Source organism: Vicia villosa, linkage group LG4, assembly GCF_029867415.1.
Source record: "Vicia villosa cultivar HV-30 ecotype Madison, WI linkage group LG4, Vvil1.0, whole genome shotgun sequence".
Taxonomy (NCBI): domain Eukaryota; kingdom Viridiplantae; phylum Streptophyta; class Magnoliopsida; order Fabales; family Fabaceae; genus Vicia; species Vicia villosa.
Genome location: NC_081183.1, coordinates 174,230,346 through 174,302,434, shown reverse-complemented (window position 1 = coordinate 174,302,434; position 72,089 = coordinate 174,230,346). Strand labels below are relative to the sequence as shown.

The 72,089-nt window shown below is 31.6% G+C and overlaps 5 protein-coding genes and 2 long non-coding RNA genes across 13 annotated transcripts; 4 read left to right on the top strand and 3 right to left on the bottom strand.

Annotated features, from left to right (window-relative positions):
- Window positions 1-18,447: 18,447 nt before the first annotated feature.
- Window positions 18,448-20,630, bottom strand: LOC131600347 (uncharacterized). 2 transcript variants are annotated; one of them, XR_009283108.1, is made up of 5 exons: window positions 20,433-20,630; window positions 20,273-20,318; window positions 19,726-19,836; window positions 18,970-19,021; window positions 18,448-18,846 (listed from the first exon to the last, which is right to left on the bottom strand). It is a non-coding gene; the product is annotated as an uncharacterized LOC131600347 (long non-coding RNA). The 2 variants fall into 2 exon arrangements; XR_009283107.1 differs by having other exon boundaries at window positions 20,221-20,281.
- Window positions 20,631-20,729: 99 nt separating this feature from the next.
- On the top strand, window positions 20,730-23,654 carry LOC131598346 (probable mediator of RNA polymerase II transcription subunit 26c). Its single transcript, XM_058870959.1, has 6 exons — window positions 20,730-20,742; window positions 22,419-22,663; window positions 22,742-23,101; window positions 23,191-23,259; window positions 23,381-23,463; window positions 23,558-23,654. The coding sequence occupies exons 1-6, from the start codon at window positions 20,730-20,732 to the stop codon at window positions 23,625-23,627; spliced, it is 840 nt and encodes a 279-aa protein (XP_058726942.1). The 3' UTR covers window positions 23,628-23,654.
- Window positions 23,655-24,155: 501 nt separating this feature from the next.
- On the top strand, window positions 24,156-26,897 carry LOC131596026 (xylulose kinase 2-like). Of its 4 annotated transcripts, none has more exons than XM_058868579.1 (8): window positions 24,156-24,298; window positions 24,504-24,715; window positions 24,788-24,855; window positions 24,967-25,036; window positions 25,197-25,851; window positions 25,950-26,038; window positions 26,266-26,330; window positions 26,666-26,897. In XM_058868579.1, exons 5-8 carry the CDS (start codon window positions 25,345-25,347, stop codon window positions 26,674-26,676), a joined length of 672 nt encoding a protein of 223 aa, XP_058724562.1. In that variant the 5' UTR covers window positions 24,156-24,298; window positions 24,504-24,715; window positions 24,788-24,855; window positions 24,967-25,036; window positions 25,197-25,344; the 3' UTR covers window positions 26,677-26,897. The 4 variants fall into 4 exon arrangements, with proteins under 4 accessions (XP_058724562.1, XP_058724561.1, XP_058724563.1 ...); XM_058868578.1 differs by having other exon boundaries at window positions 24,480-24,715; XM_058868580.1 differs by having other exon boundaries at window positions 24,156-24,715; window positions 24,805-24,855.
- A 1,560-nt stretch (window positions 26,898-28,457) lies between these two features.
- Window positions 28,458-29,893, bottom strand: LOC131600346 (uncharacterized). Of its 2 annotated transcripts, XR_009283106.1 has the most exons (4): window positions 29,710-29,893; window positions 29,495-29,612; window positions 29,140-29,391; window positions 28,464-28,916 (listed from the first exon to the last, which is right to left on the bottom strand). It is a non-coding gene; the product is annotated as an uncharacterized LOC131600346 (long non-coding RNA). The 2 variants fall into 2 exon arrangements; XR_009283105.1 differs by having other exon boundaries at window positions 28,458-29,391.
- Window positions 29,894-32,193: 2,300 nt separating this feature from the next.
- LOC131600345 (small RNA degrading nuclease 5-like) lies at window positions 32,194-33,828 on the top strand. The gene is made up of 7 exons (XM_058872523.1): window positions 32,194-32,383; window positions 32,464-32,576; window positions 32,660-32,788; window positions 32,877-32,947; window positions 33,037-33,152; window positions 33,230-33,290; window positions 33,379-33,828. Exons 1-7 carry the CDS (start codon window positions 32,268-32,270, stop codon window positions 33,691-33,693), a joined length of 921 nt encoding a protein of 306 aa, XP_058728506.1. The 5' UTR covers window positions 32,194-32,267; the 3' UTR covers window positions 33,694-33,828.
- A 6,830-nt stretch (window positions 33,829-40,658) lies between these two features.
- On the top strand, window positions 40,659-49,659 carry LOC131596024 (small RNA degrading nuclease 5). Of its 2 annotated transcripts, none has more exons than XM_058868573.1 (14): window positions 40,659-40,979; window positions 41,108-41,167; window positions 41,239-41,304; window positions 41,889-42,022; window positions 42,110-42,222; window positions 42,518-42,646; window positions 42,738-42,808; window positions 43,522-43,581; window positions 44,510-44,565; window positions 44,798-44,858; window positions 44,969-45,236; window positions 47,115-47,296; window positions 48,276-48,571; window positions 49,371-49,659. In XM_058868573.1, exons 1-14 carry the CDS (start codon window positions 40,674-40,676, stop codon window positions 49,492-49,494), a joined length of 1,926 nt encoding a protein of 641 aa, XP_058724556.1. In that variant the 5' UTR covers window positions 40,659-40,673; the 3' UTR covers window positions 49,495-49,659. The 2 variants fall into 2 exon arrangements, with proteins under 2 accessions (XP_058724556.1, XP_058724557.1); XM_058868574.1 differs by having other exon boundaries at window positions 40,782-40,971.
- Window positions 49,660-50,326: 667 nt separating this feature from the next.
- Window positions 50,327-53,465, bottom strand: LOC131596025 (scarecrow-like protein 1). The gene is made up of 3 exons (XM_058868576.1): window positions 53,343-53,465; window positions 52,705-52,740; window positions 50,327-52,612 (listed from the first exon to the last, which is right to left on the bottom strand). The coding sequence occupies exon 3, from the start codon at window positions 52,572-52,574 to the stop codon at window positions 50,796-50,798; it is 1,779 nt and encodes a 592-aa protein (XP_058724559.1). The 5' UTR covers window positions 52,575-52,612; window positions 52,705-52,740; window positions 53,343-53,465; the 3' UTR covers window positions 50,327-50,795.
- Window positions 53,466-72,089: the final 18,624 nt, after the last annotated feature.

Below are 72,089 nucleotides of genomic sequence, written 5' to 3'. Positions count from 1 at the left end.
GCCATCTCGCTACTTTCTAATAGGCCAAAGTCCAGTTCGACTAAGGTTCTAAGGGCAAATTAGTGCTTAATGACACCAAGCGGCAGCCAAGCATTTCCTCAGGTCGGATCCCAAGGAACACCAGGACAAACCAATGTGTCACACTAACGATGGCCATCAGATCAACCACATCAGTATACGCTGTGCAGTCTCCTTGATCTCATGCCATATACCTAAGGTACTCAGATCCGGGTTAGGATCTTTCACACAGCAAAATACCCAAAACAGCCCTGCAAAATTAAAGCAAACAAAGCAAACAATAGAAAACATTTAAGTGATTCCTAAACTTTTAAGGTAACCCCTCTTTTATCGAAAATTTATCCCCAGCAGAGTCGCCAGTTCTGTAATATGGCGAACTGACTTTTTATCGATCGAAATGTCGCGGTTAAGCATGAGTCGCCACCGACTTTTATTTTATCCAAACAAATTCAGAAAGGCTAAAAGAAACAGAAAAAACCTTTTAAAGAAATCTAAGTTCGGGGGGTAATTTATGCAAAGGGAAGGTGTAAGGCACCCTTTGCATCCATGGTTTTCCATGGGCTCTTAATTGCTTTGCTTGCTCGTTTTCAGAAAATGTAGATGAAAGAGGAAAAATGGACTTTAGCTCGTAAATGAGCGTAGCCAGTTTTTGAAGAATTTTGAGAAAGAATATAGAAAATAGAGCATGGCAAGGCAATTAGGGGAAATTACCTTAAACTCAGATGATAGGTCTCTTTTTAGCCTTTCAGAATGAAAGGGTCTATCCTTGCCATAAGAGGGCAGGAAGCCTTTCGTTTGGAGGTAGAAGGGTCATCGAAACATCCTTTGCCATAAGACTGTCCCATGCCATAGGAGGGCAGGTAGTCTAAGGTAAGGATCAGAATAAGCCTTATTCGTAGGCAGCCAGAAGATACCTCAGCCTTTTTCCGTAGGCAACTTCCGAGGGTCGAGGTCATATTTGTGTATCGAAGGCAGCATCATTTAGGGTCGTATGACCTTTACATATCGAGGCAGCATGGCTGAGGTATCCTCGTATTCGAGGGACATGGCTTATTCTGCAAAACAAACATAAAGGCAATAGGCAACAGGCAACAAGGCAACAGAGAGATTACCCCAAAAGAGTGTGTGTGTGCAACAATCACGTGGTTCAGTTCAGTTATTTATTTTGTAATTAGTGACTCTAATCCAGTTTAAATTTGCACTCCCTAAATTACTAACCACGCAGTATATAAACAATTATGGGAAGGGGGAAAATGAAACCAGCGGAGGAGAGGGGAATTGTAACCAGCTGGATAAAAACATAAAATAAAATGGGGTTTAGGGTTACCAACAACGTAGCTTTGGCATTTGACAAACCCTGAAAAGGAAAAAAGAAGAGACAGAAAACAGAGAGTAGTGCATTATCGGTTCGAAGGCGAACTTTATTAACCATAAAAACAAAAGAATAAAGAAATTAAAAGTAAATGAATAAAGTGTACTTAGCTTGGCGTTTGCCTTGCCAGGGTTGGTGGGCAAAGGTTTGCCTGAAGCATTGACTCTGACCATTGAGAATTGAAAGAAGAAACAACAAGGCGTGAGTGTACAGACAGTTCATTGGCATTTAAAATAAACCCTAATTTTTAAAATAGGGAAGAGAAACAAAAGAAACAAAAGGAAAGAATAATTTTGCATTAAATATATATATAAATAACGAGAGTTGAATCGAAACTTAGCTTTTAGTCTTGATCGGGTGCATGGTTGGAATGAACCCTATTGATAACCCTGAAAAGGCATAAACAGAAAAGAACATGTTTCAGTGTATTGGAATGTTCGTCTTAAACCCTGATTAGGGTATGATTTAAATAAGAAAATGTAAATGATTTAATTAATTATTGGTCTTGCGACCTAATTAATTAAATCGGGATAAAAAATAAAAAATCGAGTGCAAAATATTTTTTATGACCTTTTACGAATTTTTATGAACCTTTTAGAATAAAAATAAAATATGTATGAATTTTTAAATAAATATGAATAACCTTTTAATTATATATATAAAAAAATGTTAGGAAATAAGTATAATAGTTTTTATTATTAAGAAAAGAAAAGGGAAATAATTAAACAAGTTATATATTAATATATAAATAAAATAAGGCTATGTAATAAAAAATAAAAAAAATTATGAAAATCTTAACTTTTGATCAGGTGTTGCGCATGTATGGTGGTTCTTGGTACACCTGCAGTCCTTGGCGCGTTGGATTAGATCAGATGAAGATCTCGTGGCTGGCTGGATGAGGGAGCACCACGCTACTGTGCGTCTTGAAGTATGGGATCTCTTCGTTCAAACCCAAAAACGCGCGCCACGAACTAACCAATGCGAGGCTGACACGCCATCGTCCCCTACCTCTGGCTTTCTAAAATTGTATCTATTACAGTGCTCTTTGTTTCGAAGCGCTGTAAAAGCCCCTGCGTGCAAAACTTGAAAATAGCGAATAGGTGCATATGAACACATAAATTTGGCGCACATGTACCTTTCTAATCCCCCGATCCTCACGAACACGAACATGGTATCGATTAGGCTTGATTTTACCTACAGAAAAAAGCCCTAATTCGAAGGTACGAACCCTAACATGGCAATCGATCCATAACCGTATCATAGTGCACCAAACTTTCCAGAAACGTTAAATACATCATTCTAAACACGAATATGCCATTGGATTTAAGAATGGATGCATGAATACAGAGAATCGACTTGGTTTATAAATCGGTTAAGAATGACTTACAGTGCTCGATTCGTGTGGTTTTGTGACTCGGAAACGATTGGGAATCGTTCAGTGATGTTCAGAGAATGAATCGGGATCAATTAAACGCCTTCAATCTCTTTGTAACCAAGAATTGAAGTTTGAGTTTTCTTTGAGGTTTCTTGACTCGGGTTTGAGGTTTCTTGCTGCAGAATTCGTAACCCTTGCATCTGAATGGCTTTGATACTTATAGGAGACTATTTTAGGTCAATAAAACTAAACAAAATCCAATTGAATCTTGATATTTGATATTTGAAAAATTTGATTGAAATCATGGGAGAAATCTTTCTATTATTAGCCAATTTCAATCTTTTTCTTCCTCCTATTGATTTGCACCAATTTGAGTAGTATATTGAGATATTATGGACCTCAAGATTAGCCAAAAATAATCTTTGTATTAAAGAATTGATTTTTTCATATTTTATTTTAATTATAATTGAATTTAAATGAATAAATCCAAAAATAAATGAAATAAAATAAAGGAGGGCTTGTCATTGGGCTTATAGGTCCTACTCAAGAGAAAGTTTAACAATAGAACTTGGGCCCAATTGGAAATATATTCAATTTCTTTCACATTTTTCCCTCCACAATAGTCCAACTTTAACAAGGCATATCTCCCTCAATTTTTGTGGTATGGAGGTATTCTAGGAATTTTAGAAAGCTTAAAGAGACCTCTAAAAGCTCCTTTTGGTTTGATCTCAATTAAGTCTACCATGTTCAAGTTATGAGCTTTGAGAAAAAGTGACTTTTTGTGATCTTTTAGAAGGACCTATAATGTTTTGGCTCATATCTCTTATGTGGAAGCATTTCTTGACCTTGGGCCCAACATCAAAGTTGTAGAGAATCAAATTTCCTTGAGAATGAGCTTTTGTTGGGAAATTTCTGATGTTCCATGTGAGAGTTATGGCTGGTCAAAGTTCAGTTGACTTTTCCTATGCAAAACCCTAATTTAGCAACTTTTGATTTGTTGATTTTTTTATCTTTCCTTGATGAACCATGATCAATTCTTGGTAAAATGGTGAATGATACTTCAACATGAAGATCTTGACAAAAAATCCGGAGTTTTGACTTTACTTTGACCACAGTTGACTTTTAGGTTAACTAGTCGGCTGTTGACTTTCTGAACTTTTGAGTGACCAGAGCTTTGAGATAGGCCTTGATACTTGTCATGGAGGTAATGTGGGATATATTGAGCCATATGAGATGTCTTGGAGCCATTGATTCAGTGATTTTCCTTTGAATGAACCAAACCCTAGTTCAGAGCCTTTGTATAGGAGAATGTGTCTAGGAGCTTTTGTGTATTGATTTGAATTGGAATGAGGAAAAATGTATGGGCAAATTTTGGGGTATGACAATTGTCTTCAGTCGAAACCTTCAGCACTTGGACTTCTCCACGCTCGATTACTCCTCTGATGAAATACAGCCTCACATCAATGTGCTTAGTTCGCTCATGATAGGCTGAATTCTTCGATAGGTGTATTGCACTTTGACTATCACATTTAACAGTGATACCTCGACCTTGAAGTTTCAGCTCCTTTGCAAAACCTTCAAGCCACAATACTTCTTTCACAGCTTCAGTTAAGGCAATATATTCAGCTTCAGTGGTTGATAGAGCAACAACCTTCTAAAGTGTTGCTTTCCAACTAATTGTTGTGCCAAACATAGTGAAAACATATCCAGAGATAGATTTTCTAGAATCTATACAACCTGCATAATTGGAGTCGACATATCCTTCGATTACTGCTTTACTGTCTTAACCTAAGGCTCCACCATAAATTAGGACTCTGTTCAGAGACCCATTTATGTACCTTAAAATCCACTTCAACGCTTGCCAGTGAGCCTTTCCAGGATTCGACATGTACCTGCTTACAAGACTTACTGCATATGCTATGTCGGGTCTAGTACAAACCATAGCATACATCAAAGAACCAACTATATTAGCATATGGGATGCTATTCATATAGTCTCTTTCGACATCAGTACTGGGACACTGATCAATACTCAGCTTGAATTGAGGGTTTGTAGGAGTCACAACTGGCTTCGAATTCGACATACCAAACTTTTCAAGAATCTTCCGTAGATATGCCTCTTGAGATAAGCATAACTTCGACTTCTTTCTATCTCTTCGAATGTCAATTCCAAGAATCCTGGAAGCAGCTCCCAGATCCTTCATATCGAACTCCTTATTGAGTTCAGCCTTCACCCTCATAACATCTTCAACATTGTTGCTTGCAATGAGAATATCATCCACATAAAGCAACAAAATAACAAATGAATTACCAAGTCGAAATCTGAAGTAAACACAGTGGTCGAACTGACTTCTAATGAAACTTATGCGTGTCATGAACTTGTCGAATCTCCTATTCCACTGTCGAGGAGATTGTTTCCCCTTTTCGACATACCCTTCAGGTTGCCTCATCAGGATAGTTTCATCTAGATCACCATACAAGAACGCAGTCTTCACATCCATCTGTTCCAGTTCAAGGTCGAACTGTGCCACCATGGCAAGCAACATTCGAATGAACCTATGCTTCACAACAGGAGAAAACACATCATTGAAGTCGACACCTTCTTTCTGAGTGAAACCCCTTGCAACTAACCTTGCCTTGTATCTTTTCGACGTCACTCCTTCAATTCCTTCCTTAACTTTGAAAATCCATTTACAGCTGACTAACCTTGCCCCAACAGGTTTCTTGATCAGTTCCCAAGTGTGATTATCATGAAGAGATTTCATCTCATCATCCATGGCCTTCAACCATTCAGTCTTATTTCGACTCCTCATAACTTCCTTGTAGTCTCTAGGTTCTTCGTCTAGAACCTCACTTGCAGAGATTAAGGCATAAGCTATAAGATCTGCATACCCAAGTCTCTGAGGTGCTTTGATGACTCTTCTCGACCTATCTCTCGACAATAGGTAGTCATCGACAGTTTCCTCATCCTCAGCATTTTCTGCTTCTTCTTCGACTTCATCTGGGATATGCAATTCAGCATCAACATGCTCCACCTCAACAGGAATCTCTACCTGTTCCAGCTCTTCGTCAGATGTTTCTGTACTTCGACCAACATCATCAGTTTTCTTAAAAGCCATTTCAGCTTCATTGAAAACTACATCTCGACTGGTGATACACCTCCTGTGACCTGGCTCTAGGCACCATAGCCTATAAGCTTTGACTCCTTCAGGGTATCCCATGAACATGCATTTCAGAGCTCTAGGTTCGACCTTGTCTTGCCTAATGTGAGCATAGGCTACGCAGCCAAATACTCTCAGTTTGTCGAGATCTGGTGGATGTCCCGACCAAACTTCTTCAGGTGTCTTCATATCTAACGCTGTCGAAGGACATCTGTTTATCAGATATGTTGCTGTCGAAACAGCCTCAGCCCAGAACACCTTCTTTAACCCTGCACTAGTTAACATGCATCTGACTCTCTCCAAAATAGTTCCATTAAACCTTTCAGCCAAACCATTTTGTTGTGGAGTACCTGCAGTAGTTCTATGTCTTGCAATACCAGAGGCAGCACAAAAGCTGTCGAATGCCTCATTGCAAAATTCAAGGCCATGTCGGTTCTTAACCTCTTGATCTTTTTGCCAGTCTGATTTTCAACCAGAGTCTTCCAACTTTTGAAATTCTCAAAAGTTTCATCCTTAGTCTTCTGGATGAATACCCATAGTTTTCTGGAATAGTCATCTACTATGGATAGAAAATATCTTGCCCCAGAATGTGATGCACACCTTGCAGGCCCCCAAAGATCAGCATGGATGTAGTCAAGGGATCCATGTGTTCTTTGTTTGCCTTTGTTGAACTTCACTCTGCAAGATTTTCCAAATACACAGGGTTCACAAAACTTCAGCTTTTCGACTTTGTCTCCACCAAGCAGATTTTGTTTCCCTAATTCGACCAGACCCCTTTCACTGACATGGCCCAATCTCATGTGCCAGATTTCTGTCTTCGATAACGGTTTCGTGGATGCAACATTAGTCGAACCACTTACAACTTCAGCCTCAAGGGTATACAAGCCTTGTTTCTTCACGCCTCTCAAGACTTCCTTCGAACCCTTCATGACTTTTAGGATACTTTTCTCTCCTTGGAAAACATATCCTTTCTTGTCGAACTCACCAAGAGAAAGTAGATTTCTCTTCAAATCAGGAACATACCTGGCTTCAGTCAACAACCTTATTGACTCATCATGGAGCTTGAATCTAACAGATCCAATACCTGCAATCTTGCAAGCCTTGTTGTTTCCCAGCAATACTGATCCACCATCTTGATCACATAATTCCTCGAACAAGTCTTTGTTTGGAGTCATGTGCCAAGTGCAACCTGAATCCATAATCCACTCTCTTCTCGAGTCACTGCTTGAAACCACAAGAACATCAGATGATTCATAATCATCTTGAACAATGGCTGCATTGCCATTATCCTTACCTCCATGATCTTTCAGGCGTTCAGGGCACACCTTTCTTGTGTGACCCTCCTTCTTACAATGATAGCATTGAATGCCAGATGCTTCGCCACTGTAAGACTTCGACTGGCTTTTGCCCTTCTTGTCGAACTTACCATTCTTTCGCAAGAATTTTCCTTTAACGGCCAAACCTTCACCAACAGTCGAAGGTTTATGCTCCTTTCGTTCATTCAAGTCCTTATAATACAAGGCTGATTGAACTTCTTCAAACGTCAGGGACTCCCTTCCATACAAGAGAGTTTCTTTGAAGTGAGCATGTGATCGAGGCAGAGCGCACAATAGTAACAGCGCTTGATCTTCATCATCGATCTTCACATCAATATTTTCAAGATCAAGAATCAGCTTGTTGAACATATCCAACTGCTCAGCCAACACTTTGTCTTCAACCATCTTGAATGAATACAAAGCTTGCTTCAGGTAGAGTCGATTTACCAGCGATTTGGTCATATTCAAACTTTCAAGTTTCACCCATAACCCTGATGCCGTCGTCTCCTTTGATACCTGTCTGAGAACCTTATCACCAAGGCTCAACAAAATTGCGCTGTGTGCTTTCTCGATCATATTTGTCTTCTCCGCTGCCGTCAATTCTGCATTCATGGCCGCCTCTCCCTTCAACGCTTCCAAACAACCCTGCTGAACCAGTAGGGCTTTCATCTTCAAGCGCCACAGACCAAAATCATTCACTCCGGTGAATTTTTCAATCTCATACTTTGTTGAAGGCATCTTCTCCACGCTCACCGCACCAATTTTTTGTGAAAAACGATACCAATGACAAAGTATAATAGGGAATTAGAGAGAAGAAGAACACAATAATTGGTTATAACTGCTATTCTTTTACTTTCTCTTAAAACAAGATTACAAGTTTACAAGAATAACAAATAACCTCTCTCACCCTAAATTAGGATTTGCAGCTTAGCAATGATGAGAGACTAGTATGCTATTTATAATAAAACCTAACATACTAACTAATGGGCTTTTTCAGCAAGGCCCATTACACAAGCCAACTTAATAAACAAGCTAACTTAACAAATTAGGGTTTAAACACTAAACCTAATTTAACATGCTAACAACCCTAGCATCTTCGACATCTGCATGCTAGACCCATCTTCGACTACAACATGCACACTTCGACACCAGCATGTGAGCAACCTTCGACTTCATGCTTAACTCTGTCGAACTATCCAACCAAGAAGCTACCCTTCGACCATACTAGAGTTCGACCCAATATCTCACATGAACCATTTTAAGGTCATGGATTCGCCAACATTTACTGGTATCGGCATATCTACACATGCGTTCTCGATTATCACACTCAGGAGGAATTCGACGACTAAGCCTTATTAACATGCTCTTGACTGCATTTGCGAGGATGATATTTGTTTCCCACCATATAGTGACCACCGTGAGACAATTCCATTAGAGGTGATATGGTGGTACTTTAGATTGATGACTTACATATCTTGACATATATACCCATATTTACCTAAGCTAGTGCTAAGACAATAAGAGTGTTTGGGTATATGTAGGATATATTTAGGGACCTTACATTGGATGCCCTTTTTATGGTCCTCTTTAGAGATATTGATGCGCTATTTGCATATTACCATGAGAATCTGGTATCAGAGGATGTACGTTTTTGTCAGGTCCTAGTCGAAGTCAGAGTGCAGCATATGGTTTTATTCAATTATTTTATAGAATTTCACATCCTTATTTAACCCAAATGTCAACATGAGATCCTCAAGCCCGTATCATTAGGAAATATTTGAGGATGAATAAGCAAGAGCACACCATGTCCTGGATGTTCTACCTAAATATCATTGTATCATCAAGCAAGAGCACACCATGTCCTGGATGTTCTACCTAAATATCATTGTATCATCACTATTGGAGAAGGTGCCATAAGTAGAGGAAAGTCTTAGGAAGTCAGCCCCAGTTGGACGCCTTATATGAGATATTAATAGAGACACAAGACACACTTAAGTATAGGAGGTCGAGGAGAAACAGGGGTGCACATCATACCCAATAGTTGTATTTTATGTAAATATTTTGAGTTTTAATTTATGTCACTTATGTATGACTGATAGTTTAATATATAAAATTTTGTTTTGTGTTGAAATATTGAGTATTTTCAAATTTAAACTTAAAAAATTGAAATGAGGAAGAAGAAGAGTTCTGATTTATATACCGACACAACTATTAGAAGAAGAGTTCTGATTTCCATTGTGAAGTCTCGGCCACGACTCTCCCTATTGAGCTTTTCCCTATCTCTCGTCGAAGATGATGATTCTATGCCTAACAACAAATGTACCAATTTTTGATTGCGTAAAACTTCACTTCTGTTCATGTTTTTTCTCCTGTCATATAAAATTCTAGGCAAAATATCCTTTTTGGTCCCTTATGTTAACCTGGGGGTTCATTTTGGTCCCTTAACTTCAAAAAGTGTCATATTGGTCCCTTAACTCTTCAAAATGTGTCATGTTAGTCCTTTTTGTCATATTAGCGACGAATTTAGCGACCGATTTCTGAGTTTTTCCGTCGCTAATGTGACAAAAAGGACTAAAATGACACCTTTTGAAGAGTTAAGGGACCAATATGACACTTTTTAAAATTAAGGGACCAAAATGAACCACGAGGTTAACATAAGGGACCAAAAAGAGTATTTAGCCAAAATTCTATTATGCACCTAGTTACGTAGAGCTACCATTTTAAGAAATCAATAAATTTAGAAAATTTCTTTACCCACCTCGCTATGGGGGTCACCCCCAGCGAAAACCCCATTTTACCCGGTTTCGGAAATGCATTTCCGAAATATTTTTTTTCTAAATTTTTCTAGACTTCGGAAGTGCATTTCCGAAAAAATCTAAAAAATTGGGATTTTGACTAATTCGGATATGCATCTCCGAAACAACAAAAAAAATCACAAAAATTAATTTTAGGATATTAATTAATTCACATATCATAAATTTGATATAATTTATGAGTAATGAATAATAATAATTATATATTTTGATATAATTTATGAGTTATGAATAATAGTTATTATATATTTCTATCCTGATTCATATTTTAAAATTTAAAATAATTTTAATTAAAATAATTAAAATAATTTCACTACAAAATAAGTTATAATTTTTAATTTATATATTTATAATAATTGTTATATACTTATAAGAAAATTAAAAAATGAGTGTTTTAATTTATATATTTATATGATAATTATAATAAGTATTATATATTGATAAAAATTATTATATATTTATAAAAATTATTATATATTTATATAATAATTATAAAAATTAAATAAATGAGTATTTTAATTTATAATAATTATTATATGTTTATATATTTATATAATAATTATTATATATTTATATATTATATACTTATATATTTCACTTACAAAATAAATAATTATGATTATATATTTATATATTTTTATTCTGACTCATAATTAAAAATTAAAAATGAGTTATAATTTTTTATTTAGTTTAAAAAAATTAAAAAAAGATTTTGTCTTAATTTTATTTAATGAATAAATTTTATATTTAATTTTATATAATTCAAAATTTACTTATGATAAGTTAGTAAAATAATTTTTAACTTTAAAATTGTTTAGGAAATTTTGACTCACCTTGATTTTATTGATTCACCTTCATTTTATTGATTCACTTTCATTTTAGACCTATTAATTGTATTGATTCACCTTGATTTTAATTTTTTAATAATTATTGAATTCTTTCGGAAGTGTATATCCGAAACATTCCAAGACCAATTTGGTATTGGAATATTTCAGATATGCATCTCCGAAAACACCCCTCTTCCAAAAAGGGATGTTTTCGGAAATGCATCCCCGAAAACTCAAAAAGGGGGTGATTTCGGAAATGCATCTCCGAAAACACATTTTTTTCGTGTTTTCGGAAGTGCATTTCCGAAAACACTTTTTTTTTCCAATAAAAGTACGTTTTCGGAAATGTATTTCCGAAACAAGGGGTAATTTGGTAAATTCGCCAGAGGTGACTAAGAAGGTTAGGAGGTGGGTAAAGAAATTCTCTAAATTTAAGCTTCAAAAAGACAAAAAAAAAACTAAGAATAATGATCCAAAATATGTAGGCCCTAAAATTTAAAAGGGACCAAATTAATAATTTTTAATAAAAAGACTTAATATAAAAAATAAGATTCTAAAACAAAATTTAAAAAAACTTTTTCTATTAAAAAAAAAACTATTATTCTCTCAAAGTCACCTTAATAGTTTAAAATTTAAATATGTGCATAAAATTCAATATTATCATTCATCTCAAATTGCATAACCTATAATCAAACTCAACAATAATTGTATTCATTTGACCATAAATTCATATCTAAGTCATAATTATAAATATTTCATTCCATGCAATGCAATCAATACAATACTAAAAATGAATTCTCACATTATATATATATATATATATATATATATATATATATATATATATATATATATATATATATATATATATATATATATATATATATATATATATATATATATATATATATATATAGAGAGAGAGAGAGAGAGAGGAGAGATCAAATTACACCGATATATTACACTTATAGTTACACTCATTAATAACCTTTAATTTTATTTTAATCTAATGGTTAAAAATGTCTAATTAGTGACTCATGATTCTTACTTAAAATAGTTTGATTCTATTTTTGGTAATCAATAATTCTGATTTTATCAAATTAAAATTTATTCTTTTTCTTATAAAATTAATTAGAACTATCCTAATTTTCTAACAATTATAGAAATAAGTTTTTATATTAATAATTATTAAAATTTATATATTTTTAAGAAACATTAAAAAGAATAAGTGAAAATATTAATTTTATTACTAAGAAATATAAAAGTTCACGTTTTTTAATATTAATGAAAATCACATGATTTTTGCTAATATTCTTAAAATAAGTTATTTTTACGATTTCTTTATAAAACTATAATTTTTTTAATTAAAAATATTTGTATTCTTAATTTTAAAAAAATTTCACTATTTTTAAAAATAAATTTGTATTTGATCCACAACTAAATTATTATGTGCTAATTAATTATTATTTAGTTTTTTGTATTTTTTTACATATTTTGAGTATTATTTTGTATAATATTTAAAAATGAAACAATTTTATTAGTTATATTAAGTGAATATAATATGATTTAGGTTAAAGATAAAATATATAATCTATTTTAAAGAAAAAATAATATTATGTTCGTTTAATGTAAATAATAGAATTGTTTTATTTTTAAATACAATACAAAGCAAAACTCAAAATATGTATAAAAAATACAAAAATCTAAATAAAATAAATAATTAGTACATAATAATTTAATTGTGAATCAAATACAATTTTATTTAAAAAATAGTGAAATTTGTTTAAAATTAAGAATACAAGCTTTTTTATTAAATAAATTATAGTTTTGTAAAGAAATGATAAAAATAGATTATTTTAAGAATATTAGTAAAAATCATGTGATTTTTTTTTTAATTTTTTTAAATACGTAAATTTCATATTTTTCTTAGTAACAAATATCATTTTTCATGAATTTACTATCAATTTTAAACAAATCACAATTTTATAATAATATAAAATTATATTCTATTCACAAATTCTTATTAATATTTCTTAAAAATATATGATTTAAAATATTTATTAATATCAAAATTTATTTTTATATACAATTTTCTTTTTAATTTAAATGATTTTTTTTGTTTTATTATATAAATAAACTTAGATTATATACAAATAGAGTGATTTAATTGTTAGAAAATTAGGATAGTTCTAATTAATTTTATAAGAAAAAGAATAAATTTTAATTTGATAAAATCAGAATTATTGATTACCAAAAATAAAATCAAACTATTTTAAGTAAGAATCATGAGTCACTAATTAGACATTTTTAACCATTAGATTAAAATAAAATCAAAGGTTATTAATGAGTGTAACTATAAGTGTAACATATCGGTGTAATTTGATCCCTCCTTATATATATATATATATATATATATATATATATATATATATATATATATATATATATATATATATATATATATATATATATATATATATATATATATATGTATATATATATATATATATATATGTATATATATATATATATATATATGTATATATATATATATATATATATATATATGTATATATATATATATATATGTATATATATATATATATATATATATATATATATATATATATATATATATATATATATATATATATATATATATATATATATATATATATAGGGAGCGTATCCAGTGAGAACTAATATCTATCGTGAGAAATGAGAACTATCATTATCAACCATTAGATTTAATTAACGTTTCAGATTTGAAAATTTCATATAAAGAGTACCTTATTGAATTTTTTTCTATTACATTTAATATTTAAAACTTCCATAAAGAGATATTGTTACCTAAAATATTTGTATTGGGATTATTAAATTTTTATTAAAATATCTTTAAAAGCTCGATACTATCATACTTAATTTTATTTAGGATATTATCATCAAATATAATACAAATATAATTTGTATTTTTGTTTAAAATTTAAGTCATCTAAACAATACGTATTTAATTCACATTATATTTTAAGAATAAATTTATTTGTTTTATTTTAAGAATTTTAATAACCAGTTATATTATTTTTATAGATTATTCAACATAAAATATTTTTATCGATAGTTTCTATTTTTAATTAATATACAAATATTTAATGTTATTGTATTAAAAATAAAAATTAATAATATAACTATATAATAAAAATATATATTGTTAAAAAAATATTAATATAACTATATTAATAATATAAATACATATTAATAAAAATAATTAATATAACTATATAATAAAAATATACAGTAGTATTAAATATCTTGATTATTATATGTTTATATTAGTCCTTTTATTAATTTATAATTATATTAATAATTTTGATTAATATAAAATTGTATTAATTTTTTTTATTTGAATACTACGATGTGTAGTTGTAGAATATATTTTTAGGGAATTAATATAGAGTTATATTAAGGCTTTTAATTATAATGTTAATTTTTTAATACAATGATAATAAAGATAATATAATTATTAAATAACAAAAAACTAGAGAGGAAATTAGTTTATGTTAAGAATAATGATAACCAATTAAATTATATCTATTGTTATTGAATAAAAAATAGCAATGAATATATTATTTAAAATCGATAATATAATTATATATTAATCTAAAAATATTTTCATAGGTTTTAATTGATATTTTACTTATTATTATTTTGATATAATAATAATAATAATAAATATTTGTATATTGATTAAAAAATAAAAAATACTTTTAATAAAATTATTTTATGTTAAAAAATTTATAAAAAGAATTTAATTAGTTATCATATTTCCTAAAATATAACATGAATTAAATTTTGGTATAGACTAAATAAGTTATAAAAAAGAGGACCACGGAAAGAGAAATTAATCTGGTCCATTAATTTCAATGGATAAAAAATTAATGATTATGATTATTTGTTCTCGTTTCTCACGTAGATATCAGTTCTCACTAGATACGTTCCCTATATATATATATATGTATATATATATATATATATATGTATATATATATATATATGTATATATATGTATATATATGTATATATATATATATGTATATATATATATATATATATATATATATATATATATATATATATATATATATATATGTGTATATATATATATATATATATATATATGTATATATATATATATATATATTTTTTTTCTTTCTTTCTTAAAATGCAATGGCCTTTTCACATTTGCATGAAATACATATTTTCAATTGGATAAGATGAATTTAAAATCAAATTTGTAATATCATTAAACAGTCTAAAAACTCACAAATTCTTTTTCCCTTTCTCATTCCTCATGAACACTGAGTTTGTAATAGCTCATATCTGTCATCCTATAAAATTCAAAAGCTTTTCTATATTGCAAGACATTTTTAAGCAACAAATATGTGTTATTCAATCTAGTAGACACCTCAAATCTTATACCACTGCTTACACTTATCCATGCATCATCAACATAATCTTTAAACCTAAGCATCCTTCCATCATATCTTTTAACATGCTTATACTTTATCTAATTTTATGTAGTGACACAAATTTTAAACCCTTTTGGACAATTAAGTTGAGTTCATGTGCCAACAAAGCTAAAAGGAAGATTATAAAGAAGATTATGTGCAACAATGGCTTCTCCAATTAAAGCATGATGCGTGATTTGGTTGATTGAGATTAGGTTGCTAAATAATTCGTCCAAACTACAAAGACTCAACTAGAATTTTTTATAAATAAATACATGACAACTTAGATGTGAAGTTCTATAATTTTGACCAAACTTGAAATTTTTTCCAATGGTAAAATCCGTGCTACAAAAATTGCATAAAGCTCTTTCAACGCCATTTTCATCTTTGCCGATTTTAGTGAAAATATTCTAAAGTATTAACAATATTTTCTTACGAGTTTCATCTTGATCTTGTGCATCCAAACTCATCTCTAGTTTCTTTTTGACAGATCTGAGAAAGAAATTATGCGGACAGTAAATAACTCCTAGATTTGTTAAAATAAATAATCTTAATTTACTTTTTTTTATATAAAAAACTCCATTCCAAAAGTAATTAAAGCGTCATGAATTTACTTGAATGAACTCCTTGAGTAACTTCCCTATTTAGCTCTATGTATATTTTGCATGTAAATTTGTAACATATGTAAAGGATACAACATGATATAGAAAGTTTTCCACTCATACTGTACAATAGCTTAGCCCTAAAACTAACTGCAACTAATGATAGTGATGAATCAGAATAGAACGTAGGGCTGCTTTGAAAACCTTAAAATAATGAGAATTGCTAACGTGCTGCATCGCGGTATAATAGTCGCCTTATAAGAGATTTCGCCCAGACCACTAGAGCTCAGTCAGATCGGCGTTGCCCCCCAAGATCACCACATCGTCCTCCGGTCGCGGGCTCTCGCCAACGAAGGACTGGAAAAAGTGCATTATTTAAAGAAGAGCAGTCTGTTGCACTAACTCCACATCTTTAAATGTGGGATACAGGCTAAAATTTAGAGCACTTGCTAACTTTCGTCTAAAAACTAGACGTTTACCGCGCGATGCGCGGAAAGTGTTGTTAAATTATTATTGATAAATAATTATTATTTAGATAGATATAAATATATTTTTATTGATATTTTATATTGAGTTTATTTTTTATATAAAAAATTAACAATAATTTGATATAATTCTCTTTAATATTAATATATCAACTTAAAATGTGAATTAAAACATTTAAATTAATATAATATAAACACATTCAATACAAAGAGTTTATTAAGGTATTGCAATTTTTATTTATTAAATTGATTTACACCATATCAACATTTTCATGAGTCGTTGTCATCTCCCCAATCAAATTTAGATTAATAATAAACAGAATCACATCTTACCTTATTAATAAAATATATAATATTTTTTAATTATAAATTCAATCTAAATTAACGAAAAATAAAATAAAATTACAATAATGAGAGAGAAAGACCTAACCCACTAAATTTTCAAATAAAAGAAAAAACAAAATAAATAAGAAAAACATAACATAAAAAATAAAAATTGAAAAGATAAATTAAAAATAGGAAATCATAAATTTGGAGGTTAAAATGGTTTTTGAGAATTTTTTCCAAATAAAACTAGTAACAAACCCGTGCGTACGCACGAGTTCTGGTCTGCTACGCGCATTTATTTATATAATATATTTATTTAAAAATATATTAAAAAAAATTTAAATCAATAATAAATATTTTTGTATATAAAAATATTTAAATCAATAATAAATTTTCCAGTATACAAATATTATTTTTATTTAGGTATGTTTACAAAAATACTTGGATCAATTGTAAATTTTTGTATATAAAAACTAGTGTGAAATCCGTGCCTCCGCACGGGTTCTGGTGTGGACAGGTTTTACGTTACCAGTTAGAATATGGAATTCAAAAATAATAGAAAAAATTAAAATAAATTAGAAAAAAAGGATAAAAAAGAAGTCTAAGATTAATATATAAGTTAAAATTTAAAATATTTAATATAGGAGTTTTTTATAAACCACTAATATTTAAGTTTTTGTCGGCCACCATGAGTAATTCATAAAAAATTTAAAAAGACATTTTTTTTATTTGAACAATAATTATTATTTTTCTGTATATAAAAATATGTTTTCCTGTATTTATTTCTCGTATGTAAATATTATTTTTGTTTTGACATTCTTTATAAAATTATTAGAATCAATAGTAAATTTATTCCCGTATATAAATTTTAATTTTTTGAATTAATAGTAAATTTATTCTCGTATATTCAAGTTATCTTAGAAGATAATAAACTCACATATTAGAACCAAAATATAGATGTTTGTAATGACTTTCCAAAGTGCAATAAACCTAAAAGTTCATATAGACATATGGATGACATAACTAACTATAAGGATGATAAATATACCAAAAGTGTAATTCATGTATCAATGAGATATAGCCGAAAGAATTATCAATGAGATATATACTATCATCATGAAGGAAACATGTAACCATATATAAAAAATAGAATCCACTTAATTGCAAACTAAGAAATACTGTCATCATGATGGAAACATGTAACCATGTATAAAAAATAGAATCCACTTAATTGCAAACTAAGAAATTAAAATGAATAATCCAATTGAAAGCATGTTGTTATTTAGAAACAAAGTACACCATTATTCTTCGTTTATAGTTGTATATAATTTGAAATCCTACTATTAATGATATCGGTATTCTAAACTGTACAATTAACAAAAAATGTTACTCCTAAAATAATTTGGGATAGTAATCTTTCTTATAAAATATGTATATCACTATTCCAAACATTATAATATGTAGTACGTGTTGTATAGAGACGAGAATTGGATAAAATAATATAAGATATTTATTACAGTTTCACCCAAGTATAATTGAAACAAAAAATATAATAAAAATTGAAAAGGTATTGTTATGCAGGTTATGACAGTAAAAGAAATATGAAAGTGACCATATAACATTGACAGCTAAAATCAGAAAATATAATTTATAATGTAATAGTTTTATAATAGAAGATTTCATGGTTAACAGATTACAAAATTTAATTTCAATTAAGGTAGTCCAGAACATAAACCAAGATTTCTATATAGTTGGAAATTTCATTACAATATAAGATGATGTTTGGCATATAGTTGGAAACTTCCAGTACAGTATCCACTACTTACGCCCAAACAAATTCGAGAGCTATATACGAAAACCTACAAATCAACTCTTTCATGTTATATTGAAATAGTGTTTCAAATTTATGGGTAACTTACACTTTCTGAAAATTCTGGGCTGGGAATTCCTTCAGCCAAAGATTGAAGTCAGGGGTCGCTGGAAGAGTGGAACACTCCATACTTGGTGAGGCATTTATATGTTCCTCACAATATGGTGACATATATGCTATAGAATAAATATTGTATTAGTACTTCTGGTACATTAGCTTATTGAAAAACATTTAATTCTTGATAATTTTCAGCATATGATCACTTCAACTGAGAGACAGAAAAAGTACATAGATATTACCTTGTTCCACTTTTCTAGTAGAAATAATCCCTTCCATTTCAGCTCCATTTTCCTGAAAATGATCAATAGATGTCATAAGAACAACACAAACAACCTAATCAAAGTTTATCAGTCATAATTCTGCAGTTGCAATATCAATACACAAACAGCCTAATCAAAGTTTATCAGTCATAATTCTGCAGTTACAAAATCAAAACACAAACAGCCTAATCAAAGTTTATCTGTCACACTTCTGCAGTTACAAAATCACTTTAAAATCATGTTAAATGATAAATAAGAAGACTATTTTAACTTTCCGAAGCATGCTACATTGCAGGGCAACACTGGAAATTGTGTATACTCTAACGAAACTGGGTTTGAAATTGATAGGTTGGTGTGCAGAGCCTGATGAATTGATAATATGGAAAAGAAGCCGCAACAAATCAAAATCACCAAAATAAGTGATTACTACAAGAATTTTCACTGTCTAATAATACCATCCATTGCATATTTCCCTCATTGAATAATACAAGCACTTTGAAAATCATGTTACCAACCTGAAAATACCAGCCCCTGTCTGATAAATCAGGTTACTAATATAAAAAAGCTTACTCTTTATCCACCATTGATTTGAATTGAATATAAGAACAGGAAAAATTAGATATCAAAATCAACATTATCTAGAATTACTTTTCCTGCATCAAATTTCCAGCTTCATCATAAAGAAAAAAAAATCATTTCTAATTGAAAATTGAAATCTATACCAAATTTATTTACCAAATTACTTTTCCGCCATCCTTATGCTTCAAAGCTGAAAATATTTGATTAGAAGAATCTCATTCAGATAGTCCACCACCACTGACCGCTGATTCATCTGAGTATCTCATTCTAATACAAAAAATCACACAATTATTTCTCGCCTAATTTAGATCTAGTTAATGTGGAAAGGTCAGGTAAAAGACTAAAATAAAGTTATACACCCTATCATTGTTCCAACCAGAAAACTAAAACAATGGAAGTAGAAAATACAAATGCAAAGTTGAAAGAGTGAGGAAACACAACAATCATTTCATCAATAATCTCCACCTTCACCATTTAAGGCCAAATGCCTAAATAACTGATAAACAAAAACAAAAGCAAGAATACAAAAATAAGGGCAGAGTTAAAAACAAAATACAAACAAACACATGATAAACACAAGAAACAAATCCATAAAATATGAAATGGATTTAAATCAGAAACACATAAATAACACCGACATAGAAAACTCACATATTTTTCAATAACCTATCACATGAGATCTAAAACTCGAATCCAGTCTTACCTCATGAATCTGCCAAAACAAAAATAAGGGCAGAGTTACAACTTCCCTGAAATTTCAATTTAATCAGAAATGAAGCAGAACGATTGAAATCAACGAAAAAAATTAGGTATAATGGTTTATTAGTTTCATCTATATAAACTGAAAGGAAAAAAACCCATACCCAACCGATCTCTTTCTTCGTCAACATTAGAAAAAGAGAAGGAAGAAAGAGAAAGAAAATGAAGACGGAAGAAGAAGAGAAAAAGGAAGAGAAAAGAGATAAGATGAAGTCAGAAGATGAAGAAGGAGAAAAGAGATAGAGATAAAGAGACAAAGAAATAAGAGAGAAAGAGAAGATTGTATAGTTTTTGAATTAAAGTAAAATTTATTGTTGGTACAGTCTTGAAATCTGCAATATTTGTACTGATGACAATTTTATGGTTCAGTTACATTACAATGCAAATTGGATATTGTACATATGTGGCCCAATGGTAACACAAACAAGCCAAACCATTAGTTTCAATGCAGCCAAATTCTGAATTTAGTCACAAAAAATAATTTTTAGACACATTTTGCCCCCAAAACAATTAGGTGGAATTTTTTAACCAAAGGGCATATTAGTATTAACCAGGTACTTGTGTTTTCTTGTTTTATAGATATTTAGATCAATTATAGATTTTTTTCCTGTATATCATTTTTGAATAAAAAATTTGGATCATAAATACTATTTTTTCTATATAAAAATATTTAGATAAACAATAGATTTTAGAATAGCATACATTAAAATTTTTCCCGTATAAAAATATTATTTTTATTTTGTCATTTTATATAAAAATATTTTAATCAATAATAATTTTTTTTCCGTTTATAAAAATAACATCATTTATAAAAATATTTAGATTAACACAATATTTTTTATCTATATAAAAAAACTTAAATAGAAAATATATTTGTTATAATATTTGTAATTATATGTCATATGTATACGAATTGTGGAAGAATATGAATGAGAAAATATTCTATGATTGGGATACAAAAACAACTTTGATAGATAAAATTAAGTATACGATTGGAGTAAGATATCATATAAAAAACAAAAGGAAGCCGCAAGATGGATCGGTTTAGTTTCTTTTGCTTAGTTTGGCTAGTCTAGATTATACTTAGATCCATATGGATCGGTTGTAATTATCGTTTTTAGTTAAATAAGATATAATGCTTTTACTCCAAAAAAATTATATGTCATATGTTTTTTATTAAATCAAATAAATAAATATTTTTTATTAAAAAATATAGACTAAAATATTTATATATATACTATAATTAAATATAATTAAAATCAAGTATATAATATAATTAAATGTTAACAATAAAGTAGTAGTTAAATATATAAGTTATAATGAATTGTAAAAATTGTATTAATGAGATGTATAAACACTACAAAAAAAATGCCATATTGTGACACTCATTTCTAGTGATGGCTAACTATTTGTCACTAAATATCACTTTTACCTACAGTTTTACTCTATCACTAATATTTGTCACGAAAGACCACCTTTACCTACAGTTTTACTCTATCACTAATATTTGTCACTAAATATTACTTTTACCTACAGCTTTACTCTATCACTATTGTCCTATTAGACAAAAAAATATATAATTGATTTTTACTCTTAAAGCAATCAAAATTAACTTTATATTTTATAAAAATATTACTATTTTCATTAAAAATGCTTTAATTATTTATGATAGCAAAAATTAAAATAATTTTTTTGATTTAAACAAAAATTATTTTTGCTCACAAAATAATTTTTAACAAAAATAAATTGTAGATTATAGAAATAAAAAATTATTTTAATTTATTCTCACCATAAAATTTTTTATTTACTACTAAAATATCTTTATATTTAATACATTTTTCATTTTATTTATATTTATACTCTTTTTCCTTTTATTTGTATAAACTTATTTAAAAAAAATTAATTTTTACAAAAATTAATTATAGATTGTAAAACAATTATTATAGATAAAAAATTATTTTAATTTATTCTCACCATAACAATTTTTACTTATTATTAAATTATCTTTCTATTTAATACCTTTTTCCTTTTATTTATATATAAATATATACTCTTTTCTCTTTTATTTATATAACTTTATTTAAAAATAGAGTTTAACACCAAAATCGAAAACTGTTTCTCACCCAAAATCGAAAACGTTCTTCACCCCAAAATCAAAAATGTTCTTCACGCTGAAATCGAAAATCGCTCTTCACCCCGAAATCGAGAATCGTTCTTCACACTTAAATCGAGAATCGTTCTTCACCCTCAAATTGAAAATGTTCAATCGTTTACACAAATCGTTGACGAAAATGGTTCTATCACTGTGAGATTCCTTTTTCATCTTTCATTCACTGTGAGTTTCAGATTCCTTTTTCATCTTTCATTCACTGTGAGTTTCAGATTCCTTTTTCAATCACAAAAATGTGTGTAGGTGTGGTTGTTCATCGACACCGCGATATCCGTCGCTTCTCTGGACAACGCCGGCGAGTTGAAGCAACGGAGAGACGGAATCGTCGAGCGTCTTTACGCCGCCACCACTGCTCCTCCGCTTTGTCAGAATTGTGAAGGTGGAAGCCTTTTGACTGAGGGAAACCAAATCAGGAAACAGAGTAACCCTAGTTTAAGCCCTGAGCAAAATCAGCACCGTCGCGGCGGCTCGTCTCCTCCGACGCCGCAGTCGCAAGGAAACGATGATGAGGAAGATGAGGAGATAGATGCTTACGGTGGTTTGTTCGATGATGAACAGAGGAGGATTCTAGAAATTAAAGAGTTGCTTGAAGATCCGAGACAGGTTATGGTTATTGAATGCTTTTTTAATTAGTAATTATTAGAAATGAATGAAGAACAACCTTCTGATTTTTTTTTTTGTATAATTTTCAGACTGAAGATACTTTGTTGGAGTCACTGCAAAATCTGGTGGATATTGATATTACATTCCAAGAGTTGAAGGTAATAGTAAACTTTAATTTGATTTGAAAATGTTATTCAATTTTCATTTTCACGTGCTTGTGAATTGTTTTGTTTTGTTTTGATTTGTTGATGATTTGTTTTCGGTTTTTTGTTCTTGCAGGAGACTGACATTGGGAGGAACGTGAATCAGTTAAGGAAACATCCATCCAGCGATGTTCGCAGTTTGGTGAAGCTACTTGTCAAGTAATGGAAGATACAATTTTTGAATTTTTTGAAGAAATTGATGTTTTTTTCCAAGCATTTGTTGAGTTTTGAATGTTGCTTTTAATATGAGCAGGAAGTGGAAAGAAATTGTTTCAGATTCCTTTTTCAACCATGTTTTAGGCATGATCATTTTCAGTTGTTAGTAACAAAAATTAGTGGAGAATTGAAAAGGACTCTTGCCCTTAAGTTAGTAGGAGTAATAAATAACTACAAGTACGAGCTAATGTGTGTAGAGGTAAATTTAAAAAGTTTTTATTAAATAGCCATTAGTTAAGTGTTATTGGGCTAGGCGTATCCCTCCCGCAGTGTGCTTTATTTCTTAGTATAAACATAGAGACAGGGGAAACAGGTAATTTTTTTCCTTAATTTTCTCTAACAGTGATAATGAAGATCCCTTTAACCCCTTTATCTCCATACAAGTAAAGTGACATTTGACAATATATCGGTGTCTTGTTGGACGACCTCCGAAATTTGTCATTCTTGTTTTCAGATTCAATGATTTATTAGCATAATCACCACTGTCGTTTAAAACTTCTTTATTTATCATATTAGTTGTGCTTGCTACATAAGTGTTTTTTTTTTATAAAATTAATGGTGATATTGGGTTAATTTATATGTGAAATATTTATGTTTAATTTATTATCATGAATTGTTTTAGGCTCCATTATTAAAAAAGCATCCTGCAAACCTATCTGTCACAGCATATTCATACTTCTTTGGAGCTTTACTGATGGTAACTACATCATACTTCGTAACCGATGAGTCAACTGACTGGAGTTTGAATCAGTCTGAAACATTTTCCGTTTTATATGCTGTGAGTAACTAGAAATTCAAATCAATCTTTATCCTCATGAGTCATTTTTAGTTATATCGCTAATCATTTTGGTCCATTCACTGTTAGTTGTTTTATTTGATTCATCAAATTTCTTTTTTCTTTTTGTATTTCTTTAATGGAAGCCATTCTAAATAAGGATTTCTCTGATATGTTCTGGTAGTGTGGTTTCGTTCTGTGTGGCCAGGAAAGAGTGGGAAGTATACTTAAACTAGCAGCAGATGTGAAATAGGTCATGAATGTCAATGAAATTTGTATGCTGTGCTGTTTTTTTTAGCTGTTGTGATAGTGACACTGAGGAAGAAGTGTGGGTTACTGGAGTCTGGAACTGAGTGCAGTCACATGCAAACAGAACAAACAACAAAAAGTATAAACTCTGCAACTCATTGGATTGACCAGGTAAATGTTATTGCATATTGTTTTAATGTTATTATTTTCTAATTAGTAATTTATATGACCATATATTTTCAGTTTGTTTTATCAAATAGATAAGAGTTGGATATCAAACAACTCTGCAACTCAAGAGGAGTACATTAGAGGTATTTTAAACTTTCTTGATTTCGCATTTGCAAATTCGTCAGAAAATGGAAAAAAAAATTGTTTTGTTTGTGTATGATTGATCTCTGATTTGTGAGTTTCTTTTTGTTTAGATCTTTTATGAATCGTTCGATGAGGATTTTGATAACAGATGGATTGTGTCTGGGAAGGAAGAATATAATGGTGAGTTGATTTTATTTCATTACTGTGTAGATCGGCTTTTGTTTTGGATCTGTTTGAAGTTATTTGAGTTTTGTTTTCTCCCTTTAAACTTTGTCACTCGGCTTCTACTGCTTCAATTGTAATTCTCTGAAACTAAAATTTTCATTTTCATTTTTTGAAGATCGTTAAAAGCAACGGTTTTGGATTCAAATCTCAACATCATTGCTTCCGAGTTAATCCACTTCGATTCAGATTTACCGCATTACAAAACCAAAGACGGTGTTTACAGAGACCAATCCATCAATGGAAGAATCGTTTCTCCCACGTTAATGTGGGTGGAAGCACTCGATCTCATTTTGCAGAAACTCTCAAAATCGAATTTGGATTTCTCCAAAATTGCCGCTGTTTCTGGTAGTGGACAACAACATGGAAGTGTTTACTGGAAAATTGGAAGTTCTAAGATATTATCAGCATTGGATTGTAAGAAGCCTTTGTTGGAACAGCTTGAGAATGCTTTTTCGGTTAAGGAGACGCCGATTTGGATGGATTGTAGTACGGCGGTGGAGTGTAGGGCGATAGAGGAGGCTTGTGGGGGGGCTTTGGAGTTGGCGAGAGTGACAGGGTCGCGCGCTTATGAGAGGTTTACGGGGCCTCAGATTAAGAAGATATTTGATCAGCAGCCTGAGGTTTATAATGAGACGGAGAGGATTTCGCTTGTTAGCTCATTTATGGCATCGGTTTTTATTGGGGGGTATGCTGCTATTGATCATTCGGATGGTGGAGGGATGAATTTGATGGATATTAAAGCAAAGGCTTGGTCTAAAGTTGCACTTGAGGTTTTTTATTGAATTGGTTTTCATGTACTAGCTAATAATAATATTCCTATGTTTATGTTTGATCAATGTTAATGTATGAATTATGATGGTTGTTGTAGGCAACTGCACCTGGTTTGGAGTCAAAACTTGGAGATTTGGCTCCTGCGTATGCTGTTGCAGGAAATATTGCTTCATATTTTGTGGAGAGGTTGGTTTTGCGTATTTTGTTTCTTCTTTTGAATGCATGCAAAATCAAAGCGAGTTTGTTGCATTTGCATTTGCATAAAGTCCAATGATTTTAATGGGTATAATTGTGATTATTATGAAATCTTTGTATAAATTCCAGTATGAAACTGCTATGGTTTCGATCCACTTGTTGCTTGTATCACTTTATTTGTTTAGACTGATGACTGAGGTTTATTTGTTTCACATTAGGTATCACTTTAACAAGGATTGTTTGGTCATTCAATGGTCAGGAGATAACCCTAACAGTGTGGCAGGTGCTATAATTTTTTCAATACATTGTTCTACAATTTTATCTCTGATTTTATATTCTTTCTAGTGAGAATTTTATTTGTCCTATATTGAAGTTACAATTTTGGACTATACTCGAAACATCTTGTGTTGATTAATTTGAACTAATTCATTTTGATTTGATAACATCTCATTGGTTGCAGGTATTTGAAACAAACAAGTATTTGAAAAAGCATTATGTCAATAGCTTGAATTTGAATATAAACTGAGTTGTATCCTTCTGTAGAAGATGTGTGATATTGTTATATATAGTTTATTTAGTTTTGTTTGCATATTGATCATTATTTATTTATTATTTCAGGAAAAATTTAGATGCAGATACATGGAAGTGAAGGTAGCAGGACTTTCAAAGTTATGGATACATCAACATACAAATATAAGAAAAGGATTTTTATTTTATTTTATTTTATGTGAAAATTCAAATATAAAAAATAATAATATGGAGTTGGATATATACTAAGATGTTAAGGATATGATTTATTTTGTAATTAGTTTTTATCAATATTATATGAAATCAATTTTTTTATATTGAACTATTTGACTTTATTCAATAGAAAATGGTATAATAGTTTAATTTTAGTTATTTAGCTTTGTCATCGTTCAAAATGTAATGGAAAATATTTTAAATGAGTAACTTTTATTTAAATAGTAATATTTCTCAATTATATAAAAAATTGAATTTATAAATTTATTATATTTTTATATAATAAAAATTATATTATTTGAAGTTCTAGTGACAGCTAAAAGAAAACAATCCGTAGCTAGAGTTTCTATTATTTGTAATACTAGCATAGTATATAGTGACTGTAGGAAAAAACTTAACCGTAGCTAAAAGTTATTGTGACATTCAGTTTGGTGTCACACTACACCCCCTTAAAGTTGACGCCAAGTGTGGGCGTCACTCAAAGTCCAATAGATATTTACCTACAGATTATTGACTTTTAGTGACACTTTTTGAGTGTCACCGAAAGTCAATTTTCTTGTAGTGAAATTTAAAATCATTACATTAATTAAAAAAAATTAACTCTAATTGAAGCAAACCACTCATATTTGAATCAATCGTACACTTCTATCGTATATTTTCTTGTATAGTAGTATAAACATGTTTATTGGTAAAAAAAATACTATCAGTTGTATGTAAATCAATAGTTTACTTTCTTCATCAAATCTTCTTGAGCACGAAATATCGTGTTCGTTATAAAATTTTAATTTATGATTCTTTTATAGGTCTTGCCCTATAAAGTATAAGAGCTATGCTATATGTCCCGAAAAGATTTCTCCCGAAATTTCACGAATACACTTTTATATTATATTCTTGTGAATTACTTATTTTTTAATAATTTTTTTAGATACTTTTTAATATAACTATGATTAGATTTAGATAGAATAGAAAGAATAAGAAAGGAATACATCTTTTATAAAGATGAAATCCACCTCACTCTTTTTGCTAGGCTATGAAGTTCTAAAAGTTAGATCACTTTAACTCATTCTAATGAGCATTTTAAATATTGGTGCATTTGAAAGTCACACAGCAGCTTGTTATTCAAATGTTTGTTTTGATATGCATTCAGTCTTATAAGAATGGATAGGAGAGATCAAACATCATTTTGAAAACAGGTGTTAATTAATTAAAAATAATACAAGTGGCGCAGGCATATACTACATTCGCGAGAAATTCGTGAAATGCTTTTTCGTCATATTAAGCATTTCTCAAAATATAAACACTACTCTTAATTAAGCTATTTATTGAGAAAAAAATGTATACTATTAATAGCGTTTTTTAATGACTTTACTATTAATATTTCATTGACTATTATATGATACAATATCCATCAGTTATATAGCATATTTTAATGTTATTTTATTTTCTTTTACGTAAATACCGGTTATGAGTAATAGAGTATAGATTTATTCTCAATTAATTAAAAAAATTATATAAGGTAAATTTTATAAATAATTGTATTAAATATTTTAATAGACCTTTTATTACTTTTAATGACAAGTTTTAATATGCAATAATTAAGTTTCATTTAATTCACTTTTATTAAAAAATATTTTAAAAATATATTTATCAAACAGTTTTTAGTTTCTCAACCTTAAAATAGTTTTCAAAATTTTGATTCCTAAACAGGTTTTGTTTTCAATTTTTTAAAAAGGATTTTTAAAAATTGATTTGTAAAAGAGTATTTGAAAACTAAAAACCAAAACTAAATCAAACATGCTCTTTAGTCTCTTTAAAATACAAGCTAAAGAGATAAAGTCCATACAATTTTAGTCCCATAATAAAGGGATCAATATAGCAACAACAACGATTCCCAAGCAAATAATGCCACCAATTTACTCCATGGCCAAATTTTCTCTTAAATGCAAGATAAAATAATTCAGCAATGGCATATCCACCAGCCTCGTTATTCGTTCAAAAGGTAAGGAATGTCGGTAACAGCAGCAAAGGTAATTCCGAGTATGTAACCCCATCCAGCAATACCAGACATTCCAACAACACTGATAATTCCTTTTGGTCCATTTATATCACCATCCTTTGTTTCCTCTGTCTGAAAATACAGGAAATTTCAGTCTAAATCGATTAGTAACTTCAATCCTTCAAATTTCTAAAAAAAGGATTCACCTTGCATTAACATTAACCAAAATGGCCACATTGTTTATTCAAGATTTTGCTATCAAAATGGTGAAAAAACGAAACCTAATCATTATGCATTTCAGTCCTAATATAGAAGCATACATCTCAATCTCTAATCATTTACACAATCACATTACCTCTTCAACGGTGGATTTTCCAACAACCACCTTTTCTGTTGTCCCCGACAAACCTCTCCTCAGGAACAGGACAAACCTCTCCTCAGGAACACACCAGCTGTAGCAGCAGCTGATATCATTCGATCCTGTACAGCATATCTTGTGGATGGATGCGGAAGAAGTGCCCACCGACTTTTGACTATCGTTCCAACTCGTCCCGCCACTTCAACAACATTACTCTTTGTATCCTACCAACTCCCTGGCTTCTTTAAGCTTGACCCATACAATAAATTTATATCTCAACAAATAGAAACACAAACAAAAACCATACAGTAAGAAAGGAAAGGAAAAAGTACACAAATTCAGTTAAAGGTACCTGAGGAAGAAAAGAAACCAGAAGCCTTATCCTGCCACTGAGGTGGTGTTACAGAAGGAATTGAACCATAAGCTAGTAACAAAATCAAATCAATGGGGAAATCAGTTGAAACTCGATCCTGGCAGAAGTAAAGTAGTAAACACATAAGAGACAAGTCAGTCAAGAGCAGTGATTCACAAAACTACAATCATCATCATGAATTCACTTGCACAAACCTCTACTATAAACACCATCATGAATCTAAAGCCCTTAGTTCAAGTCTCCACCAAATTGAGTTATCAGAGACCTAAATCCCACACAAGTTTGACCTTGCAGTGAAAACTGAAGGATGCTGAAAGTCTATAATATTTATCGTCATAAGAATACCTGACCAACAATATTGAACTTGAAAGAAAAGGAGTAACCATTCAACACAAATCAGAAAAGACCTAACCCACTAAATTTTCAAATAAAAGAAAAAATAAAATAAATAAGAAAAACATAACATAAAAAAGAAAAATTGAAAAGATAAATTAAAAATAGGAAATCATAAATTTGGAGGTTAAAATAGTTTTTGAGAATTTTTTCCAAATAAAATGTGATAGTGTATTTCTAAAAGTTGACTATTCTACCAATTAATAAAAAAATAGTAACCGATAAACAAAAATAAAATATTGTATTAAAATAATATTTTTATGACACATTTAACGAAGAGTTAAAACAATTGGAAAAAATTGAAAAATAAAAGGTGGTAAGTGATTATGGAATAGAAAAGAGATGGTTATATATTTATAATAATAGTTAATGTCAAATTTATTATTTTTTAAAAGTTGATTATTCTATCAACTAATAAATAATTGTAACTGATAAACAAAATTAAGTATTGTATTAAAGTAGTATTTTTATGACACCTTTAATGAAAAGTTAAGGAGATGAAAAAAAACTGAAGAAGATAAAAAATATAGGTGGTTACAAAATAGAAAAGAGATTGATAACAAACAATTCTAATAATTAAATATTATTATTAATTAATAACAATTGCGAATAAGAGATTAGTAAAGTAATAGGAAAAGATTTTGATAAGTAAAAATAATAATAGGAAAAAATATATTCAAAAGTCTGTGTAGTAAAATATAATTATATTTTTATATAATTAAAACATTAATAATAATTATTTAATATTTATTTTAAGGTTTATAAATGTCAATTATTATCCTTAAAATATCAAAAACTTACATTTTTATTTTGTTCTAAAACTTAAATTTACGCTTTGTGTTTGTTCAAAAATTTTAAATTTACATTTTTTTATTTAAAGGTAAATTTGTGTTTTTATAAATATAAATTTAAAAAATAGAAGTATTTTTAGTCTACCTCACCTATAACAAACAATTTCAATAATTTATATAACATGAGTGAATAAGAGAGTAGTAAAGTAATATGATATAGTTTTTAATAACAAAAAGTTTCAAAAGTCAGTGTAATTAATATATATATATATATATATATATATATATATATATTGTAAAAGAATGTGAATAACAAAATTATAAATTATAATTTATAAATTAATAATTTATAATATTATAAATTATAAATTATTAATTTTAAATTATTATAATTTTATAATTCATAATTAATAATTAATAATTTATAATTTATTAATAATTTTATTATCAATATAAGTTTTTTTTCTAATATTTTTATAACTTATAATTGAAATATATTTAAGAGTTACAAAATATTAAATAATAAATATTATTATGATTAGATGAATATTTTACAATATTTTATTTCAGTTTAGCTAAAGAGAGTATTGAATTGGATGGTGTGAAGAATTAAAATAAGAATGATAAAAAATTATAAACTTTAGTATGATGCCACATAAGCATTAGGATTATAATATGATGTCAAAAATTAGGGTTAGGGTTGTGTCCAAAGTTATATATATATATATATATATATATATATATATATATATATATATATATATATATATATATATATATATTATATATATATATTGTAAAAGAATGTGAATAACAAAATTATAAATTATAATTTATAAATTAATAATTTATAATATTATAAATTATAAATTATTAATTTTAAATTATTATAATTTTATAATTCATAATTAATAATTAATAATTTATAATTTATTAATAATTTTATTATCAATATAAGTTTTTTTTCTAATATTTTTATAACTTATAATTGAAATATATTTAAGAGTTACAAAATATTAAATAATAAATATTATTATGATTAGATGAATATTTTACAATATTTTATTTCAGTTTAGCTAAAGAGTATTGAATTGGATGGTGTGAAGAATTAAAATAAGAATGATAAAAAATTATAAACTTTAGTATGATGCCACATAAGCATTAGGATTATAATATGATGTCAAGAATTAGGGTTAGGGTTGTGTCCAAAGTTGTCACAACCTTGGATTTATATAAGTAGATTAGGGTTGTTACAAAAACTATGGAAAGAGTCCAAAGAAATTTAAATTTTAAATTAAAACAAACTGCATCAGTTAAGGAATACACGTGGGATAACAAAAGAAATTCCTGTTCACTCACAACAAAGTGACTGTAACAAACTGACTATCTGTCACTCAGTCCCAGCATTACCTGCTATAGCAGGTTATCAAAAGGATCTATAAATACATCGCATGCAGTGTAATCATTTACTATTTCAACAGATTCAGTCTCATAGATTCCAAGAAATTCACGACTAATATTCAAGATTCTAACCTCATCATTTGCTGAATAAACCTCTTATTCACAAAATGGTTATGCTCTATATGCCAGGCCTCGATGCAGCATTGCACTTGTCACTGTCCACGATACTTCCTAACTTGAAAAATTCATGCTGCAAACCAAGACCAGTAGTTCTTGCTCTAAGGTCTGTTGAAAGTGCATTCAGTTATTTCTTCTTTCTAAATATTGTTTCTCACCACTCAATTTTCTTCTTCTTTTGGTTAGCCGTGTATCGAATGGTATGCAGACAATAGAAGCGCTACTAACATGCAATCAGAAAAGAAAAAGGGATCAAAACGGTTCATTTACGCCGAAATTTACTCCGAATTCTCAATCAGGTCTGCAGAATAACTTTTTTGCATCAGTTTCATTTTATCAGTTACATTTTAAAGCACTTAACACAATTGTCATCTTTGTGCAGAAGATGACTGGGATGACACACTCGATCTATCATTTAAGGAGCTTACAAAAGACATACGTTTCCCTGTGAGAGACTATACACTAACCGATACCGAGCTGGATGAGAATAAATATCCTGTTGATAAGCCAGGTGATTTTAGTTCTTTTGCCAATTTTATGTTAATGTTTATGATCGTTTTGCTTACTGAAAAGTTTTTTTCTTGGCCAATTTTGTACAGGTTTTGAGTCTACATTTCCTTACGACTCGGGGCGTCCTTTTCATAGAATGTTAGCAATTGATTGTGAGATGGTATTCCATAGTAATAGTGCTAATGTAGTTTTGGTCAATCTTGTTCTCTTTTTTGCTTGGTTTTTGATTTGTCATATTTTTCTGCATAGTGCATAACAAGAAAGGGGTTTGAACTGACAAGAGTCACTCTAGTGGATCTCCACGAACAGGTTGTGTTAGATAAATTAGTTAAACCTTCAAGTCCTATCCTTGATTACAAAACAAGGTAATTCGCCTATGGTCGAGTTTTTTCTTTTATTTAATCAAAAATTGCTGGAAGATATTAATATTCGTGTCGCGCAGATTTAGTGGAATAACTGCTGAGATGTTAGATGGGGTGACGACAAGTCTGGCAGACATTCAGGTTGTGCAGTTGTTACAATGCTAAGCTATTTCATATAAAACTATATACTAATTTTGTTGACACAACTTCAACTGTTTCTCTTGTTTAGGACGAATTTGTGAAACTTGTCAAGAAAGAAACCATTCTTGTTGGACATTCCTTGGAACATGATTTATCAGCATTGAAGATATCACATGACTTGGTGATTGACACGGCTGTATTATACCAATACTCCCGAGGGTCTTCTCATAAATCTGCTCGGTGGTCTAAATCTGCCGGGTCTTCGCGTAAACATTCTCTACGGTATCTTGCTAAAAGATTTCTTTCAAGGGAGATACAGCAACCGGGGACTGAACATGACAGCATTGAAGATGCTATAGCTGCCATGGAATTGGCAGTGTTGATGATCAGAATTCCCAAGTAACTAACTCTTCAAGTGATATAGGACTTTTTAGATAATCAAAAGATTAGAAGTTAGATACAATTTGGTAGCACATAGCTTACACTTGAATAATTAAAACACTCGAAAAAGATCAAGGAAAACTCAGTTTAACCATCAAGAAAGGTTTCAATTTAAATATTATATTGATTCATGAAAGGACATTTTAGCAAGGCATTTGATCAATTTAGCCAATAGACTATGCAGTTTTTCTGTTGAAACAAATCTTTTTCTTGCATGTATTATGAGTTTGTGATTTCTTTTTACTCAGGTATCATTGTTCATCCTCTTTACTTCTTTCATTATATGATTTTCATCATTACTGTCCTATTAAATTTGACTTTTTTGATTGGGTTGACACCTTCAATGAAACTTTATTCCCTTTCGTTTATGGTTATCTTATGAAAATTATGAAAATAAGCTGAAAGTAATTATGAATATATATAATAGGTTGTTTTTGTAAGCTCTCCAAAGCACAACAAGTTCATACAATACATTGCCACAAACACAACCAAACTCCACCCGGGCATAACATCTGCAAATCACATGGGTACAATGAACTCACCAGCTAATATTTCCTTGCAACAATAACATATGTCTATTTCTTCCGGTGAAGCCGACCCTAGTAACGTCAGAACTTGATCCGGAAAATAATTCGTGATATGATGATGCCCTCCCAGATGAACGAAACTGGTGGAATAATAATCCCAGTGTCCGGATTGGTGTTTATGACACAATGGGTCCTGATCCATCTGGTTTATCCATTGAAATGAGGCCAGAAATGGGAAATAATTCAGTCATAAATGGAAGGAGAGGAATGACATCGATTACTCAGGAACAGACTAAAAATCATCAACAGGATTTGTCAAGCCAACTACTTAGTGGGTTAGGAACAGTAAATAGTTTTAATAATTAATAGTAGTTTCAGTGATCATGAATGAAAGCAATTATTCATTACTTCAAGAATGATTAAAAGCTCAGCTTTTTATAGTAGCTCGAGTTAGTTACAAGTTGGTTAGGGAAGTTAAAACAGAAAAACAAACTTGGAGACTGGTTAACTTGTTACAAGTAACCGTATAAACTCACTCATAAATGACTTGCTAGCAGGTCACCATCTTTTCTGGTTACCCTCCTCCCCAAGCTGGAGAATGGAATATATCCACAAGTCCAAGCTTGACAACTAGGGCATGAAAAGGTCTAGGTTTGGAAGCCTTAATGAAAATATCAGCAACTTGAGAACTTGATTCAATAGGGAGAAGCCTGGCCTAGATCTTGCATCAGAAAAGCAAGCCACTGCAGTTCCCTGGTTGCTTTTGCAAGGGCCCTTTATTCAGCTTCAGCTGATGAACATGATACAATGCTCTCATGTACACAACTTCATGAAGATTTCCACGTAGAAAAGCATTATTTACATCAAGTTGATGTATATGCGATCCTTTTATTGAAGCTAAAGCAAGAAGCACCCTGACTGTAGACATTTTTGCCATTGGAGAGAAAGTTTCAATGTAGTTAAGCCCTTCAGTTTTTATGAAACCTTGAGCCATAAGTCTAGCTTTGTATCTTTATATTGATCCATCTGCATGTCTTTTGATTTAAAAAATCCATTTACTTTCTATAGGTGTTGCTCTATGAGGTAATTGTGTTAATTCAAAAGTATGATTAGCATTTAAGGCATCAATCTCTGCCTTCATAACAGCCATCCACTTAGGATCTTTGCTAGCTAAGGCATATGAAGATGGTCTCTATCAGTGTTGAGGGCTATAATATATGTGAAATGGGAGGGGATAGACTTCTGTAGTTTATGTGTGAAGTGATAGGATAGAGGTTTTGTGATGGAATGACTTACATAGTCATTTAGGTAACTAGGTTTAGAGCTAGTTCGAGTGGATTGTCTTGTAGGGTGAGAAGTGATTTCGTTAGTGGAATATTTAGAGGTAGATCATTCATTTGTCTCAATGCTCTTCTAAATTATAGGTACATCATCATCATCTGTATCATGATCAAGTTCTTTGTGGTCTAATCGTTGAGTGTTTGGAAATATGGTTTTTTTTTTAGTTTAATGGCTCATGAGTTTGAAACTTTGAATGGTGTTGTGTTGTTGCTTACATTAGGAAGTTCCAATTCATAGAACTTCACATTTCTAGAACTTGAAAGTGACTTCTTTTGAAAATCCAAGGTAATGTAACCTTTCGTGCCCGGTTTGAATCTAAGAAAGACTGCTTTGTTTGCTCTTGGATCAAATTTAGTCTTTTGAGAATGAACATTTGATGAATAACATAGAAATCCAAATGTCTTAATCAAGTTGAGATCAGGTGCCTCACCAAATACCACTTCATACGAGGATCTGTCTTTCAATAGCTTGGTGGGAATTCTATTGATAAAAAACATTGCATATTGAACAACATATGACCAATAAACCTTAGGAATGTTGGACTCAAACTTCAAGGCTCTGCTGATGTTTAGTATGTGCCGATGTCTTCTTTCAACACTATCATTTTGTTATGTGTGCTCACATAACTTCTTTGATGCAAAATATCATTTTTTTTCATAGAATGTTTTTCAACATGAATTCAGGTTCATTGTCATTCCTAATAACTTTTACGTTCTACTCAAATTGAGTCTTAACCATGTTAACAAATCCCTTTACACAATTAGGGACTTCTCCTTTATTTTTTTGATCAAAATTATCCAAAGAAATAATGTTGTAGAGAAAGGTCCATATATATCAACATGTATCAAATAAAAAACATAATTTGCATTAGAATTGCTTGAAGCATAAGGCAACTTTTTCTGTCTTGCCATATGACTTACATCACATGATCCTTTGGCCAAAACAAGAATGTAACTGTACTTTCTATTCATCACATGATCCTTTGGCCAAAACAAGAATGTAACTGTACTTTCTATTCAAACATTTAGTTCTATCACGAGATAAATGTCCTAGCCTCAAATGCCATAACCTACTAGAGTCAATATCAACAACATGAATACTAGCATTCAGGTTTACCTGACTAAGCATCTCGTAGTACAAACCATCCAACTGCTTAGCCAAACCAATCTTCCTCATAGTTCCTCTTTCCTATATAATGCACAAATCATCTTCAAATACTATGGCGCAATTATGATTGTAATACCCCGACTCTCCGAACTCGATAATTATCATTAATTGGTTAATTGATAATTAGAATGCACATTAGCCTTATTTCCTGTTAATCTAAAGAGTGATTATTAATAAGAGAATAAGTGGATTAGTTAGAATCCAACTAAATGGCATGATGGCAATTACTACTTAGTTGGAGGGCAATTGAGACAATTAACCTTATGCATGTGAACTTAAGGCTTGTTTGGATTGATAGTGCTTCATAAAACAGATTTTTGAGAGAAAGAAGAAAGGAATAGCCATTGAAGCAAAGAGAAGGAAGGGAGAACTCATCTTCTAGTTTCTATTTTCGCAACTATTGGTACAGCTCCACTAAAAAGGTAATAACTCTCTGCTCGTAACTCCGATCGTAACGGTTCTGGTCTCGTTGGAAAGCTAACAAAATTCTATTCGATTTTCACATATGGTTCGCGTTCATAGCTTCTGTTTTGAAGGAGAAAAGCGAGCTTGAAGTTGTGTCAGTTATGCTGAATGTGTGAATGGAGGGATACGGGTTTGATGAGTTTGGAGTTGGAGTTTTGGTCAAGTTAGGAGCTCAATTGCAGCGTGTTCATCATCCAAAGCTCCATTGATGCAAGGTGAGTCCTTAGATAGAACCTTTGGGGTTTTGTATGTTGGGAACAATTGGGATTTGGGGATTGTGAGAGATGATCATAAATTCATGTCACTAACATGTTAATTGTGTTAATTGTTAGTTGTTTTTGGTTATGCATTGGCTTGTACATCTTGATCAGTGTCGCATGTTATAAATTTGTGGAAATGATATAGGTGATGTTGAGAATCAATGGTGAATGTTTGGGACTGGTTTAGAGGCTTTAAAATGCATAATTTTTGGGTCTGTCAGCGATGTAACCGGTTACATGGTTGATGTAACCGGTTACATGTGTGAAAAAAAGGGTGAAAAACGCAGTTTTTGTGTCATGTAACCGGTTACATGATTCATGTAACCCGTTACATCAATGTTTGGGGCAGATTTTCCAAAACTTCGAAAATTCATAACTTTTGCGTCGTAAGTCCGTTTCGCGCAAACTTTATATCGTTGGAAAGCTAGTAACATGTACTATCTAATGAAATAGGTCCCCAAACCAGAATGTTTGATTTAATAATATTGGAACCCCACTTAGTGAACCACTGAATTAGTATAAGAACTTATGTCTTTACTAACTGATTAATAATTCTTACGTTATGCGTGGTGTAAATTATCTATTACTTATTATGAATGTGATATCCATATTTGGAATTATTATGCCATTATGTATGATGCATGGAATCTGTGGACACCATCGTTTTGGTTGAACGATCGGAATTGATTGTATTGTATGGATTATCGCTTGTTATGCGTGTGTATGCTTGAATCGAAGCGGGCCAGGGGCTAGGTTGGGAACATGACTCCGACCTTGTGGTCAATGGAGTGTCCCGGACTTTGTGGTCCATGTTATAGCTCGATCTTATGATCATTGGGGCTCACACCTGAGCTACCGTTGCAGTGTGCTCGTGAGTTTCCGTACGGGGTTTTTACTCACTTGGCGTTAACACACTTGCGTGCTCGGTATGGTGGGGTTATGTGGCCATGTAGGCTAATACATAATCGGTAACTCACCTCTAGTGAAGTCAAGTAGACTAAGCACTAGGCTTTCGCCCGATGGGCTCATGTGTCAAGACGACAGTTCAGTACTTGGTGTGAACGCACGTGCGTAAAGGTGGTTGCCGAGACAATGATGCTATTTCGGCTAATGTCATCTCGCGGCCAAATAGGCTTGTGTGAACCCGCTTAACTATTCTTGCAGTGTGCTTGTACGAGTCTCTTGGCAATAGGCATGTGTGTAACTCATCGAGGGTGTGTATTTTTATAACCTAGTCGAGGCATTGACGCGCTTCTGGATTCCCCGTACATGGGTATGGGTTTGCATACTTGTTTGTTATACAACTGTGTAATTGTGATATGATGACACCTATGGTGGACGATTCATGTGTTTGCTCAGTACTTGTACCGGATGTGAGGATAACCCCGAATCAATGGTGGATTCGGTTTGTTGATGCATGTACCCTGTAGAACCGAGTGAACCCATAGGATAGGAGGACTCACTGAGATTTAGTAATCTCACCCCAATCAACTTATATTTTTTTTCAGGTGCAGTTTAGTAGCGTTTGGTCAGTAGCAGGTTCGGACTAAAGACTTGAAAGTGGTGTTGGCTCGAAAACCTCGTCCGATCTCATCTTTTCGCTGTGCAAGATCCATTGAAGACTCATGTATTGTGCTACTTAGTAGAATTTCGTGTTGTGTTTTATATGGATCAAATATTGTACCTTGACTTGTGTATGTACTCAATACCAATTTTAACGTTTCATGCATAATATACTAGTCAGTTATGTATGGGGTGTTACAATGATTATTAGACAATCTTGACACATTTATAAGATTCACATTAAAAACAGGTAAATATAACACCCTCTCAATGCTTAACCTATCATGTATTTTAACTTTTCCAATCATGTGTGCTTGAATGCTAGTTCCATTAGGTAAGCCAACAGATATAGGAGGAACACCTCTTTTGGAAAATTAAGACACAATAATAGACCAATATGCAACAGATATAAAATTTCCCAAACTTGCACAAACATATTAGGATCAACAACAAATATATGACATCAAATCACAAATAAAGACACTAAAGATAGTAAAGAACATCGATATTTTAACGTGGAAAATCCCCTCAATATAAGAGTAAAAATCACGAGTCGTCGAGACCAAAGGAATAGCTCCACTATAATCAAATAAGGATACTAGAGAGTCTTAAAGCGATTCACAAACTAGTGCTAACAACTGCAAATCACAAAGCAAACTATTTTATAAATAAGAATCAAGAGTCTGAAATTTTTTTCTAATCTGCTGCTTCTGAGCGAAGCAATTATCTCTCAGTTTAGATTTTATTTTGAAGATCCCAACGGTCAAAAGGTAGATACAGGTGTTGCGAACCCATCCTTCAAATTTGAGCTCGATCAAACGGTTAACGAATCTGAAATTACATATTTAGTGAGACGGATTGCACAAAAATGAGAATAGATTTCTCTTCCCTTTTCTCTCTTTTGAATCCTTATTTCATCTCTATCTCTCTCAACTTTAAATTGACCTTCTCTACTTAAATAAGTAAAACAAATAGACTAATCATATCTGAGCCTTTCTCCACATAGAAAAATAGCTCAAACTTAAAATGTAAAACTTACAACTCACGTTTATTTCTCAGCATTTATAATAATTCATAGATATTATATGATATATTTTAATGCTAACCTGAGAGTTCACTAAATTGTGTGGGATAGATTTTCTTAAATCTACGTGCATATGTTTTTGACAATGTCAACAAGAGTTTAACAAATAAAGCTTGCAGTGATGAGGAAAAAATGTCTTCCCTTATTTGACCATGATTTTGGTTATGCTTGTACAAGTGTCTCTTATGATTACAATGCTACACTTATGAGTATTTAGAAAATGAGGCAAAATGTAATGAACTTGAGCTAGCTTAAACATGTTTTTGAGTTTGACTTAGATTAGTTACAAAACTTGAGGATTGGACTTAGAATAACACTTGAAATTATAATGGCTAGCTTTACAATTTATGAGATTATTATGATCTTACAAGATTTGAGAGATTTTTTTTTCAGTTAACGTAGAGAATATTTAATTTATATAAAAAAAATCTTCATCTAACTTTTAAAATGTTAATATTATTATTCTTAAATAAATATAAATATCTTATATAAATTAACAAAAGAAATCTAATCCATTTCGTTCTAGGTTAGGCACATGGTAATTTTTCTGCGTTTCGTATATAATTATTTTCCAGTCGAAAAAAACACCCATTTCGTTATTCACAGTAACAATAACAACCATAACCATGACGGCTACCTCCGCCGAAACCTCTCTAACAAACTAAACTCCGCCGCAGCTCCTCTTCTCCGCGACTCACTTCCGGCGTCCAACCACCGTCACTTCCAGATAACAGCTTCCGCAAAAATGGAATCCTCGAAGAATCAATACGAATCCCTCTCTTCCATTGATGAAGACGATTCTAACAAATGCACCGATTTCTACGATATCTATGGTCCTGAGGTTCATATATATCATACATATTATTTGATTTTTCTATTTAATTTGATTTTTTGTGTGTTTAAAATTGAATGCAAATTTGTAAGAATCTTCATATGTTTAACTGGAGTTTGGTTACTCTGTTATTGCAGGCTAAAGCAGAAGTTGTTTTCAAGTCACCAGAAGAAGATAGATCAACTCTGAATCTCGCTGTAGGTTCTTACCAACACTGTGTTATTTGAATTTTTTTATTTTGAATATTCATGACTGTGGCATTTTACAGGATGTTCAAGGACTTGTAACTTGGGTTCTCGGCGAAGGTTTCATGCCATCTTGGGTTTTTATCAAGGTACTAGTCTTCTCAATCTTTATACTTCTTAAAGTGAAATTATGTGTGTATAGTTAGACAATGTTGATAAGCATTAAGATTAAATACGAGCTACGTAATCAATCCTTTACGTCGAATAAATGAAGTCACCGTTCTTGTTGTCAGAATATAAGGTACTCCAATAGAATATTTAAGGATGTTATAAGATACTATCTTATATTCTAATAGTCTTGCTCAAGCTAAAGCTTATTAGCTCTATCTTTTACAAGAAAACAATGTATTGCTACACAATAAATAAAATGATGGAAAGGAGGAAACTCAGGGATGCGGGTGAAGTCGGAGAAAATTGCTATAAAGATAGCCTAGCCAGGAATGATCATCAACCTGAGAGAAAGTTCCACATTGGACGTGATATGGTCTGAAAATGAGTTTATAAATGGGTGACATAAACATTCCTCAGTTTACAATCCGGTTTTGTAGGGTTGAGATAGGCCGAATCCAAACTCGTCAATAGAAAATAGTGTTGGACCATCAAATTAAACTTGTACAGCATATCAGACTTTGTTTTACTACAATCACTAATACCACACTCTCACAATTTGCAGAATAAACCTCTTATTCACAAAGTGGTTATGCTCTATATGCCCGCCCTGGATGCAGCTTTGTACTTGTCACTGTCCAGATCGCTTCCTAATTTAAAAAAGTCGTGTGGCAAACCACGACCGGTCCTTGCTCTCAGGTCTGTTGAAACTTAAAAATGCATTCAGTTATTTTTTTTCTTCAAAATGTTGTGTCTCTGAACTCAATTTCTTTTTCATTTGGTTAGCTGTATATCAGATAATATGCAGACAATAGACGCACTACTAACATGCAGGCAGAAAAGAAAAAGGGATCTAAATGCTTCAATTATTCTAAAATCTACTCAGACATCACAACAAGGTCTGTAGAACAATTTTCTTGAATTTTGTTTTCATTTTAAGATCATCTTCTATGTACTTTAACTAAAATATATTACAACCTGTTAGTGCAAATGCAAGTAGAGACTTGTGATTCCTTATACATCTCTAATGCAGAGTTAATAAACATTCACATAAGTTTGCTACTTTTACTGTGTTGCCTCTCTTGGAGCAATTACTGGCCATAAACGCGATTGCATCATTTTCAAGTTTAAAGCAATAAGTTAATAACAATATGAATTTGGTCTCTGTATGAAACATGTGACATTGTTGTGCAGAAGAAGGCTGTAGTGCTACCCTCAATCTATCATTCACGGAGCTTACTAAAGACATACCTTTCCCTGTTACATACTATACACTAACAGAGAAAGATCTGGAAGAGAATGGATATCCTATTAATAAACCAGGTGATTTTAATTCTGCTATCCAATTTTATGTTAATCTCTATGACCATTTGCATGCTAAACAGTTTTTTTTTTTGTTGCAAATTTTGCACAGATTTTCTTTCTACTCTTCCCGCTCCTCCGGGGTCTCCTTTTCATGAGATGGTAGCAGTTGACTGTGAGATGGTAAGTCAATCGCTATCTCTTTGGTTTAATAAAATTACTGTTGATGACAATATTGATAAACTTTCAATGATTTGTTTGTAAGAGGGAGTGGATTTCTCTGTTTAGGGAAATATGCTAATATTATGATATTCCTGCTTTAGAGTGTTTGCTTATGAGAGTGAGAATAACCTTTTTAAATTGGCTGACCGTGTGTCATAATCTTAGTGGGATGAAATAGAGGTTTCTTTCAATTTTTCCATGTGAAAAATGAATTAATAAGGACTAAAATCATACAATGACAAGGTCTAGAGAAGATTAAGACACATTTTTCCACCACTTAAGCTGGCTATGGAGCTTAGTTGTTTTACAACCCCCGTCAAATCTGGGTATCAAAATGAGAGAATGAATTATTTGTCTCCCATTGGTTTATTTTTTATTTTTTATTGTTATCTTGAGTTTGGTCATCTGAATGCAACATTGCTTGATTAATAGTGTTACTTGTTTGAAGAGAAACTAAATGCTACTGGATTCATTTCATATTCACGGAATTAAGTTGTAGTCTGTACTTAACTAAAACTCGTTAACCCAGATTTTATTGGAACTCAGTATTTTGAATAACTTTAATCTATATAGATGTACAAATTGTTATGGAAATTTTATTTGGTATTCTATATTAATAATGTTATCTTAGTCAATCTCGTTCTCTTTTTTATTTGTCTTGTTTTTATGCATAGTGCATAACAGGTGAGGGGTTTGAGCTGACGAGAGTTACTCTCGTGGATGTCAAAGGACAGGTGCACACCAATTTTCATTTTGAACATTTTTTTTTTGTAGAATGTAGGAAATACTACTGACCTTAGTATGAATAGCTATTTTTTAAAAAAGAAATTTAAAAAATTAAAAATTATTATCACTAATTAAGTTTGAATATTATGTTTGTTTTGACGTGTTTATATTATTTGGATTATATATAAAACTGAATGTCGTTTTTTTACTTGTGCATTTTGAACTTGAAAGTTGTAGTCTGAGCACTCCCCATCCTGAAAGGAACTATACGAGGTGTGGACTTCCCTCCACGTATAAATTCATTTTTAGGTCTTATCTCTCATCTAATGTGGGATAGGCTCTGATACTATCTTAGGTTTTTATATTAGGCCTAACTCATCCTTACTCCCCACCTCTTATAAACTCATTTCCTTGCCTTATCTCATCAAACGTAGAACTCTCAATACTAAGATCAGACTGATCTTTACATGTGGCATCTTCTATATGACGGTTTATCATTTAACCGGCTACTGTGTGCTGTATCTCTCCAGCCATAGTAATTTACATATTGGCAGTTGCATAGTCAGGTTCCACTATATCATCACACTTCACTTCTATACCTTTTGGCAGGGACACTTAGAAAAAATTATAACTAGAAGTTTAGGAAGATTAATGACAAATTCAATATAACTGACCATCTGGGGAGGAGATGTGTGTTTTAGCCTTTAACAAATATCACAGACCTGCACAGACTCTTTTCTAGCAGTACTAAAGCCATTTTAAGCCCATGGTTCTGTTTTGGGTGTCTTTTATTCCGTCTGAAATACAAGTTTAAGAACTTCATTAACCATTTTACAATTTAAGACTTGGTCAACTCATCAAAATTGGGAATATTGACTTGCAATGTTATAATTTTTCCAGATATATATTCAACCATTAGTTTTTTTATCTTTTCAGGTTTTGTTAGATAAATTGGTTAAACCTTCAAATCCTATCACCGATTACAATACACGGTGAGTTGTTTTCTTCCAAGTTTACCCCCACTTTGAGTTATATGTGTGCTGGGTGAATTTTATACTTTTAATGTTTCTCTATATGATTGTTTTTTATATGAAAGGAAAGTGAAAAGATAATGATGAGAATAAAAAATTCTAAAATAAAAAGCGAGGGAAAATTGGAAAGTTTTTTTTCCCTATGGTCTACTTTTTTGTTTAACTTGAACAAAAATTTTCGGATGTCATGCAGATTTAGTGGAATAACTGCTGAGATGTTAGATGGGGTGACAACAAGTCTGACAGACATTCAGGTTGTGCAATTGACTTGATTTGTTTCTGGAACAAATAGTTGTTAGTGCTGAGCTATTTCAGTTGAAACTATATTTTTTGCTGACATAACCACATTGCTTCCCATATTCAGAAAGAGTTTCAGAAACTGGTTTACCAAGAAACTATTCTTGTTGGGCATTCTTTGGAAAATGATTTATTAGCATTGAAGATATCACATGATTTGATCATTGACACGGCAGTATTATACAAACACCCTCGAGGGTCTTCCCATAAATCTGCTCTTCGGTTTCTTACTAAAAGATTTCTTTCAAGAGAGATACAACAATCAGGGAATGGACATGACAGCATTGAAGATGCTAGAGCTACCTTGGAATTGGCAGTATTGAAGATCAGAAATGGCAAGTTACTCTTCTACATGCATTATTTCTGCAAGCTTTGTGTGAATGTTACTTGACTAACTACGGTTTTAGTACATACATATGCAGTTTCAATATAATAATATTCTAATTCTGATTTTGTTTTTGATTTGGACACAAATAGATCTTTATGTACAGAGCTGTTACCATTCATATGTATATTTTTATTTTATTGATTGATAAAATTTGTGTTCATTATTTCATCTTTCATTATTTCATATCATCAATACATATTTTTCCAAGATGTATTTATGAACTGACTTTTTTATTAATTCCAAGAGGTGGTACCACATGCATGATTTTTGCATATGATATAGGCCTTGTTAGATAGTCAAGAGATAGCAAGTTAGAACGGTGAATATAAAATTTGGAAGCACATCGCTTACGCTTGAATAGAAGTAATACAAGTATTTTTAAATGTGTGTTTATTGGGAGGCATAGTCATTTCGGCTATAGATATGAAAATTGGAGTCATGATTAAAGTATTTTTGGTCCATCGTACACAATGATAGCTCAATAAGGGGAGCAACCAAAAGTATTCAAATATGGTGGACAAAATTGAAATTGGAGAATATTTTTGGTGTAATTTGTGATAGAAAAGTACTACCCAAACTCTAAAGGAAAATATTTACAACTCAGATGTTGTGATATTGTATTGGACTAAGTGATTGGCCATTTGGCTGTACAAACCCGAATTACTGTGCCTCCCATGTAGATAGCTCACTTGGGGGGCTAAGGGACATCGAAGGAAATCTAGGGTTCAGACTCTGCAGACTAACATAACTACTAACTTACTAACGTTTACCTATTAAAAAAAAATAAGGCAATACAAAGCCAACCAGGAAACAAGTTGTAATGCTGTGATGGTATTATGGATTGAGTATTCACGAGACAATATAAATGGTTTGGAATGTGAGAGGAAGATCCATAGAAGCGATCATAAGTGGGTAGATCATATGTAAGATAGTCCAGTAGTTTGATGTTGAAAGAGATTTAGGAAAACTACGGGTTACCTCGTCAAGAAAGGTTTTGATTAAAATGGTTTGTCATTATACATGATTCATGAAAGGATATTTTAGCGTCATTTGATCAATGTTGCCAGTAGATAGTTCCGTTTTTCTGTTGAAACCTATCGTTTTCTGTGTGTGCATATATTTTGGCTTTTTAATTTCTTTTTACTCGAGTATCGATGGTCATTTGCTTCTTTCATTTTTCTTTCTTCATTATCGGAGAAAATTGTAAAGGAACTAGGAATCTTTAAAATTAGAAAAAAATTTATGATGAAAAAGATGTAGAAAACAGTCATAGAAGATTATGATTTGTGTCACAAGAGAAGCAAGTCTTGGGTACAATTAAATTCCTGTCTAATTTCAAATCTTTCAGCTTATCCAATTCCTTATTTTGGAGTTACAAACACTCGATACTTAGTTTTAAATAGTTTCTGTCATGTGTTGTCTTATTTTCATCAATAGAAATGCACGTTCTTATAGTCCATATCTCATTTCCATGTTTGTAAAATACTGTAAATATTTTCTTACTATTTTTGTATATTACCAACTACTGTTTTGGGTTAAGTAAATTACCTTTAAGGAAACCGTATTCCCTACGTTTATGCTTAACCGTGTTTGTCAATCACCTGCGGTTTTACTATCTTATATATGATGGACAATTTTGTGCTGAAGTAGTATGATTCATGTACGACTAAAAAATTTAAGATTGCAGGGAAATTATTATTTTAATTTTTGTTTATTTATTGTTTTGTCTTTCGGTATTAATGTATTATCCCTATACGTTCACATGGTTTGCCATGTTGTTAGCATAACTGTTATGACATGCTCTTGACATTTACTCTTGAAACAGGGCCTGACTTTGGTGCTCCTCCATCCCTTATGCGGAAAAAGCTCCTTTCCATTTTGAGTGAGTCTGGCAAAAATTCTTCAGTGATTGATGATATATCCATTGTAAAACGATTTGCCTCGGAGTCCTCTAATGCAATTCCAGTGACATCTGATGAAGAAGCACTTGCAAAAACCATCCAGGAGGTAACAAATGTCTTATTACTATGACCTTGTTTTGAAATTCAACTTAATTGAGAGCGTCTATCATATAAGTGTTAACATATACGCTGTTTCTATAATTGAAGATACAATGAAGTCAAATAATTTTTATATAAGCTATAGGCTGTATTCATAAGTTATTATGGAGAGCTTATGGAAATATTTTTTATACAAGCAAGGTTGTTAAACTTAGACTTTAAGTCAACTCTTTTTGGCTAGGTGGATTCGACTCGTTCGAACGAGATTATCTCATTAAAATAATATTGAAATTAATATATACATGATATTATACTTAATATAATATCATAAATGCATCAATATTTCAACTTTAATAATGAAGCAAAAGTATACCAAATTACCATAATAAAGTGTTATAATCATAAACTTGTATCAAACTTACATAAATTAAGTAGATAAATTAAGTTTCTACAATTGTTAAAAGTTATAACAAATAAAAAAAATGACTTAAATAAATGAAATTTCACAAAGCAACAAACATATTGAGGGATAATAGATGTCTCTCACAACAACACTAAACACGCGAGTTTACATTTTAAAGCTGATAATGATATACATTAAAATACATAAACAACTAAACCAAATATCTATAAATATTGATCAAAACTTTATATTTCAAGGTCAAAGCAATTTAAAATTATAAACTAATAGTAAAATTGAGAGTTTATTAATTTTATCCGAGCTTAAACTCGTAAGAGTTTGTATAAAAGAGGCTTTACCTGCGAATTAATTCGTTTTAATAACCTAAAATCGTAAACTCGTAATAGTTTAAATGGTAACTCCCGAGTTAACAACCTTGCTCACAAATGTTTATGTCTGAAGAGTAGATAAGCTCAAATAAGTCAATCCAAACAAGTTCTATATTTGTAAGTGTTTTTTTTCTTTTTGATTATCAGTTGCAATTTACAAATGATCCTTATTTGTTTCTTTGCCTTATTTGTTTCAGTTGAAGAATGAAAAGGTGCATTTTATCTGGACTCAGTTTTCAGAGTTACACTCATACTTGAAGAAACAAGCTGAGGATTCAGATAGCTTGAATAAAAAAATTGCAGAGATGATTGCATTACATACATGTCAGAAGAGTAATTCAAATGGGAAAGGCCTCAAGCCGAATATATCTTCTGAACTGAAGGAAATTGTTACTCGCATGGATAATAAAATTCATAAACTGTATAAGTCATTACCAACAAATGCTATGATGATAGTTTGCACCGGTCATGGAGACACAGCAGTTGTTCGCAGGTAAGATATGCATGCATGCCTTTTATGTCCAACTATTCTATATTTGTTTTGTTTTTACTGCTATATTTTTTCACATTACAGTAATTTAGGCGTAACCTACTGCTTAGCCCCAGAAGGATATTAATCTTTCCCGATTGAGTTTAAGTATAGAAGTTAGAGGGAAAATGATCAATTGGTTATTGGGAGGGAGAAACCAAACTCTAATTTTTGGAAGGGAGAGACCAAGGCTTTCCATAACCTTATAACTTACTATCCTTGTCTGTCTAGTCTTTACTTTATGTTCTGGTGTGGTCTATTTTAAGACAATTCTGCAGGAATATTATCCTATAAAGTCTATTCTTAATTTGTTCGATTATAGATAGCAGTTCTATCATTGACTTTGGGATCTTGGTCGTCTACCTCATTTAGAATATAGGATCATGCCCTATAATGGCATCCTTTGCCATTGTCCCTAGTGGCCTTAATTCTTCATCATTCACCTAATGATCTTGGACTAAGTTGAGGACGTGCTATCTCTATGGGCACACACACACGCACACCTTTTATTAGAGTTTCATGTGAGCTATCTGCAACTCCATGGAAGTTAATCCAAGAGTCTAATTAAATTGTAATCCTTACCTACAATAATTGAGATTTAAATATACAATTCGATGTAATTATACAAGAGGATTCAGCTTATTCATTTTCAATCAGTAGAGATCTTAAACTTGCAAAGCTAGGGTTTTACTTTTTAAACATGTTTATGATGATTTGGATGAAAGTTAAATGTTTTTTTAACCCTTTCCTTTCTTTTTCAAAGGTTGAGGAAAATGCTTGAGGAGGAGGGTGAAAGTAATTTTGGTCGTGAGAAGATTTTGGAAAGCTTGCAAGAGTTTCAAGCTAGAGCTGAAGTAGCCTTGTGTTTTGTAGGTGTAAAACACTGATTATAGAAGAATTCCAAATGAACTTAAAGCTGATTTTTATAACTTGGGGCTATTGGCTGTATTTTTTTTGTTAACGTTCTAAATGTAAATACTTGCTAGGTCACTTGACAAGAGCTCTAATGTGTTGAAATTTTGAAGATCAGGGTCCTAAAGTGTTGTACTTAATTCTGCTTATTTTTTTAAATTACCATTTAGTGGGATAAGGCTTAGTTGTTGTATACCAGATTTACACTCTTCAAATTAAATCTGTTTAGTTTACGGTCATAGATTAATTTTTCGTTTTTAGCAAAGAATCTTCAAATGTAAAAAGTAAGTAATCTTCCATACAGCTTGTGAACATTGGAAAATAATTGAGTTGTTTAGGTGAGTGAGTATGTTTAATCCTGTATTTTTGTTTTTGTATAATTTCTAAAAACTAATTTTAAGAATAAAGGAAGAAACAATATGCCTGGGAAAAAAGAGTGATAAAAGAACTGTTTCATAAGGTATATCACCTCTTACTGAGAATGCAAACAAGATTGATGTGTAATAAGTTTCTCCCTCATTGAACACAACAATTAGTAACGCACAATTTTTAAACTTCAATCATGATCCAGTAAAATAAATAAAACACAATTTAGCTCTTCATGTGAACGAGTTACTCAAAAGAAGAAATGCAAAATCATCCAGTAAAATAAATAAAACACAATTTAGCTCTTCATGTGAACGAGTTACTCAAAAGAAGAAATGCAAAATCATCCAGTAAAATAAATAAAACACAATTTAGCTCTTCATGTGAACGAGTTACTCAAAAGAAGAAATGCAAAATCATGGTACAAAGCAAACAACAATGTAATTATAAACCTAAGCATAACTGTTTTACGTTATAATATTCTACTACAATGTCTTTCAGCCACGTTAAACACTTACATTACATCAAGTTTGCACATTAGTATACAGAACATCAGAAGATCATGACCATAAACTAAACACATAGATAGACTAAACAAGCAACCAAATACCAAAGAGTCTATATAACAAAAATGAGTAAACAGTCACTTTAGTTCCTTAATGTGAGCCCATGTCACTGAGTATGTATTTTGTTTTTGTCAGTAATTTTATCAACTAAATTGACTAACGAAAAACACGTCATCAGAGGATCAAACTAATTAACAAAAGACACATACGAGACCAACCAGCCTAACGAAAGACACATTCAAGTATGTTTTGTAATTTTGAAAATTTATGAACTATAGTGACATCGGCTCACACGTTAAAGGATTAAAATGTCTATTTACTCGGACAAAAAAGGATTTTCATGTTTACTTCCAAGCTGAAGCAACAATCAAGTTTTTGTCTTCCCATCCAAAATGAAGTGCTCCCATTTCCTCTTTTATCTTGTACTTGTCACAGTACTGCCTAATGAGTTCCCTAATTGCTTCTTCCACATTTGTACTCATTGGTGATGAAATGAATCCTGCCATTCTCATCCTTGCCCTCCATTTTCCAGCTACTTCATACCGTTCTATCCTCTCCTCGCCTTCGCACGCGATGATATTCACAATGTCCCTTGCCAAGCATTGCCTTTCAACATTCACTCTATCTTGGCTCTCTCTCGGAAGAGTGGCGTCGAGGGACTCAAACACAGCAGAGTAGTAATTGTAGGCTTCGACGAATCTAGGGAGAAATGGGGAAGTGTTTGTGTTCACGTCTTGTTCCACGACTGTTACAAGTTTTGGTTTAAGGCTCTTAACCATGCGGAGAAGCTGGTCCCGTTCGTTTACCGTTGATACACTTTCGTCGCGCATGTGATGAAGCTGGAATGCAAAGTTCACCACGATTGCTTCCCCGGGACGACAGTTCAGCATTGATGGAGTAACAATTGAAGAACTTGATGCTACGGCTCGGAACTCAAATGGCAATCCGAGTATTTCTGCAAGCTTTTCAAGCCTTTGTCCTATGATACTCAGGCCTCCAACAGATCGTTGCACGGATTCAGGATCGTCAACGCCGGTCAATCTCACAAAAGGCGGCTTACCTGGCCTAGAAGCAAGTGTTTGTATAAGGGTTATATATTGGCTTCCTTGGTTGATATCAAAATCTATTATGTGAACCCTCTTATCGTCTTTAATAGCCTCAGCAATAGCACCATTTGCTGCGATAAATCCAAATTTAAAACACGGGCACACCTCGAATAGGATCTGCATTGATGCTAGACGATCGGAAGAAGGAGGTTCCTTGCATTTCAAAGCTTTATAAATACATTTTCCAGATGAAGCCAAACGAGCCGCTAGCCCTTCCACCATGTAGGCCGCAATTCTTTCGGAAGGATCTCCATTAATCGAAACCATCTGCCTGAGATCATCTATCATAGCCGAGGCTTTTCCTTCATTTCCTTCTGAAAGTGCACTAGCACATTCATAAAGTAACTGCTTCGGCGTCCGAGGAGAGATTTGTGAGATTTCTTTGGTGCAACTGCTGCTACTAAGATTTGAATCTGATGACAAACATTCCTTCGGCGAGTCATGATGTGACATGTTCTGAACGAGATTGGCACAATCGGCTAAGTCAGGATCAATGTCCATGCTTTGTACAGTTCTAAACATGTTTTCCTCATCATCATCATCACAATCATCATTATTGTCACTAAGCAACGCCCTCTCCAGTTCTTGCAATTTCAATCGCATTTCACCATCAAACTCAAAGCAATCCGGGCTCTCGTTTTCCAATAAATCCGATTCAAAGTTCGACTGATAGTCACCACGAAGCCTTGTCGATGAAACATAAGTATCAAACGGGTTATCAGTGACCACAGAAGTCCCAGAACTAGCTCTAATCTGGTAAGAATCACACTCAGCGTGAATCGAATTTCCCGATACACCAGAACTCGACGGTTCTACCAGTTCTTCTGTAGGAGAATCAAGGAAGTATTTTTCATAACTCTCACTCGAGTAAGGATCATCCATGTACATGCTTCTGTGCTTATCTGGAACGAAATTATGGGAGGACAAACCAGGTGCAACATCAGTTCCCTTTAGCGAGTATAGTTTGGCATTCCTGTACGATGCATCAGCCAACTCCGAAGATATAATCAACGACATAGTTTCACTTCTATTCACTCAGCTCATAAAATTTCAGTCTGTACAGAAAACAAGAAAATCAGTCACGAAAACGCTATAAATTCTGCAATCCATTACGCAATTTTTTTCACGCCTTAAAGAAATAGCTTACCGACGAAATCTAGTTGAATCTTCTAGGATGTCTTTGCTGAAATAAGATAAACAAAAACATAAGAACACATTAGAAGATGCTTTCCTTTAGAACAACCGAACTAAATTTGACCCCGCTTGATCCATAAATCAGCACTAAGATTTAGAACAAACTCAAGTAGTAACTATAATAGAATAAAAGAAATAAAAATCAAACAACCTTTTTGATCAAATTAATTGTTAGCTTTGGTCAAACATTAATGAACACGGTTGACAAAAGATCCATCATAACACATCAAAGAACATGATAATATTGTTCCAAAAAAAAACATTTTTTTTATCATATGCCAGAAAGAACACATAAATGAACCTCCTGCTATGAAAAATACAACAGAACTTAAAAAAAAACAAAACATTTTTCTGGAGATAATACCTATGACCATGTTTTTTTGTTTAGCAGAGGAAGAATCTAGAACATGCTAACAACGTTATTAGAAGACAAAACAAACAGATTAAAACCAAAAAAACAAGAATATATATTGTTCAAAATCTCAATTCAAACAAAAACAAAAACAAAAATCAAGAACAAATTGAAGAGTAAAAAGCAATTAATTAGTAGGAAAGAAAAACTAAGATAGGTGTAGAAATTTTTGTATGCACCTGAAGCAACTAGAAATGAAGAATTGAAGATGTGTTAACCTGAAAATTGATTGAAATAGAAAAAAGAAGAGAAACTGAGGTAAAGTTTTGACCAAGTGACAAAGAGATTATATCAAGAAAACCTCTTAAGACTGGTTCATATATTAATATTATTTTTTTTGTTTGTTTGGTGAAAATCAACGAATCAGATAAAAATAATTAAATATTTGAGGAGCGTTTTAGAAACGATACATAGATAGATATTGAAAGAATATAAAATTGTACTTATCCAGTCTTTTTAATTATGAAATATTGTATTTTTTTATATTTTAAATTTGATTTGAACAGTTTGAAATTCTTCAACAAAATTTAAAATAAGTATTTTATTAGTTTGTTAAAAAAATAAAAAGAATTTATTTAAAATATTTGAATGGTCTAAAGCTTTAATTTTACTAAAATTTTCAATTAAGATTTAAATATATTTTACTAAAATTTTAAATATATTTCAATAGAAAATTACAAAACCAAATCAAAATTGTAAAAAATCGTATTTGGTTCTGATGTATTAAAGTCATTTTTAACAGAACCGCTCAGTTCAATTTTATTTGTGATTTGTATATTACAAACCGAATCAAACAAAAACAACCCGCAATATGTTACAAAATCTTAGTAACTAATATATTTTTCTTTAACTATCTAGTATTAAAGATATATTTTATCATATTCTTTGTATGATATTTATTTTAATTTATATATCATAAAAATTCATTTATAAATATTATTTGACAAAATATATTTTATCGTATTTTTTGTATAGTATTTATTTAGACCTAAGATAAAATTGTAAGACGCATTTTTATGTATCAAATCCTAATCTTATTTTAATAATTATAAACTTTTTTATGGTAATGTATGAATGATTAAGCACAAAACTATATTTTTCTCTATGTGTATGTATGGCTCAATAAATTTTTTGTAAAAAATCGAACCAACCCAAACTGCATTAGTTTTGTTTGGTTTTATTTTTGAAAGTCAACCGAATTAAACTGAACCACACATTTTTCTCTTACGATTTGAATGATTTTTAACGTCAAAACCGCACGAACTACACCTCAAACACCCCTACTTAAGAATATATTCCTCTCAAATTCTCAAGTTCAAATCTTGCTTGATTTATAATACTCTAAGTGCAATATTATTTAAGAATTTCAAAAATTATTATTTTACTTTAAAAATTCAAGTTAAATACTTATCAAAATAATGAATAGATAACTTTTATATAAAATTTATTTATTCTAATTTTTTAAACAATATCGTAATTGCGTTTGTTAAATTATTTTAAAATTTAATCTAAGTTTTGGTTCTTCATTGATTCTTTTATTTTTTTTTAAAATTAATTCCTACGTACTTTTAATTTAACTGTTTATATTGTCTGTAAATAACAACCACTCATATCTATTATACTTGTTAAAAATATAATAGTAGGCAATTTTTAGTTGTGTAGGAGTGTCTGGAGGGTTTTAAATTATCGTGGTGCTAGAACAAATTCACGCAAGAATGATAAAAGACTCTATTTTTGAGTAATTAATGAGTAAATTGAATGTCCTTCTCAACCTTATGGCTAGTGTATTATATGAACATCTTGGACCTGAAACTTAGGTCCCAAAAAAGCAGTTACAATATTATTTTCTCTTAATATTATCCTAAAGAACAAGACTTTCTTCATTAAAAACACTTGCTAGCAATGCGTGGGAAAATAGTGCTTCCTAAAAAATAAATATTGTCATGAAAATTAAACCATACACATGACAGAGATGGTACCTCACCCTAATCAATTCAAACGATAAATTAAACTAAACTAAACTTGGGATAAAGCCTAAAGTAATTAATGGAGTAGGGCGGCTAGATCTTCGTCTTTGGGAGTTACCTCTTATGGTTAGACTCCCAACTTTAAGTCTACAATGTACACTTCTTGTGCGTCTTTTAGTTAAGCGTGGACCATAACCACCCTTTTCAATTTCAAGATCTCTAGGTAACATCTCATGGCAATCTCTTAACCCCATGATAACCCTCTCCCCAACTTCCTCAGTAAGTGGGTAATTCATGCACAAATATAGTGTGGATAGGGCGGCTCCAAGATTGTTGAAAGAACACCGCCCTATAATCATGTTATATGAAGAAGGTGAATTTATAACGAGATATTTCACCTTGATTAGTCTCGTGCTCTCATTAACTCCAAACATGGTCTTCAAGGTAATATACCATCTTACGTGCATTTGCTCACTTGAGAATCCTACCAACAAACCTTAAAAAGCCTTTAGATTGTCTAGATCCAAGTGGGGTCTTTCAAAAGCGTCCGAATAAAGGATGTCTGTAGAGCATCCCTGATCAATTAGTACTCTATTAATCTCTCAGTCATCACACCTTACAGTTATGACCATATGTCGTTGCCATGTAGATGGATGCCCACAATGTCTTTCTCAAAGAAGATGATCTCAAACTTTATGGTTCCTTTCTTCTCTAGAGTCAGGGCGAGTCCTTAATGGTTAGAATTTAGTGTGCATACCTTCTACAAGAGGAACCAATCTCCTCGCCTCTGGAGAATCCAATTGCTATGGTGTTAAGAGTGTGGCACGCAGGTCTGTCTTCACCCTAATTGCTTGGTTCCTTTCCTTTCTTGGGTGTGGGACTCCCAGAGGTGTATCACCCTTGTGAGATGGATCCGCCTACGGTATGACTGGAACCACGCTTGACATGTTTCTTCAAATAGCCTTTTTAGATGTGGCACTCTATCTCCTTATTCAGTTGGTAAAAGACCTCTAGGTTGGGGGATGACGGATGAGGAATGTCATGTATATAGAAGACCTCATTCCATATCAGCTCCCGTCAAGTGTTCAAGAGCGTGAAGCTTTCCGTAGACTTCCCGCTTTGTTTTAAGTTTGCCTTGTGTATGATAGGAGAGGTATAATGATTCTTGTGCGATTGCTGCAAGCTATCAGAGTTGTCAGCTATTTGCTCCTTAAGATCTTTTGCCTTCTTTTCAGTGATACTTTCCTCACCTTTTATATATCATTCTACACTCGTCACTACCTATCCCAAGGTTGTCGTTGGCCTATGGATGAGGCATTTGTTAAAATGACCAACCCTCAATCCATTTTGGAAAGCTCTTACACACATTTCTCAGTTGGGGTGGATGACCTTGATAGTCTCCTCATTAAAGCGAGCGAGAGATTTAACATGGCCTTGGCGAATGTTGAACACTTTAGTGGTAGACATCTTTTTGCACTTGCTCGCTGTAAACTAATGGACTAATTTCTTTATTTGGTACTGGTAGCTGGTGATAGAGAGTAGTGGTAGCCTCATGTACCACTTTAAACCATACACATGTCATTCCCCACTTTTCATAAATGGGCAACTTATTCAATCAAAGGGTGAATGCTGCAGATAATAGGTAAACATTATGAGAAATATGCACATAATACGATAAACGGGTGCATGCTGAGTGGACCGGGAGCCTAGACACCCTCATTTGGGCGAGGTGTGTCATCCGCCTACCTTTGATGAATATCGTGTGGCCTCTTGTGAATCCTTTGCAAATATACCACTACATTCATGATTTTAAATATTAATTATGATTAAATTTAAACACTTTCAATTAATTAAAGATTGATATTGATTAACAATATAATTTGTTTATAGTGTGTATAAATTAATTAATTTATTTTATTGAAATAATCATTTAAGTGTTAATGTGTTAATTTAATTTGTATATAACATTAGTGTTAAAATTTCTACACGGTTAATAAATTATAACTGTTGGGTGATTATTTAATTTCTATACAGCTAATAAATATGTATAAAATTCTATTAATTTTTTTTACCGTTATAGTTTATGTTATGGGTTGTTCACAAGACATTTCAAGAGGTTCAAGAGTGAACCTCAAGCAGAAATACACATATAATAGGTAGATTTTTGTTCCCATCATAAGTAGACAGTTCTACCCTTTAAAACATCAATCACCATCTGATTCAATCTGACGACTGTCTGCATAGCATATTGCATTACAAGTGAGCAATTTCAATTGATCTTCATATGTATAAGAGTAAAATGCATCATTTCAGGTATTCAAATTTAATCTCACTTACCCATTACTTCTCTTTTCTCTCACTAGCTTGAGCATTAAAGTGATAATTTCCACAAAAAATAAGTATTTCTCCACCAAAGATTCAAATCACCCATCTTCTTTCTTGATCTTTTAGTATTCTCTACGAACAAATTTATTATCATATTTGTCTAGCATGGTGAAATTCAAAATCGCTTGATTTTCTGTTCAACGAAAAATTGCTGTCACGACTACCGCTGTTGAAGCTGCCAAAACCTCTTCCTCCTCCTCCTCATCATCCTCATACTCTAGTAGAAGACAATCAAATTTTGGTGGCGTTTTCATATAACCCTCTACAACAAGATTTTTCTCCTCCAAGAGTTGGTGAAGGAGTGTTCCAAGCTCTCATATTTTCTAATTCACATATCAACCTCAGTATGGAGAACTATCATACCGGCCTCCTTCAATACCTATTATTCATGGACAGGAAATTCCATTAAGCCTTCAGATGTTGTAAGTGAATCTTGGAGTGCATAGAACCATCGACTTGGTAAAAAACATCTATAACCTAGTTCACCAACAGAACTCACAATGTATAGCTTATAGAATACTCATAAATAAAGAGAACCATCAATATACTCCATAAAGAGACAATATTGTATGTCATACAAACTTTTCGGGAAATCATACTGCTGCTCTAAAGTCGATTCATGTTGGCACAACTACGACTCAAAGAGAAGTCCTAAGGTCTCCAGCTTGCAATCGACACTGATGACATATAAATCTCCTACCTAATTTTGAAGGAATGAGAAATAGTCATACTCCTCCCAAGGTTTTCCATCCTCATCATTCACCAACAAGTTATTCCCAAAGAAATGAAAGACAAGACACAAACTCTCTAGCTGCAAAGTGAAAAAAGAACATGTTGTCTGTCTGCATCCTCAATAGTAGAATCCTAAGGTCTCTAGAGAAGCCTTTGAAGCTACAATGTTATAACAGAACCATAAATTCAAATAAGCATACTGAGCATGTAGATAGAATATTGGATTACTACCCTAGTCGGAGCCGCCATATGTGGTTTAAACCCCTTCCAGATGGGAGCATAGATCTGTGAAAAGATCTATGCAACACCTTCAATATCGAGTTTACCGCCTGAAAGCGACAACCCACAACCATGGGCGTACTCAATAGGGTAACTCAAAAAAAGAAGGAAACTCTGCGCAAATACATTGATCATTTCACTAAAGTGGCAGTAGCAATGGAAACACAAATGACATATTAAAGTGTTGGATGTTTAAGAAGGGTTTCATGTCGTATTGCATGTTCAGGGAAAAGTTGTGGCTCAAGGGAGCATGTAATCTAAATGATTTGCTGATTTGGGCACAACCCTATATCACTTATGAAGAAGAGGTCTTGAATGAAGAAGAATAAATATACTAAGGAGAAGGGGACTCTATATATAGTCGAGCATTCAAAAGAAATAGCAACGGTCGTAGAGAAGACAGGGACAACATACCCCGATCCAGGTTCACCGTTTAAACCCCTTGTACACTTTGAGGGAGAAAAATATGAAAAGAGTGTACGAACACCATGTTTAAAGAAGCTGGGGATCAAGAGTCCCTACTCGTTAAGAGAATCATCCAAGACAGACAATTCCAAATATTGTCATTTCCATAAACTCACGACCACAACACCAATGAACGCATCCATATGAAGGTTGCAATGGAAGAATTGATTAAAAAGGGGCGACTTACCGAGTACAGTCGGAATGGTGACTAAAAAGGTGTTTGACATAATAAGAGGAAGCGTAGGGGACAAGGAGATTTTCCAAAGAATAAATGCTCCCCTCGCTAGGAGAAATCATCACCCAAAAAGGTATTGAGGTTGTGACTGGAGCTAAGAAAAAAAGACAATAATAATGAATAAGATCAAAAGGATGACAAAGGAAAGACGATGGAGACCAACATGGTCTCGCTTATAATGCAATTAGAAAGCATAGAAGTGAAGTCAATAGTAGTTAAAATGAATAATTCTAACTTGACAGCTCCAGGAGAAGATTCCGGGTAAGAGCTAAAGTCGGCCACCACACACCTAACCAATGCCCTCAGTGGCCAATAAGTAGTGGTTACAACCGTTTGGTTAAATTTCCCTTTATTTCATGTAAAATATACCTATTGACAGGATGTAATGCATTTTTTCCAATAAAAATAAATGAATTTGACCAAATAATTTTCATTATGATCACAAAGGATAACCATAATGACGAGATTTTGTCTACGCCACAGGCGAACGACTAAATAAATTAAACCCCCATTGCAAATGATTCAGGGGTGTTATCACAAACGTCACCAGTGTACAACTAAAGCAATCAAAACCCCACAGTGCAAGTGCACAAATAATAACAACAAAACCACAAAGTGGATATTAAGGGTTCACCCCTTCTTGGTAGCTAGCCACTATAGAGGGATATGTGAGTCCTTGTCACGTTGACCTAGAAGTAGGTTTTCACATGAGGACATGGAAAGGAAATCGACCCTTGGTCGGGCACAATCCACATAGACGTCTAATGAAACTTCGAGCACGATCTTGGAGAACGAGCTACCTCCCGAATAAACGAACTTGAGACTTAAAGCAATGTCGTAACAAGTAATAATAATGAAGAATTACAATATACATTATCAAGAAGGAACCATGAAGTTTACCTATTCATTGAAGTTACTTTGGGTATCAACACCTAATATATTAAAAAAAATAGCAAGTGACAACAAATTTGGCTCATCCATAATGGTGGTCGGATCTCCATAAATCATTTCCCAGTCATGACAAACTTTCTCTTGCAAAATAAGCACTTCAGAATAAAAAAATGTTTCACTTGCTGCAATGCATTCTCGAAAGATACATGCATGACGGAGAATCTGCACAATTCTGCCCTTCAATGCATTGATCACCATCTGATTCAACCTAATGTATATCCGCACAACGCACCGCATCACACTCGAACAGTTTTAACATTTCTTAATATATAAAGATAAAACACGTCATTTCAAATATTCAAATTCGTTCTCTCAAAAATTACTTCTCATTTCTTTTATTGACTTGAGTGTTTGAATGCAAACCTAACAGATCCGTATCACTCCATCACATAATAAGAAATATTACTCTACGATGACAATAAGACACAAGTTCATCGCCTCATCCTTTATGTCTAATTCCTAAACAAAAAATTTTGGATATTCTTTCTTGCCAATTTTTATGAAAAATAAACTTTTGTACTAAGTAATTATATATTTTTAAAAAAGGGTACTACGTGTATGTGAAAATTTAATAGTCGAATTCCCATTTCAGTTAGTGGGAGTGGACACAAATAGTAAGATAAAATCAATGGAGCCCCTTGTATATGTTTGGTGACGCACAACCTTTCGTCATCACCAACTCCCACATCTCTTCTACTTATTTCTCAAACCGTGGAATCAATGTTCTCAAAACCTAAACTACGAATTAATTAACCTCTTTAAACCACTTAAAACACTAAAAAAAGATAATCTAACATCCTTGTACTTTTTGACTAAGTCGTAATTTCTAAAGTTGTTTCCTTTTTCTTGTTCAAACTTCAAATCTTACTTGTCTGTCACCAACACCAACATTGGTAGGCAACAAACAGTTGACAATTTTCCTTATCATTTCTGCCACCGCGTTCTAACCTCAAACAACACTATATCGAAATTACAATTTTACCCTTCCATTCTCTTCTTTTCTATCATATCTTTATACTATAAATAAAGTTATTCAACAAAGCTAAAGTAGTTATTTTAATTATTAATTTAATCCACCTAAAGTATTTACTATTTTTGTTAACTTATCTAAACGTTCATCTAGTGGGGGAGGAGAGACTAATGTCAAATAATTTTGTATATTAATTGTGTGAAACGAATCAATATGTCACTAATCACGTTCATTTTTTTTATCGCTATTATGTGGAATTAGTAACAATCCAATAGGTTAACATCCACATAACTTTATATTTTAGTACTATATTAATAATCATGTCTTAATCCTTGTCGATTCATCTTATCCATAATTGACCAAACCGAGAGAATTGGAGTAGTTGACATAATGATTTTTGGAAACAAAATGTATCAACTTGTTAGGTTAACTTGAAAGTTAATCTAGTATTAGTGCTAGTTTAAGATGTAATTAAGTAAATGATTGCCTTAGTTTTTATCATTATGGTAGTTTTTGTAGTCAAATTACTTTTTGAATTTTGTGTGTGTATAAGTGTAAGTAGGATCCACATCATACATAGTTGTTGACTTTTTTGACATTCTATTTGGGACATATTTTTATTTCTTAAAAACAAAAGTAGAGATTTTGGGACACGGTTTTTGGTAATACTGTCTACTATAAAAGTCATAGGCTTCATGATTCAAGATTTAGTTTGTACCTAACCAAAGATTTTAATTAAACATGCACAAATCAAGGCCGTTGAGATCATTAATGGAACTACACACGAAGGTAGAAAATGGTTATATATAACATAAAAAAAACTTTCAAACAAATTAGGGTCAACTTAGAAATTGTTAGATCTGTATGATTGTTTGATAATTTAATGATTACTATTCATATAGAAATTAAGAATAGAATTTAAATTAATTCTTATGAGTCAAATACGCCATCAACTAATATTCCTTAAGGCTATGTTTGAGAGTTTGGAGGGGAAGGGAGGGGAGGGTTTTGAAAAATAGAAAGAATTGGGTGAAAAGGATAAAAAGATTTTGGGTAGGAGGGTTTTGGAGGGTTTGAGTTTATTCATAACACCAAAAACCCCATAAAATGGGGGAACTCAAAAATTGTATTGAAGGAGGGTTTTGAATGGCTTATATAAATTTTTCAAATATCTTTTAGGTTGTTATAGTATTTGGGAAAACTAAAAATTTAGTAATAATAATGACTCTTTTATCATTCTAAACAAAATCATTTTTTCAAAAAATGTCAAATATTTTTCTATATTTTTTTAAAATTTCGTTTTTGGAAGCCTTCCCCTCCCCTCCCCTCCAAACTCCCAAACATAGCCTAAAACTATGCTAAAATTTAAATCAGAGAATAAAAACAGAAACGTATCTGAGTTTGTTATTGAAATTGATGAAGGTTTGCGAGTATGTGATTCTTCGATTTATAGAGTTTTATAGGGTTTCTCGAATCTCTTCTGATGAGGATGAAGAGAGAATTCTAATAAACCGCGTTTTGTCAATCGCTCTATAAATCGAAGGTTTATTTTTTTAGTTTTTAATATTTTAATTTGACTCCTCATCAAATTAGATTTTGACTTATGTAGCTACACAATAACCTTTCATGACATATATGTCCTTAGCTATAGACTTAATATTATTTAGACCACTTTAGTTTTGACTAATTAAATAATGGCCCTAACACATGTAATATTACATTTGTGATCCAAAGTTTTAACAATCTCCCACTTGTCACATATGTAACTTTACACACGTGTTAGACTTTATGAGCAGAAATTTTCCATTATATTCTTTAAGTATATCCAAATTATCTCGTCCATTAGTCATGCCAGTATACAGAATATGTGATATTTAGATCCAATTTTAGTATCTCGACAAGGATAGGTTTCATGGTTCGACAGAGGTTAAGCATACAATTGAAGTCTGTTCACAAGCTGGTGTGGAAGTATGTTAGGTTCTTAGCATATGGAATTGGACCAGTCTGTTAGCCCAATTGTTTAAGTTAACTTGTTGGTTGAGTTAACTTAGTAGTATATAAATAGACTAGTTTCTCTCAGGTTGTTAAGAGAGCATTGGTTGTTGCTATTCACTTGTAATATTTGAACTCTAATAGAGAAAGTGATTATAAAAACAATTATAACCAATCCTAATTTTCTTCTTCTTCTTCTTTCCTCTTCTCTCTCACAAACTAAAGGATTTTTCTTGAGTTCGTTCAAGAAACCCAATCTTTCTCATAGTTTTAGTTTGTTCTTGACGGATCTCGTTACAAGAGAATCAAAGTGATTTTCGTTATATCAATCATAACTAAACATGTCAATGATCAATAATAGTGACACAACTTAATGACATAGGTTCATCATGAAACATGCAGCATGGAAATCAATGAAATTGGCCTGTACATGTCGATTTTCAATTGGTCATACTTTACATAAGTGAGATCATTCAATAACCTAATTGTATAATGTATAAATAGCTTAATGTCAAAATTTATAAACGAAAATATTCAAAATCAGAGTATGCATACATAATACAAAATATAGAACATAAAATTCATAAATGACTAACTCCCACTAAACTAGAGATTTCTCAAACTATAAAACACCCATATGAGCAATGTGCTCATGAAAGACCTTTGTTGAAAGACATTTTGTAAGAGGATATGCTATCATGGAGTTTGTCCCTAAATATTCTATGGAAATCGGTCCACTTTGTACCTTTTCTTTAACAACTAGGAACTTCATGTCAATATATTTTGACTTGGTCAAGCTCCTATTATTGTTGGAGTATAGGACGATTGATTTATTGTTATAATATAACTTAAGTGGTCTTTCAATTCCTTCCACAATTTGCAATCCAGTGACAAGGTTCCTCAGTCAAATCCCATGGTTGGATACCTCAAACCGTACTATAAATATTGCTGCCATGGTGGATGAAGCTATAAGAGTTTTCTTGGCACTGCTCTAAGAAACTGCACCACCAGCCAACATGTAAATATATCCTGAAGTGGGTCCTTTACTATCTTAGCATCCCGCAAAATCAAAGTCATAATATCCAATGATCTCCAACTAGTCTGACCTCCTATATGTGAGCATATAATCTCTTGTTCTCTTTAAATACCTCATATCATTTTTTGCTACTTTCCACGAACCATTCATGGTTTGCTCAAATATCTGCCTAATACCCCAATTATGAATGAAATATCCAAATGCGTACAGACTTGGACATACATCTGACTCCCTACAACTGGCACGTAAGGAATATTTTGTGTTTCTTGAATTTCTAAGTTTTCTTTTAGGCACTGATTGAGACTAAACTTGTCTCCCTTAGCAATTGGAGTATCCCCTGGTTTACATTCCTGCATGCCAATTCTTTTAATTATATTTTCGATATAGCTCCTTTATAATACTCCTACAATACCTTGAGATCGGTGTCGTTGTATCTGAATTCCTAATAAAAAGGAGGCATTACCAAGATCTTTCATTTCATTTTGATAGAAATTTCTTGGTTTCGTGCTTCATGCCTATATCATTTGTGGCAAGTAGTATGTAATCAACATACATGACCAGGAAAATGTACTTGCTCCCACTGAATTTGTAATCCACACAATCTTCAACAACATTCACCTCCAAACCAAACGAGTGAATTACTTCAGGAAACTTGTGGTACCACTGATGAGACTCCTGCTTTAGTCCATTAATGAATTTTGTTAATTTACAAACCATATTCTTTGAGTCTCCTGACACAGTTTTTTGGTTGCACCACATAAATTGTTTCATAAACATTGCCATTGAGAAATATCGTCTTGACATGCAGTTGATGGAGTTCCAAATCATAATGTGCAACAAGAGCCATGATTTTTATAAAAGAGTCTTTCAATGAAACCGGAGAGAAAGTTTCTTTAAAGTCAATCCATTCCTTTTGGGTATAACCCTTAGCCACAAGACGAGCCTTATACATCTCCACATTATCGTTAGAATCCTGCTTAGTCTTAAAAATCTACTTGCAACCAATGGGTTTCATATCTTCTTGTAACAGGACAATTTCTCAAACCTTATTAGCTTGGATGAACTTATACTCGTCCTTTATTGTTTCTTGGATGAACCTTATTGTCTTAATTAGCAGTTTTCTCTATATTTACATTATTAAAGAATTATTTCTAAAGACAAATCTTATTAGAAGATATTAGAAACAATGATTATACCCAATGAATATTAGAAAATTCAATTATACGATCATGTAATATAAAGGTCTATTTAACATATACCTAATGAATGTTAGTAGTTTTCACTAGGAGTGGTAAAATAGGCGGTGGCCCGTCGAGCCGGCCCGCGCACCCGCAAAAAATGGGGGGTTGGTTGGGATTTTGGGCCCGCCGTCCGCCTATGCTCGCCACGCCAGAGTCCGCCGCCCGCTAAAGCCGGCCCCACCTATTTGTTAAGCTCGTCTCGCCTTAAGCCCACCCTTTTTTTAGTTAATTCTAGTAATTCAAATTCTTGATGGCTTTATTTTATACATTTATTTGTAAATATATACAATATTTTTTTAGGTAAAATTTATTTAAAAGATGCTTTATAAAAAATTGTTTTAAAAAATAAGTGACAAATTTGATTGAAAGGTAAAAAAAATTATTAATTTATTAAAAAAATGAGAAAATTAAATTAAAAAATAGGCTGGCAAGCCCGCTGCCTGATTTTTATGCTCATTTTACTTGGCGGGCATGTCCACCCCCACTCGTTTTATAGTGGGCTTTTGGCGGGGCGGGGTGAACAGTCTGTTTTGCCACCCCTAGTTTTCACATTGACCCGTTTAAACATAAGATCATGTAATATAAAAGTCTATTGGGGTGAACAGTCTCTTTTGCCACCCCTAGTTTTCACATTGACCCGTTTAAACATAAGATCATGTAATATAAAAGTCTATTTAATGATAAAAAAATTTCCAACATCAACTTTAACAACAACATCAGATTTAGGAAACTCAATTGACCAACCTTTGGCATATGGTTGTGGTGATTTCGCCCCCAAATCCGAAAATGAACTCTTATTATAAACCTTATTGTCAATGTTCATCATACCTCCCAGAATATAATCATTCTCCATTTATTATTTCTCTGCATTTTTTTCTTCATACTTAAAAATCTTTCGACCACACAATTATCATAGTTTGTTTTAAGTCTCAAGATCAAATTTGAAGAGAATGACACCTAGTTTGAATTCGGGTCCTCTTGACACCAAGAATTGAACCAACACAAGAAATCTCCATCCACGCTCATGAAAATCCATTGCAACTAATTGAACTTGTAAATTTCTTGAACCTACAAAATCTTTTCAACTCTTGTAAACTATCCAATAGGAATCCAAGGATTAAATTCTAAAGAAAGAACAATCTAAAACTAACTAACTTACTAATTGTTATAACAACTACTAACTACTTTAACTACTCTAACTAACCGCTAATCTATTTGTATCTTGAGGTTGAATTGATATTATGCAGATTTGATCTTAGTAAAAACAGTATGTGAGGTGAAATAATCGGAATTTTAAGTTTCTTGAACTAACTTATTCTCAATAATAATTTGCTTAATAAATCAATACTGAAATCTATTAAACTTAATGCTAAATACACCTCACACTTCTAAACATTATATCCCAACATATTCAGAAAAAAATATCTATCTTAAACTACAATTTTACATATTTTATTAAATATCTTTTTTAAAAATATATACAGTAAATTTATAATTTACAATGAACATTATTTAAAAATATTTTGCAGAAAATCACAAGTTTACTGTGTATATATATATTTTTTTAATATTCCTCGCGTATACCTTTTTCTATAATACTATTTTTTTACATACATTTTATCATTTAAAAAATATTTATGTATGTCTAGAAAACAACTCGAACATTTTATCATTTTAATATTCCTCTTTTTCTAATACACCCATTTATTTTTAGTGTTTTAGTATCATTTGAAGTATCACTATAAGAAAACAACTCGAATTCTTTTAAGATAAATTTAAATTGTAAATTAGAGAAGGCACACCCCATGCAAGATTAGGGAGTGCCATTAGTCGCATGAAATATTAACGTCTAACCAATGTCATTCAAGAATTTTTTACTCATTGTGGAATAACTTGTTATGTGGGTGTAAGCATCCAATAAAATGAGATATCAATCCATGTAAGATGTTTTTGCTATTTTAAAGCAAGCATTCAAAAGAATCATATCAATCCATGTGAGAAGTTCAAGACTTGTACGAACGGGTCAAGAAGTTCAAGAATATATATATATATATATATATATATATATATATATATATATATATATATATATATATATATATATATATATATATATATATATATATATTGAATAATTCTTATTGCTAGATTTTTTTGTTTGAACTATTTTTCAGCCTTGGATACTCCAAAACTTTCCTACTTTTGCTTCTTGGCAGTTTGTCGCTAAATATAGTGAAATAATTTCTCATGCCAATTAGATTTCTTCAAAAAGGAGAAATGTTGAAGTATGCCTTCAAACCTTTGATGATGAAGAGAAATAAAATATATTTTAGAGATTGCATAAATCAAGAAAATTGAAAATTTCAGAAAGTATATCGAAAAATAAAAAATAAAAAATAGGAAAAAATCGGGTCAGGAGGTGCAAGAATTGCTTCGGTGCCAACAAGTTCGTACGACGGTGGTCGGCGGTTTCGTACGGACAACTGTGGTCAGAGGGAGGTTTGTACGGTCGATCGTAGGTAGGTTCGTTCGGTTTTTGGGATTTTTGGTAATTTTGGCCAGTTTCTCGATTTATGTGTTTGAGACTTTTTCGGTTCGCTCCATTGATCCATTTGTTAATGTGTTGTGTTTTTGGGCTTTGTTTACTAATTTTTGGCAATTATAAATATGTATCTCTTCAGTGTTTTACTGTATGACAATCTTAAAGTTTATAGCAAAAAAATAGAGCAAAGAGTTTAGGGTCTTCTCAAGAGACAACTTAGAAAGGCAAAGGTTTTGGGAAACCTTTGGCGTTATATAAGGGGATTGGGAAACACTTGTTTACACCTTGAATTTGTGTGCTTGCATTATTGAGAGTTGAAGAGGTTCGAAAACACTTGGGTATAAAATAATGTTTTGTTCTTGGGCGCCTTCAGGGTTATTTTTTGGGAACTCTGAAGGAGAAGACTATTTTCTTGTAACTCATCTATAATGTCTTGTAACAACTTTTCTGACTATAGTGAATTGGACTATTTTCTTGACCCGTATGTACATCACAAAACTTATTAAATTTCCATTTCCACCCAATAATACTTGCGAAGCTTGAAAGGACATTCACATATCCTTGATTTGATGTCATCACGTTTTAACTTTTATTTGTTTATTTATAGGTGAATTCTTATCTACCCAACTCAAAATGTTGGGTAAGGTTACCTCCTTTGTAAAATGTTTTGAAAACAATAAATTTGTGTAGTATTTTAATAAATAATTAAATGTATTAAATGAGATGGAATCATGTGATTGGTTGGAGGTACAATACCCAACTTTTTGTGATGGGTAGAGAAGTTGTCCCCTTATTTATATTCACCCCATCTTTCATAAATCATTACAACATAAGGTTGTCTTCTATCAGAACCTGAATCAAACTTCTCAATAACTATCACAAAACATAACTTAGCAGTTTTCACATTGACCCGTTTAACCATACAATCATGTAATATAAAAGTCTATTTAATGATAAAAAAAATTTCAACATCATGTAATATAAAAGTATAAAAAGATTTCCAACATCAACTTTAACAACTCCGAAAATGAACTTTTATTATAAACCTTATTGTCAATGGTCATCATATCTCCATAATATAATCATTGTCCATTTAATATTTCTTCTGCATTTTTTTCTTCATACTTAAAAATCTTTCAACCACACAATTATCATAGTTTGTTTTAAGTCTCAAGATCAAATTTGAAGAGAATGACACCTAGTTTGAAGAGAATGACACTTAGTTTGAATTGGGGTCCTCTTGACATCAAGAATTGAACCAACGCAAGAAATCTCCCTCCATGCTCATGAAAATCCATTGTAACTAATTGACCTTGTGAATTTCTTGAACCTACAAAATCTTTTCAACTCTTGCAAACTATCAAATATGATATTTCTCGATAAAAGTTGGCCACACCTTCCTTTGTGATACCTCCATCTTCAACAACATTAATACTCCTCGAAGATCCGGTCGGTCAGACCAGTTATTACTTATTAGAAATCCAAGAATTAAATTCTAAAGAAAGAACACTCTAAACTAACCAATGAACTAACTAACTCTTATATCAATCTCAACTAACTTACTAATTCTTATAACAACTATTAACTACTTTAACTACTCTAACTAACCGTTAATTTATTTGTGTCTTGAGGTTGAATTGATATTACGCTGAAATGCTGGTATAAACTTGGTGATATACATGTGAAAATGCCTATATATTTTGTCCCTTAAAATGCCTAAAATGCTCATTATGAACCTTTTAATAAGTACTAATTAGTATCTATGAAATATGGTTAGGTAAAACATGTACTGTGTAACTAACTCTCACATTAATTCCTAATTCAAATGAAAACACAATCTAATAGTCGATTAATTTCTTTGTCAGCCATTTAAGTCATTTCAGGATGAGTTTGTCAGAAAATCAAAATTTATCCTCTTCAAATAATTATATTATTATTGGTTTTAAAAAAGGGAAAGCAATTTGATTTTAGTAAAAACAGTATGTGAGGTGAAATAATCTCTTGAAGCTTTAGAAATTTAAGTTTCTTGAACTAACTTATTCTCAATAAAAATTTGCTTAACAAATCAATACTAAAATCTATTAAACTTTGGTCCAATGCTAAATACATCTCACACTTCTAAATATTATATCCCAACGTATTCAGAAAAAAATTATCTACCTTAAACTACAATTTTACATATTTTATGAAATATCTTTTTTAAAAATATGTACAGTAAATTTTTAGTTGACAATGAACACTATTTGAAAATGTTACAGAAAATCACAAGTTTACTGTGTATACTTTTTTGTAATATTCCTCATGTATACCTTTTTCTATAATAAATTTTTTTACATACATTTTATCATTTTAAAATTATTTATGGATGTCTAGAAAATCTATGAAAAAAAATATTTTTAATGGAATTGTTTATCTTGTAGCACCCGACTTATATTTTCCCCTTGTATTGTATGTCGAGTAATTGAGCCACAAGTTTTGGTCCTCTGAATAAAAAGTTTATGAGCACTGCTATTCGGGGTTGCCTCTTTTTCTAATACACCCCCTTTATTTTTAGTGTTTTATTTTTTTTTTAAGTATCATTGTAAGAAAACAACTCGAATATTTTTTAGATAAATTTAAGTCGTAAATTAGAGAAGGCACACCCCATGCAAGATTAGGGAGTGCTATTAGTCGCATGAAATATTAACGTCTAACCAATGTCATTCAAGAATTTTTTACTCGTATTGTGGGTGTAAGCATCCAAGAAAATGATATCAATCCATGTAAGATGTTTTTGCTATTTTAAAGCAAGCATTCAAAAGAATCATATCAATCCATGTAAGAAGGTTTTGCTATTTTAAGGCTATTGATAAATTTAAGGATGATAATTTGTCTAATATCTAGTAAGTTTCCGCAAGGAATAGAGTATAAATTCATAAAATAGATATAGACATAAGTAGGGGTGTAAGTGAATCAGAAAAACTAATTAAAAACGATAATTTAAATAAAATCAAATTGAAAAAAAAATATCCTTGTCACGTAATTTGTCGTGCGTGCAAAATATAGTCACGTCAGACGCCACACATACACTGTTAAACGTCTGTTTTCATCAAATTGACGGAAAGGACTATTGTGCCACCTTTTTAATAGATAAGGGGTCTATTTGAACATTTAAAAAATTAAGGGACCAAAATGGACCACGAGGTAAAGTTAAGGGACGAAAAAGGGTATTTTGCCAAAAATAAATAAAATTATTGTGTCTGGTTGGGTTTCAAAATCGAATCGAACCAATAAAAACTGATGTGGTTTGGTTTAGTTATTGGTTTTAGTTTTTAGGAACTACCAAACCGATGAGCCGAACCAATGATTATAATTATGCTCTAAATCTCTTATTCTACTCATCATTAAGCCCAAATTTTATATCAGTGCAACGATTATCCATCTTTATTTATATTTTCTTACTTTCAATAAAACACGTTTATATTTCCTTAGATTATATTTTCTTACTTCCATAATGCAATGAAAATTATATCACTGTTTCATATGAATGAAGAGTAATATTTGAAAAAATAGAGCATCAGATAAATTACATTCAATTGTTATTTTAAAAAATTATAGCATAAAATACACCAAAAATACGATAGTTGAGAATTCACTTGTAAAGATAATATTTGGAAAAAAATATTCTAAATCGATCAACATAATCAAACCAAATTGGTTAGTTTAGTTTGATTTCATTTTTGAAAAATACTAAATACCAAACCAAACTAAACCGATGGAGATATCATCGGTTCAGACTTTTTTTGACAAGCTGGTACAAACCAAACTGATTACACCCTTAAGCACAAATATGAATAATTACTCACTAAAATAAACACGTATGAGTGTGAGGACGAATATTTTAATACTCATCCTGACCCATGCTCACACAATAAATATTTATGTATTATCATTTATATTATTATATAAAAATGCATTTTATCAATTTATTTAAAAATATATTGCTATTAAACTATTACACATTTTAACATAAATGTTTGTTTATTTTATAGCTCAATAATAACATTTTTGGATTTTTTAATGTTGTTTAAAACTTAAAATAATATGATATTTTATAATTGATCTATTTATTTTTACTAGAAATGCGGATAA

What these genes read in the sequence shown, in the direction of transcription:
- LOC131598346 (XM_058870959.1), top strand. An exon ending in TTTTTCATCTTTCATTCACT is followed by an intron (nt 22,664 to 22,741) that starts GTGAGTTTCAGA and finishes AAATGTGTGTAG; the next exon opens with GTGTGGTTGTTCATCGACAC. An exon ending in TTACATTCCAAGAGTTGAAG is followed by an intron (nt 23,260 to 23,380) that starts GTAATAGTAAAC and finishes TTGTTCTTGCAG; the next exon opens with GAGACTGACATTGGGAGGAA.
- LOC131596026 (XM_058868579.1), top strand. Translation starts at nt 25,345, where the DNA reads ATGTGGGTGGAAGCACTCGATCTCATTTTGCAGAAACTCTCAAAATCG. An exon ending in GGTCTAAAGTTGCACTTGAG is followed by an intron (nt 25,852 to 25,949) that starts GTTTTTTATTGA and finishes TGGTTGTTGTAG; the next exon opens with GCAACTGCACCTGGTTTGGA. An exon ending in GCTTCATATTTTGTGGAGAG is followed by an intron (nt 26,039 to 26,265) that starts GTTGGTTTTGCG and finishes GTTTCACATTAG; the next exon opens with GTATCACTTTAACAAGGATT.
- LOC131600345 (XM_058872523.1), top strand. Translation starts at nt 32,268, where the DNA reads ATGGTTATGCTCTATATGCCAGGCCTCGATGCAGCATTGCACTTGTCA. An exon ending in ATATCCTGTTGATAAGCCAG is followed by an intron (nt 32,789 to 32,876) that starts GTGATTTTAGTT and finishes AATTTTGTACAG; the next exon opens with GTTTTGAGTCTACATTTCCT. An exon ending in TAGCAATTGATTGTGAGATG is followed by an intron (nt 32,948 to 33,036) that starts GTATTCCATAGT and finishes TTTTCTGCATAG; the next exon opens with TGCATAACAAGAAAGGGGTT.
- LOC131596024 (XM_058868573.1), top strand. Translation starts at nt 40,674, where the DNA reads ATGGTAATTTTTCTGCGTTTCGTATATAATTATTTTCCAGTCGAAAAA. An exon ending in CATCTTGGGTTTTTATCAAG is followed by an intron (nt 41,305 to 41,888) that starts GTACTAGTCTTC and finishes CACAATTTGCAG; the next exon opens with AATAAACCTCTTATTCACAA. An exon ending in ATATCCTATTAATAAACCAG is followed by an intron (nt 42,647 to 42,737) that starts GTGATTTTAATT and finishes AATTTTGCACAG; the next exon opens with ATTTTCTTTCTACTCTTCCC.
- LOC131596025 (XM_058868576.1), bottom strand. Translation starts at nt 52,574, where the DNA reads ATGTCGTTGATTATATCTTCGGAGTTGGCTGATGCATCGTACAGGAAT.